The sequence below is a fragment of the Ictalurus furcatus genome, chromosome 11, assembly GCF_023375685.1.
Source record: "Ictalurus furcatus strain D&B chromosome 11, Billie_1.0, whole genome shotgun sequence".
Lineage (NCBI taxonomy): Eukaryota > Metazoa > Chordata > Actinopteri > Siluriformes > Ictaluridae > Ictalurus > Ictalurus furcatus.
Genome location: NC_071265.1, coordinates 3,748,063 through 3,802,262, shown reverse-complemented (window position 1 = coordinate 3,802,262; position 54,200 = coordinate 3,748,063). Strand labels below are relative to the sequence as shown.

General features: G+C 39.0%; 5 protein-coding genes across 5 annotated transcripts; all 5 read left to right on the top strand.

The window, feature by feature from the left end:
• The first annotated feature begins 1,642 nt into the window (after window positions 1-1,642).
• On the top strand, window positions 1,643-4,086 carry LOC128615166 (polymeric immunoglobulin receptor-like). The gene is made up of 3 exons (XM_053637022.1): window positions 1,643-1,767; window positions 1,862-2,182; window positions 3,114-4,086. The coding sequence occupies exons 1-3, from the start codon at window positions 1,728-1,730 to the stop codon at window positions 3,470-3,472; spliced, it is 720 nt and encodes a 239-aa protein (XP_053492997.1). The 5' UTR covers window positions 1,643-1,727; the 3' UTR covers window positions 3,473-4,086.
• Window positions 4,087-5,803: 1,717 nt separating this feature from the next.
• Window positions 5,804-10,035, top strand: LOC128614824 (polymeric immunoglobulin receptor-like). The gene is made up of 5 exons (XM_053636442.1): window positions 5,804-6,239; window positions 6,381-6,725; window positions 7,566-7,679; window positions 7,893-7,924; window positions 8,037-10,035. The coding sequence occupies exons 1-5, from the start codon at window positions 5,825-5,827 to the stop codon at window positions 8,124-8,126; spliced, it is 996 nt and encodes a 331-aa protein (XP_053492417.1). The 5' UTR covers window positions 5,804-5,824; the 3' UTR covers window positions 8,127-10,035.
• Window positions 10,036-15,659: 5,624 nt separating this feature from the next.
• LOC128615052 (adenylate cyclase type 10-like) lies at window positions 15,660-25,902 on the top strand. Its single transcript, XM_053636878.1, has 26 exons — window positions 15,660-15,912; window positions 16,253-16,300; window positions 16,387-16,425; window positions 16,513-16,656; window positions 16,737-16,942; window positions 17,061-17,136; window positions 17,218-17,300; window positions 17,469-17,666; window positions 17,989-18,110; window positions 18,210-18,286; window positions 18,382-18,520; window positions 18,701-18,753; window positions 18,851-19,096; window positions 21,382-21,666; window positions 22,201-22,243; window positions 22,407-22,620; window positions 22,712-22,849; window positions 22,950-23,092; window positions 23,191-23,338; window positions 23,720-23,924; window positions 24,014-24,110; window positions 24,208-24,314; window positions 24,665-24,782; window positions 24,905-25,100; window positions 25,340-25,528; window positions 25,675-25,902. The coding sequence occupies exons 1-26, from the start codon at window positions 15,783-15,785 to the stop codon at window positions 25,837-25,839; spliced, it is 3,609 nt and encodes a 1,202-aa protein (XP_053492853.1). The 5' UTR covers window positions 15,660-15,782; the 3' UTR covers window positions 25,840-25,902.
• A 9,321-nt stretch (window positions 25,903-35,223) lies between these two features.
• On the top strand, window positions 35,224-37,176 carry LOC128615051 (circumsporozoite protein-like). The gene is made up of 2 exons (XM_053636877.1): window positions 35,224-35,249; window positions 35,374-37,176. Exons 1-2 carry the CDS (start codon window positions 35,229-35,231, stop codon window positions 35,719-35,721), a joined length of 369 nt encoding a protein of 122 aa, XP_053492852.1. The 5' UTR covers window positions 35,224-35,228; the 3' UTR covers window positions 35,722-37,176.
• An 8,860-nt stretch (window positions 37,177-46,036) lies between these two features.
• Window positions 46,037-53,830, top strand: LOC128614846 (polymeric immunoglobulin receptor-like). Its single transcript, XM_053636482.1, has 6 exons — window positions 46,037-48,318; window positions 49,800-50,144; window positions 50,751-50,864; window positions 51,001-51,105; window positions 52,815-52,846; window positions 52,959-53,830. The coding sequence occupies exons 1-6, from the start codon at window positions 47,979-47,981 to the stop codon at window positions 53,517-53,519; spliced, it is 1,497 nt and encodes a 498-aa protein (XP_053492457.1). The 5' UTR covers window positions 46,037-47,978; the 3' UTR covers window positions 53,520-53,830.
• Window positions 53,831-54,200: the final 370 nt, after the last annotated feature.

Sequence of the window (54,200 nt, the reverse complement as noted above, 5' to 3'; positions counted from 1 at the left end):
TATGTAAACTAATTTGTTGCAGTCGCAAAAAAAAAAAAAAAAACCCAAAAAAATAGATGAACTAATACGTTTTCCACGTAATGAAGGATGGGACGGATGCAATTCCTGAAAAGAGCTTTTAATAAAGAGAAATGGGCAGACAAATCCAAATCATGAGACAATAGTGAGGTCAAGAAACAATGAGGCAATGAGTCAGGCGATTGTCAAACAGGTATAAACTGGGCAAGGCTAGACTTGAGAACGAGGAACAAGATCAAAGAACATGAAACAAAACGAGGAACAGGGTACAAACGCTTGGTACGGTGATAACACTCAATACGAAGTTCAAAAAGACACGAGGGGTTTAAATGACAAACGTAATCGTAAAGTGTGCAAACGCTAAGAGCTCGCGCATCGAGCTCGCGCTTCGAGCTTGCACAACGAGCTCGCAGTTCAGGTCTCCGTGCACGCTGCACGCTACAGCGCTGGGGGGAGGGGAATCGTGACAGACCCCCTCCCAAGAGCACACTCTTCTCCCCTGCGGGTCCTGGCCCAAAATGTTTTCAGCTGAACTGGGAGACTGAGCGGCGTCCTCAGTTGAGCAGGAAGGCAGAGAGGCGTCCTCAGCAGAGCAGGAAATTGTAGCGTCATGCTCCATTGACTCTGCTGGATGAACTTGCTTTTCCGTGTCAGAAGACTCGGTTGTGAGCAGAACTTGGTTTTCTGTGTCAGAAGACTCGGGTTTGAGCAGAACTTGCTTTTCCGTGTCAGAAGACTTGGGTGTGGGCAGAACTTGGTTTTCTGTGTCAGAAGACTCGGGTGTGAGCAGAACTTGGTTTTCTGTGTCAGAAGACTCGGGTGTGAGCAGAACTTGGTTTTCTGTGTCAGAAGACTTGGGTGTGGGCAGAACTTGGTTTTCTGTGTCAGAAGACTTGGGTGTGGGCAGAACTTGGTTGTCCATATCAGCAACCTCAGACAGGAACTTGACATGGGAGGTCGCCTCGTCGAGCTAAATCTGGAATTGGTGTGGGAGGTCACCTCGTCTACCTCAGACAGGAACTTGGCTTGAGAGGCTGTCTCTTTCACCTCGGACACGAGTCGACACAAATGAACACACACTCACAAATTTACAAGGTCAAGTGTGACAGTTTGAATCCATTTGAAAGTGTCTCTGCTGCATTTTGCTCACACACTTCACACATATGTTTGGTGTGAACAGTTTCCTCACAGAGACACGGCAAGGCAAGTTTATTTATATTGCACAGTTCATACACAATGGTAATTCAAAGTGCTTTACATAAAAATTATGTAGAAAATACAAGGCATTAAAAAATATATAAGAACAAAAAATAAAAGTAAGAAATAAAAATTAGAAAAATGAATTAAAATGAGCAGGAGATAAAAAAAAATTATGGGTAAAGATGGGAAAAACTGAAATGATATAGATCAATCAGTAAAGTGCAGCATAGTGTTCAGTCAGTAAATGCAAGGCTAAATAGATGTGTTTTCAGTCTGGTTTTAAATGTGACCAGCGTTTGTCCACATCTTACTTCTTCTGGAAGCTGGTTCAGAAGGGGCAATGGAAAAAGAGTCAGGGGAAGTGGACGTTGTTTCACTTTCTTTTTAAGGCAAAAATCTGGGTGGGTCAGAGATTGTGACAGACTTTTAAGCGAGCCTTTGAAAGAACAGGAGCTTTAATATCTTTCTGAAGTGGAGTTGGTGTGGAGATCTGGGAGTGTGAACTCAGGATGAAGATCCTCCTCATCTTCACCCTCTGTCTGATCTCAGGTAAAGAAATGCACTTCAGAATAATCCTCACTATCAGCAGCAGTGTTACATGAAGGGAGGTTTTGCTCAGATGGATGTTTTGGTGTTTTGTTAGATGGAGGAGACGCCAAGGAAGTAACAGGATATTCAGGAATAGGAGTCCTTATCAAGTGCAAGTATGATACAGAATACACACAAAACAAAAAATGTTTCTGTAAGGGTCCAATGACATCCTGTTCTAACCAAATAAAGACAGGAGCTAAAAACGAGTGGGAAAATTCAGGAAGATTCTCACTGTTTGATGACACCAAATCAGCAGAGTTCAGTGTGATGATCAGAGAGCTCACTGTAGAGGACGCTGGGACGTATCATTGTGGAGTTTATTTACCCAGGGGAAATAACACTTACAAACCGGTGGAACTGAAGGTAAAGGAAGGTGAGTCTCCCACCACTGCCTTCTGTTTATCTTCCTGAACATTTAGCATCATTAGCATTATCTACACTGAAAGTACAAACAGTAGGATTTTCTATATGCTATATAATGCTTATTTATAATTATATTACAGTGGTGTTGAATGCTCAGTACTGATTGGTGTTGATTCATTTTCTATAACAGCAGCTCTGACATTAGTGCTGACTGAAAATCTCAGGTTTATGCGAATGAGCTCAATCTAATACATTATTGTTTCTATAGTAACAGCTACTTCACAGGGACTTTTACCACATAATGTACCACATTAATAGATGTGAAAACACATTATTTAATAACAAAAATATATTTTCCTTGATATGGTTAGTTTTTTTTTTTTTTAGAAGGCTGAATGTTTAATGAATGTTTATTCAGCAGTTAAACAGAGCAGATTGAACTCTTCACTTTTTCAGTAACATGACGAGCTGCATTATGATGTCAGGTCCACCATGGACAATCTCCCCAGAGGGCACGCGTGTTTTTGAACTTCTTATTTAGTTTTAGTTCCTGTGTTTGTGCTCACCTCAGGTGTATTTCTCCTGATTAGTTTCTCTATTTAAGTTCTGTGTTTTCTCTCCTTAGTTGCTTGGCGTTTATGTTTTCCCCTGTCATAGCCTTGTCTTAATTTTGGTTGGTTTTGCTAGGTCTTGGTTCTTTTTCTGCCTTCTGGTTGTTTATTAGTTGTTTATTTAATAAAGCTCCTCTGCACTCGCATCCACATCCCTGGATTTGGGTGTGTTTTGTTTATGCAGAGAAAATAAGAGTAGATTTAATTGTGTTTTATCAGAAGAAACATCAGATTTATATGTAAATTTACTGTATAACTGTCTAAGTGTTGTTAATCAGAGCTAGGACACATATACACATATAAACTGATCTGATTGGTTGTGATTTGCAGATGTGTCCTATGAGAAGTCCATCAGTAAGACTGTCCATGTAGGAGGAGATCTGAATATCAGCTGTAAATACCCAGAATCCCTCAGGAGTGACCCCAAGTTTCTCTGTAAGACGAGGCTGAAAGATTCTGCTTGTTTTTATAAAGAATCTGTTAATGAAAGTAGAAAATATGTAAATGAGGGGAAATTCTCCTTGTATGATGACGGAGAAACACAAATGTTGACTGTGAGTATTAGAAATGTAACTGAGCAGGACTCTGGTGAATACTGGTGTGGAGCTGAAGCAGCCTGGACATCTGATCATGGATACAAGGTTTATTTCACACAGATCGACCTGACAGTTACTGGTGAGTTTGTATGAGTAAAGCTGCTATTCTATAATTTCAGACCATTCTGACAGCTTGATTTATCTTAGAATGTATTTTATATTCTTGCTCTATTGGAAGAGAGGTTTTGCTTCTTACTGAAATACATTTGCTTACTTCAAGCATTTATTCATCAACAGAAAAAGAAAATGAATTCATTCATCTTCACAGAGTCACATCCTCATTGACACTTAACAGTAATGTAGTGTAGCCATTCCACTTCTCAGCATGTTTGTGGGAGTGGGAGAAAACCAGAGAACCCGGAGGAATCACAGTGTCACAATTGCATGTTTTTGAACTTCTTATTTAGTTTTAGTTCCTGTGTTTGTGCTCACCTCAGGTGTATTTCTCCTGATTAGTTTCTCTGTTTAAGTTCTGTGTTTTCTCCCCTTAGTTGCTTGGCGTTTATGTTTTCCCCTGTCATAGCCTTGTCTTAATTTTGGTTGGTTTTGCTAGGTCTTGGTTCTTTTTCTTTCTTCTGGTTATTTATTAGTTGTTTATTTAATAAAGCTCATCTGCACTCGCATCAGTCTCCCTGGATTTGGTACAAATGTATTTTGAGTTTGTTTTGTTTTGGGGGAGAAAATAAGAGGCTGGTGATGGAACGACTGTTTATCTCATAAATTTAATAATAATAATAATAATAATAATAATCATAATAATAATAATAATAATAGAACACTTAGTGGTGTCGTTGGCAAATACTTAGCTCCAATGGTGATTATTTTCATTAAAAACACACCCCCATGTGTTTTATTTCTTACTTATGGACACTGAAACCATGATATGAACTTGCTTTTAACAGGGGGCTCGGTCTCTAGAGAAGTGAGTGCATATGCAGGGGGAGGAATCAACATCAAGTGCAGATATGAGGATGAATATAAATACAAACCCAAATCTTTCTGTAAGATGAGAACACATCAGTGGTGTTTTAATCAAATAACAACAAAACTAAACAGTGAATGGTCACATGATGGCAGATTCTCAATTCAGGACAGCAGAAGTGCAGGATTCTTCAGTGTGTTTATCAGAGACCTGATTACGGAGGACAATGGAACATACGCGTGTGCTGTTGTTGTGTCTGATGAAATAGAGATCTACACTGTAGTGAAGCTGAAAGTAACAGAAGGTGAGGATCTTTAATTATGTGTTTTATCAGAAGAAACATCAGATTTATTTGTAAATTTACTGTATAACTGTCTAAGTGTTGTTAATCAGAGCTAGGACACATATACACATATAAACTGATCTGATTGGTTGTGATTTGCAGATCTGTCCTATGAGAAGTCCATCAGTAAGACTGTCCATGTAGGAGGAGATTTGAATATCAGCTGTAAATACCCAGAATCCCTCAGGAGTGACCCCAAGTTTCTCTGCAAGATGAGGCTGAAAGATTCTGCTTGTTTTTATAAAGAATCTGTTAATGAAAGTAGAAAATATGTAAATGAGGGGAAATTCTCCTTGTATGATGACGGAGAAACACAAATGTTGACTGTGAGTATTAGAAATGTAACTGAGCAGGACTCTGGTGAATACTGGTGTGGAGCTGAAGCAGACTGGAAATCTGATCATGGATACAAGGTTTATTTCACACAGATCGACCTGACAGTTACTGGTGAGTTTGTATGAGTAAAGCTGCTTTTCTGTAATTTCAGACCATTCTGACAGCTTGATTTATCTTAGAATGTATTTTATATTCTTGCTCTATTGGAAGAGAGGTTTTGCTTCTTACTGAAATACATTTGCTTATTTCAAGCATTTATTCATCAACAGAAAAAGAAAATGAATTCATTCATCTTCACAGAGTCACATCCTCATTTACACTTAACAGTAATGTAGTGTAGCCATTCCACTTCTCAGCATGTTTGTGGGAGTGGGAGAAAACCAGAGAACCCGGAGGAATCACAGTGTCACAATCGCGTGTTTTTGAACTTCTTATTTAGTTTTAGTTCCTGTGTTTGTGCTCACCTCAGGTGTATTTCTCCTGATTAGTTTCTCTATTTAAGTTCTGTGTTTTCTCTCCTTAGTTGCTTGGCGTTTATGTTTTCCCCTGTCATAGCCTTGTCTTAATTTTGGTTGGTTTTGCTAGGTCTTGGTTCTTTTTCTTTCTTCTGGTTGTTTGTTAGTTGTTTATTTAATAACGCTCATCTGCACTCACATCCGTCTCCCTGTTTTTCGTACATATGTATTTCGGGTTTGTTTTGTTTTGGGGGAGAAAATAAGAGGCTGGTGATGGAACGACTGTTTATCTCATAAATTTAATAATAACAATAACAATAATAATAATAATAATAATAATAATAATAATAATAGAACACAGTGTTGTCGTTGGCAAATACTTAGCTCCAATGGTGATTATTTTCATTAAAAACACACTCCCATGTGTTTTATTTCTTACTTATGTACGTTGTAACCATGATCTGAACTTGCTTTTAACAGGGGGCTCGGTCTCTAGAGAAGTGAGTGCTTATGCAGGGGGAGGAATCAACATCAAGTGCAGATATGAGGATGAATATAAAGACAAACCCAAATCTTTCTGTAAGATGGGAACACATCAGTGGTGTTTTAATCGAATATCAACAAAACTAAACAGTGAATGGTCACATGATGGCAGATTCTCAATTCAGGACAGCAGAAGTGCAGGATTCTTCAGTGTGTTTATCAGAGAGCTGATTACGGAAGACACTGGAACATACGCGTGTGCTGTTGTTGTGTCTGATGAAATACAGATCTACACTGTAGTGACGCTGAATGTAACAGAAGGTGAGGAGATTTAATTATGTGTTTTATCAGAAGAAACATCAGATTTATATGTAAATTTACTGTATAACTGTCTAAGTGTTGTTAATCAGAGCTAGGACACATATACACATATAAACTGATCTGATTGGTTGTGATTTGCAGATCTGTCCTATGAGAAGTCCATCAGTAAGACTGTCCATGTAGGAGGAGATTTGATTGTCAGCTGTAAATACCCAGAATCCCTCAGGAGTGACTCCAAGTTTCTCTGCAAGACGAGGCTGCAACGTGCTGCTTGTTCTTATAAAGCATCTGTTAAAGAAAGTAGAAAATATGTCAATGAGGGGAAATTCTCCTTGTATGATGACGGAGAAACACAAATGTTGACTGTGAGTATTAGAAATGTAACTGAGCAGGACTCTGGTGAATACTGGTGTGGAGCTGAAGCAGCCTGGAAATCTGATCATGGATACAAGGTTTATTTCACACAGATCCACCTGACAGTTACTGGTGAGTTTGTATGAGTAAAGCTGCTATTCTGTAATTTCAGACCATTCTGACAGCTTGATTTATCTTAGAATGTATTTTATATTCTTGCTCTATTGGAAGAAAGGTTTTGCTTCTTATTGAAATACATTTGCTTACTTCAAGCATTTATTCATCAACAGAAAAAGAAAATGAATTCATTCATCTTCACAGAGTCACATCCTCATTGACACTTAACAGTAATGTAGTGTAGCCATTCCACTTCTCAGCATTATTTGTGGGAGTGGGAGAAAACCAGAGAACCCGGAGGAATCACAGAACAGAACATGTAAAAACTTCATGTAGACAGTAACCCGAGCTGTAGACTTACTGAAAAACATCTGCTGTACTCACAGAGACCAGGATGCTTATAATGAATCCCACTATCAGGCTACACCCAGAGGTGGATGGGTTCTCTTATGAGTCTGGTTCCTCTCAATGTCCTCATTACTTATAATATTTTGTCATTTAACACCAAATTTTTACTCTCAACACTTTTATACATAAGAGCCCTGTACTGCTTTCAGGCATATGCTGGATCTACATACGACTCATTTATCATCCAAACTAACTATATGTTTCTGTGCTTTAGATCCACGTGTCCCTGTTTCAGCATCAGTGACAACAATATATTCATTACCATATTTACCAACATCATCATCATTATTGTCTATGCCAACTTCTCTTGAAAGAGGTTGCTTTCTTGCACCTCACACCCACAGTCTAACTACATGACTATGATGTGACTATGATGATCAGGTTTTTCTGAATGATCAGTGTGTAGTTTAATGTGATCGTCTGACTGATCTCGTATTTCTCTTCCAGGATTTCCAGCTTTCACTGTCATCACTGTGTCTGTAATTCTGCTTCTGCTTCTAGTGCTTCTGATTGGAGTCATATTCCTCATTGTGATTCTACATAAGAGATGCAGGACGCAAAGTATGCATGCACACACACACACACACACACACACCACCATAGAAAATGATGTTGGACTGCTACATGACTGATTCTCCTCCCAGTTAGTGTTATAGTCATATAATCAATAACACGTCAGACTCACGTCAAAAGGGTTTCAGTCATACATGTGGTGTCTGTACTTATAAAGATTAAAGTAACACTTGTTCTTTTTCTTTCCTCATCTTCCTGCAGGTCCAGGAATAATGACACTCACTTACAGAGAGGTGAGTACAAATTAACAGTAAAACAACTCATTTACTTCATTAAGTAATTTGACAAAACATTTCAAGTTTTTACAACTTCTAAAACTTCTCTTTTTTATTATTATAATTTCAGACAAATGGAGATTATGAAAATGACCCAAACGTGCTTCATTTCCAGTCAAGACAAATGACCAACCAATCAGATTCAGTCTCCCAAGTCTGAACCCAACACCAACCAATCAGATTCAGTCTACCAAAGTCTGAACCCCAACACCAACCAATCAGATTCAGTCTACCAAAGTCTGAACCCCAACACCAACCAATCAGATTCGGTCTACCAAAGTCTGAACCCCAACACCAACCAATCAGATTCAGTCTACCAAAGTCTGAACCCCAACACCAACCAATCAGATTCAGTCTACCAAAGTCTGAACCCCAACACCAACCAATCAGATTCGATCTACCAAAGTCTGAACCCCAACACCAACCAATCAGATTCGGTCTAACAAAGTCTCAAGTGTTAAACCGACCAGTTGGACACAGTTGGAGTCAGAAATTGCCCTCTAACCAATGAGATTGTTGCTGCCAGATTCTCTATTAAACTGGACTGGCCTCTCATTTGAAAATTATTCGAGTTTCAAACTAAACTGTGGAATAACCTGTCAAGATCAGATAATGTAAATGAATAGTTTTTCAAAAAGCCAGTTTATCGCTGTTCAGAAGTTTGCTATATGCTTGGAAACCAGCACATGGAAGTGCTTCATCCTCATCCTGAAATGTGGTCAAATAAAGTGTATAAAAGATGCCATTTCATATGTTAGATATCATGTGTTCTGTGATTACCTGATGCTGAAAGTTTGTGCTTCTGGGTTTGTTTTGAGAGTCAGGATTTGAGTTGTTCACAAAATTACACACACCTCCTTCAAGTTACATTTCTGATGTGTGATGATTTTCATAACCTCCATGACACAGGGTTAGAGGTTAGTTAGAAGTTTCAGCTCAATAGCATCGCTCAACAATCAACAGTGAACATTTATTATTATTTATTGTTATTTTTATCATGAATCATCATTTATCATTCCCGACTTTAATCACTTTTAATCATTTTATATAATCATTTTCCATATTAATGCTGTAATGATGCATTTGCCTCCTAATGTTTTTGGAACTTTGGGAGGAGTAAGCTTAGCCACACACTGATTTTTACTGATTTACTGATTTACTTGTAATTTCATGATTATAATTACTATTCTCTGTCTTTTTTATTTTCACTTTGATTATTAAACATTTAATTAATCATAAAGGGGAGTGTAGAATATTATGTATTTTAAACTCCACTCAATGCTTCCTGTGTGTTGTACGTTTACTCCTTTACATTTTGAGTACTGCATCGATAATGGACTGTGGTTGCTATGCGTTACTTGGTAGGTTCTATTTTCTAGACTTAGGTCACTTTTGAGTTTCCAGCCACAGAGGGTTTGTAAGAAAGAGAGTCAAAGGTTACAGGTGTTTTGGATGATGAGACCATGAAGGGGTCAAATGAATAAATGAATAAATTCTGTCTCCATCCCTCCACTTTTGTGGCTGCCTGCATCTCTTTATGAAGAAAAAACTACACTATGAAATTCTGTGCTTCAGGTCTTTCTCCTGGTCAAAATAACAAACTCCCAAAAACTTGACAAATGAAACAAAAGCAGCAGCAGCTGAAATGGGAAATGTTATGCGATCATGGACTTTGTAATGTTGTAATTCTGTTCTTATTCTCTTCACATTAAGAACAAAAAGCAGTTAGACAGATTCAGGGATATTTCTGGGGGATATAAGAACATATTCTGATACAGTTTCATTGTAATTGTTAGATCCTTGGCTACACACCCTTCCACACTTCAGTACTCACAGACAATGGTCTACTTACCCCTGGCTCCGCCCACTTACAGGCTTCTTAACATGACATGAACCTGGACTATTTCAGTACTGACCTGAACAGTTGCTGCTCCAAAGCACTTATAGTGGTCATGCACGTTACACACGCACAATGCGATTCGAGCTTTCTCTTGAGTTTTGGTCACATTTTTATTCTTACATGGATGTAGTGCTTCCCTCCTGTGTGTCTCACATTATCCTCTAGATGGCAGCAGCAGCATCAGACCAACTCACAATAAACACTTTAACTCTATTGATCACTGCTGTAACTCTCCACCTGTGGACTCAGAGCTGTGTTTTAAATGAAGATAAATCAGATAAGCAGTAAATAAATTTAAAAGATCAATACTGAAAGGGAAAATCAGTGATGGGGAGATGCCATGTGACCCTATGCAATGCAGAGTTACTCTTACCACACCCACATTGATTATTTCTTGTTTAATTGCTCTCATACCACAACAAAAGTACAACCCATTATACTTTTTATAGATGCATTTCATGCTGTAGTTAATATTATCACTTATGATACAGTAGCTACAAACAGTTGCTCCCTCACCAGCCTCTCTTTTTTCTCTCACTTGAAGTTAATAAGACAGAAATACAGGAGAGACTGGAGAGTGCAAGTCCTATTTCCTGAAAACAATCCCGTGGAGGAAAACACATTGACTATTACAAAGTGCTGACACTGAAGACTCTGCCTTTAAATGTTATAAAACATTAATCACCATCTTAATGACCATCTTCTGAATCAAGGATTCAGCAGCGCTTTGATATATTAGTCACTAGTGTATTATTAATTCTTTTAAACAAGCACACTGTGGGCCATCTACAGCACATTATAATCAAGTTTTGTGTTTTTGAGGTTCACTTGTTATATTTTGGACCTAAATTATTCAACCATGTTCTGATAAAAACAAAAGCTTTTTATATATCAGTTTATTTCTTTGATGTGGTGTCCCGACATATAATATATCATTTAAAGTATATTCATTCATTCATCTTCAGTATTCTCTTTATTCTGGTCAGAGTCATCTGGATTCTAACCAGAGAACAGTAGCATTGGATGGATGGATTGGTGGGTGGATGGAAGGACGGGTGGATGATTGGGTGGATGGGTGGATAGACAGTTGGATGGATGGATGTGTGGATGGATGGACGGGTGGATGGACGGGTGGATGGAAGGACGGGTGGATGGATGGATTAAACATGCTGCTTAAACATGGTGCCTGTCACAAATGACTGGTGGAACATATGTAGCATCCTGTTGTATTTGTTTTTTTCTCAATAAGTAGAGTCTGCTCTGTCCCTTCTTGTAAACAGCATCATGCATAGGATTAATATGTTCTGTTTCACCAGTGATTGTATATCATGAATGAAATCTTCTGAGCAAGGAATGAGTAGAACATTGAGTAGAAACCTTTTGAAAGTTCTGATCAGATTCTACTAGGGGTTTAAAAAAAAAAACAATTCAAATCCTAAAATCGTAAAATCGGTCCAACAGTCTATGATATGGCACATATCACACTTTACAACATAAAATGAATAACTGAAACGAATCATATTAGATCAAACCTGAACTGAATTGTGTTGGTGCTGAACCCAGTCATATTGAATCAGATGTGAATTGAAGTATATGCGATCGTTACTGTAATGTTTGGTTATATAGAATAGCATAGAATAGAAACCTTTATTGTCTTTGCATAGAAATACAATGAAATTTCAAAAACTGCTCAGTGGTGCCACAATACATGCTCACATATAAACCACACAATCACATTCCATACATAAACCTAAATGCAGCAGGTAAAAAAGGAACGTGCAAGTTTTAAGGGTTTCAAACAGTTATTGCACAGTCCACAGTAAGTGTTGTGTGTAAATAGTGCAAATAGTCCTTCATTTAGAGACTGGATGGCTGTTGGATAGAAACTATTCAAGAATCTGGTAGTGCGCATTTTAATTGCCCTGTATCACCTTCCCGAGGGCAGGGGGGCAATCAGGTAGTGACCAGGTAGGAGGGCAATCAGGTAGTGACCAGGGTGGGAAGAGTCCTTAACAATGTTTTTTGCTCTGGATAGGTAGCAGGTGTTTGTAATGTCTTGTAGTGAGGGGAGAGGGCAGCCAATGATGTTCTGCACTGTGTTGATGACCCTGTAGAGCTTTTTTGTCAGCTACTGAGCAGCCCCCATACCACACTGTGAGGCAGTATGTTAAAACAGTGGTTTTCAAAGTGGGGGGCCGCCAGGGGGCACCAGGTGGCCTCAACAATTTGGTCAGCGCCACCAAGCCCATCCCTCCCACTAGTGTGTTTTCTCTTTCTCACTCTCAGACAACCACACACACACACACACACAATCAATTCCTAATGTAATGTAATGTAAAGATGTAAGATGTAATTATTAATTTAAAAAAGGGGGGGGGGGGGATATATTCAGAAGTCTGTATTTTTAATGTGTTTTAAAAATATCTCGCAAACGGGGGGCCTTGGTCAAATGTTAATGCCATTTGGGGGGCCTTGCCCTGTAAAAGTTTGGGAACCCCTGTGTTAAAACACTCTCTATAGCAGAATGATAGAAGGCCACTAGTAGCTTTGAACACAGATGGTTTTTCTTTAGGACTCGCAGGAAGTGCAGGCACTGCTGTGCCTTTTTAACAGCAGCTGTCGTGTTAGCAGACCAGGAGAAACTGTCCAATATGTGGATTCCCAGGAATTTAAAACTGTGAACTCTTTCCACACAGTCTCCATTTATAAAGATGGAAGGGGGGGGGGGTCAGCTCTGCACTTCCTGTCCAAAATGAGTTCTTTGGTTTTCTTGGTGTTTAGCGACAGGTTGTTTTCAGGGCACCATGATGTCAGCTTTCAGACCTCTTCATGATAGGCATGTATATAATACAATGTTATAACTGCATCAGAAATATCTACACTGACTTTTCATAGTCTATATTATTATTAGTTTCTTATACATTTTTCAAAAAGACACATTTTGGTGGTTTACTATAATTATGTACTTTAAAAAAAAAAAAGACCAAACATTCTGGTTGTATGTGATCAGGTATGTACAAATATTTTTATTTAATTATATAATTTTATCTGGTAAACCATAAGCTAGCTAGTCCTAGTTTGTTTGTAGCGAACACTGCGTCCACATACTAACGTTAGCCTATGTATTTGTGAAGGTAAAACACAGTCAGAGAATGAATGAGCCCCCGTTATTCATCAGTGGAAATAGGAAGCATGTAAAACGAAATATGCAGCAAATGATTCATCATTGTACAACATGAATACCACGTGCCAAAAGAACTCACACTTACACTGCTCCACTTAGTAAAAATGGACTGAATGGTTTTTTGGCAGTCTGTAAAAAGATAGCTCCGGATTCTTGTTGAATCTGTTAGCACAGTCGATCTCACAACAGCTTTTTCCCATGTTAGATGCGTTTTTTTCTATGTTTTCGCTGAATTCACGCTGTACACTAACGCTGCCTCTCAGTCTTTTTGCCTCTCAGTGGGTGTGATTGCGGCGAGTTCCGGCTACTGTGACGTCACGTGCGTACCCTCTTTATAAGCCGCTAACCGCTGCCTGCACCACGATCCACAGAGACGGAGATATTGAGATGTTAACGTCGTACGTCGTGTGTCAATTGGTCAATGTGGAATAAATTTTAATAAATAAGTAAAAATACATGAATGACTACATACAACAAAATGAGTGCATTTAAATAAATAAATAGATAAAACACTTGCAAACACAACAATAAAGAATACATTGCCAAAGACCATCTGACTTGTAAATGATTGTCACTGAGAAACTCCCTGTTTACACAGAACCATTTCAATTCAGAACCTCAGAGTGTCAGTTACACCATCTCAGGACAGTCTGATGTTCAGTTTCTAAATTACAGCCCTATAAAACATCATTTGCACGCTGTGGATTACTGTTAACCTTGTGGATTATTCTCTTTTGCCCTGTGGATCTCTTTCTGTTTGGAGACTTTTTGCGCTGTGGATTTTCATATTGTTTCCTTTTGGATTTACAGACTGTGAGGTTTGCCTTTTTCTTTGTTGGGTTGTTGGAATGACTTTTGAACTGTTTTTAATAAACTCTTTTGAGATTTCAACACTTCCCAAGTCATTCCCTGCGATGGGGTTTATTTCCTCCTTTGTGACTCACGGGCTGAGTGTCATGCAGTGTCACCCTCACGCAGCTGACCTGAGGTCAAGCCCTGGTCTTGACAATCCCTATACTGAGACCAGGCTGTATCTGTTATAAAAACACAACCAGCACCATTTTTCTAAGTGTAAGCCCGGCACATTCACTGAAAAGTCTACCTGCTGCTACTATAACTAAAATGGATGTAGCATTGTTGTTGTACTTCATTTTTTTTATCACCTACTTCTTATTACTATTTTACTACCATATTGTCATTGATATCTTCATAGGATGATTAGCCTATCCTAGCCTAATCTGTTATCTGATAACACACCCTAAAACTAATTTAGTGAGAAATATGCTTTGATGTACAAGTTTCAGCACTTCAGATGTACTGACAATATGCAATCTTATTCTTTAAACGGCTTACCGCTTTAGAGTGTATCACAAATGGTCTGTTCTGCTGCAACTCTACTGCGCTGCTAGCATTTAGTGCTAATTTCCAGGAAATATTGAGAGGCTCCACGATCCGCCATTGCTGTTAAAAAACTGGTCCGTTGCAGTGAACGGAGTTGACGCAACTCTCTCTCTCAAGGGCTCTGAGTTTTTCTTTAATTTTCTGCCGTCTCTGTCTGTTTGGCATCGTGCCTTTGGAAATTTAACGAACTTGAGTAGCTAGTACTTACCGACACATTCCCTGTCAATCAGTTTGAAAACTACAGGCGATAAGAATATAAAATGCTGAAAGAATATCAACACATGAAAGAAAAATACGACAAAGAAGACCCAGTACTGTTGAGCAGCTAAAATCCTGTATCAAACACAAATGGGACAAGCTTCCTCTCCCAAAACTCCAGCAACTGGTCTCCTCAGTTCCCTGACGTATATGAACTGTTGTTAAAAGAAGAGAGGATGCTACACAGTGGTAAACAGAGCCCTGTCCCAACATTTTTTTCAGACATGTTGCTGCCATCAAATTCAAAATTACCTTAATTTTTTTGTCCCTTAAAATGATACATTTCCTCAGCTGAAACATTTTGTTTTCTATGTTCAATTGTGAATAAAATATGGGTTTATGATCTTTGCAAATCATTGCATTCTGTTTTTATTTACATTTTCCACAACGTCCCAACTTTTTTGGAATTGGGATTGTGTATATGTATTTGACAAGATATTTCAACTGCTCATCTGCAGTTGAAATAGGATGCTTTTCAACATAAATGGACGCTACCCGAAACATCTGTTTTAAAGGAAATAGTTTGAATGAATGTTAACATATAAATCCTGCACACGTACTAATGTGGACATTTTCTGTTAGTAGGCTGTCCCCCCCCCCCCCCCCTTTTTTTTCTTTTCTATCTTTTTTGCTTTTATTTTCTTTGTATGTCTGTTTGTTTAACTATGTTTGTAAAAAAAAAACAAGTTTGAACTTTAAAATTAAAATAACTTCCCTTCTCATTAGTCATCCAATTGTTATTATTAAACAGTGAGTTTGTGTTAACAGTGTATAAGCATTTAATTCGTTCATTAACTTTTACATTCATATCACATTCATTCATTCCTCCAGTAAAATATCAGTGCGCTTCAAGGCGCCATCTAGAGGCGATTGAAGGCAAATACTGGAACTGTTAAGAAAGCCGGACGTGCCTCTGGTCTGTGACGTCACAAAATTGGAATATAGAAGGCAGAAGTGGTATATAGAATGTGTAAGCGTTCAGAAATAACCTGCTTGTTGTCTTGAGAGCAGTTTGTTCTTCTACAGTTACTGGTTTCATCAACCGTGAGTTTGGACGAAACTAAAATTTAGACATGAATCTCGACGTTGATCATATTTTAAATTCAGGAATGAGTCATTCCGAGTTGTACAGGATTTTATCATTAGAGGGAATTCGCACTGCACAAGTCAAGACTGGTGTTTTACTATACTTGTGTACAAAAGGTCAGTGAGCTTGTTCCCAAGAGCAACAATCAGTTTTCATAAACTATTTGTTTGTTTACATTGTCACTACTTACTATAGTACATAACTTGTCTACATGAACAATGGACAATATTACAATTTGAATCTAAATAGCAATTTGATATTTAGCACCTAAAAATGGCCAAGAACAGGTGCTAATTTCAGTAAGAGCAGTGGATGGTAGATTTATCCTATTATTTAGTTGACAGGAAAATACCACCATTTTAGACAAATTAGTTTTAGACTGTGTTTTTTTTTTGTACTAAATGTATTTTGCTGGCGTACTCTTGTTTTCTTATTCTTGTCATTTTTCTTTTACAGAACGCAGGACATGTCTACGCGACCACAGGTCGGCAGAACTAGCTGCATGTAAGTTATGAATTTTTGCCCTGCACTAATGTCTTAGTACATTTTGAACTGAGCAGATTGTAATGTCTGTTTGAACTACACTACAGGTATCCATGCTGCAGGCGGTTGCGTAGTGCATCGCACAGGTATCTTTATTTTATTCTGGAAAGTTATGTTACGAAACATATTTGCGCACATGACAGTACATCAATGTTACATAATCTTGCTTGCAGGCGACGCGATTCTGGCTGAGTGGGTGGAGGAGAACGTGCAGATGAGTGACACCATATCTCATGTTGTCCAATGTGCTTGCACAATTCTGGAGGTGTACAAACTCCGCAGGAGCGAACCTGGCGATGAGCGACCTATCAAAATAGGTGCTTATTTGGTTCTACGTGCATAGTTTAGTGTCTTTATATTTGATAGAATATTTACATGTTGTTCTTGTTTGTGGTAGCATTATCAGCTGGGGGGTTCACCAAGATGAGACTAGGAGATGAAGAGAGACAGGTTTGTGCTGTCATTGGCCCGGCTGTGGAAGAGATACGATCGGTTCAGGCGCTGCTGGAGCATGGCGTCATCATTCTGTGCCCCGAAGCATGGCGGCACTGCGATAGACAAAACCTTACTGTCGAAAATATTGCAAATGAAGACGCTGTCAAGGTTGGTCTTAAACCTCATCTAGCAGGCTTTTCTGAATTCCCTTTCCCTTAAATTCCCGTTCCTTTCAGTTCGAAAAAAGGTTAACTTAATGTTAATGATGTAAATGTTGATACATCAGGTGCGATGCAGCACGGAAGAGCAAAGTATCTCAGTGGATGACCTGCGCCGTTACAACACTCGCATTCATATGACGAGTAAGGCAGTTTTTTCCCACAGATTTTAATATGTAAATGTCTATTGCTACATAAATCAATTTACATGTTTTATTTCTTTAGAAAACCCAATAACATACCTAATAACAAATGAGGAGAGAGAAACCTTCATCCGTGAGTTTATGATTCAAACAGCCCAGGACAGGGTGAGTACTATTTGAAGCAATAATATATCAGAATTAGTATGTTAGATGGTCGTACAGTGCATATTCTTGGTCAGAGTTGGACCTTGGTGTTGCTTCGTGTTCCAACTGCACTATTGCCAGAAGTGTACATGGAGAATGGGACGGAGTTATTTATTTTTCTTCCATTAGATACATGAAAATCAGCAATGGGAAGCCTACAATCCTGGCCTGCCAGAGATGTGGCCTACCACCATCGTGTTTGTGTATCTGCAATTCGTGCTGACTCAGACGGATCTGAGATCCGCTCGTCAAGAAGTCAGCGAAACTATTGCAGAGCAGATGTTCAGGTGCCGTGGGGAAATCTGCGACAGCATCTTTTTTGAAGAGGTACGTTTTCCAGGTCTTGGTTACTATATTATTATTATTATTATTATTATTATTGTTATTATTATTATTAAAACTCGAGTCGGTAACAGACATTTAGCTGGGTAAACAGTTGATAGTGTTATAGAGTTTAAAGTATAAATTAACTTAAAGGCACAACCACAATTACAGTTTTATTTTCATGACAAGATTCTTATGTACTAATAATAAGGTCAAGTTTGATCAGCCTTCAGAGAAAACTCAGACACCTGCCATTTTTACCACTGTAAAGCTGAATGGGAACATCACACGCAATCATTTCTCCGGATCTGTCGTGTGATTTCAGGGCTGTATATTTGTGTGTGCCGTTGGCTTACCTGGGGATAAGAGACAGGATAAGACTGCTCAAGCAGTGCAGGCTGCCTTCCGGATACATGAGACGTGCTGCCAACAAATGGACAGTGTTTCGTAAGTCACAGCATGGAGTGTTCCAAACAAACTCCTCATTATCATTTTACACACTTACACACATGGAGCATTTCGACTAGTCCTGTTTGTGTCCTATAGGAGTATCTCTATAGGCGTAGCTACCGGAAGAGTCAAGTACAAGTTTGAGCAGACCCCTTTGAGAGAAAGTTGCAGAGGTAAGGAGTGTTTTCCTACACAGTGTTACTTCCGTGTTCTCTAAACATTGATATTTTGTTAACGGTTAAAAATGTACCGCTTCTCTCTGTGACAGTGTATGGACAGAAAGTGCGTGAGGCTGCAGAGTTGTCGAGGGAAAACCCAGGGATTGTGTCATGTGATGAGCCGACCAAACACTACTCCTTGCTGCCTCTTTCAACCTTTAAGCCTCAAAAGTCGACCTGTCGGGTTGTGTAAGTGTATTATCGTGGCGATGTCAATCAGATGTAAATGCATTCGGTTCTATTTCTCTGTTTTTTGTTGCAGTATTCTAGGTTTTTATAGTGATTGAAATCATCTGAACACAATGAGTGACGACCGATACAAAAGTGGATTATTTAACAATAATCTGAGGAACTGGAACTGTATTACAGGCTTGTTCTTGAACCTGGATTGTCACCTGGTGAGATGAACAGCAGGCGATTGGGTGAGTGTTTAACGCTCATCAATGAAGCGCATTCCTTTTTTGTAAACAAGTCTTACCTCAGCAATGCACTTATTACTTTTTGTCATATCTTGTCTAGCTTTCGCTAACATGCAGACGATGCTGTACGAAGAGCAGGAGGTGGTGAAATGTGCCTCTGTTATTGGACACTTCAACGATAACAACTTCAACGTTGAGCTGCTGAAGAACACGCTGCCTCGTATGAATGAACAGGAGCTCATAATCCTCCTGAGATCACTGTTTAGAGCGGGCATCTTCAAGTGTGCTTCAGAGCCCAGGGACGTCTCATCAACCAAGACCTGTTACTGCGAGAACAGCTGCGAAGGTAAGAGATTGAGTGGTTTTTAAAAAAATTCCCCCCCCCCAACTTTAATGGCTTGTTATCCTTTTCTGTCTTTTTCTTGTATTTGCCAAAAGTATTGAAGATTTGTCAGGAGGGATATAGCCAAATAGCTTTAGGTTGCAAGTCTCCATTGCTGAAACATGTGGTTTTGTTTAGGAAAGAAATACACGTGATTTTGAAGAATGACGGAGGATTTGAATATCGCTCTCAAGTTTAAGGTTGATCATTTTGATCACGTGTTTTTACTTTAGACTACTGAAAGTAAGAATTGTTTTGGGTGTGGTCAAGAAGGGGATTTGATGCATTCTTGTCCTGATAAAGAAACACAACCTCAAGGTTATAATGCTGACAGAAAGATACAGGAAGTTAAAAGTCGTAAAAATAGTGAAGAAAAAGTTGATGAAGGGGAAACGGTGACTAATCGTGTTGAGGCAAGTGCAGGAAGGAGAAGAAAGGAACCGAGAAGGATGTGTTGAATGAAATGCAAGGAAAAAGATGTGGGGAAAACAGGATAATGTTGGTATAGATGTAGATGATGCAGGCTTGCTCTTTTCCTCTTTTCAGGGAGATTGAGGCAGTTTTTAAAATGCCAGCAACTAAGAGGAAATTTAATAGATGGGAAATGGAAGAAAAATATCAATGTCAATGTTCAGTTCAGAATTTGAGGAGGGAGAACTTGGTGCAGATGAGTTTTCAGGCTCAGAAAGTTAGAGTCCTCTGATTTGTCAGTTCTTGTCACGTAATGGACGTTAGGATGGACGCAAGTGCAGATAAGAGCTTGTATTTGAAGAATGGCAGGCAGACAAATCCAAATCATCAGACAATTGCGTGGTCACAAAACAGGCAATGGGTCAGGTGATTGGCAAACAGGCATAAACGAGGCAAAACCAGAACCGAGAACGAGATCAAAACAATAACACATGAACCGAGAACAAACGCTTGGTATACGGAAAACTCACGCAATACTTCGCAAAGTCATAAATGACAGTCTGCCAGGAGGAAAGCTGCCACTGAATTGTGCCACACAGTCCTAACTTTACTCCCAGAGAAAGGTGATCTGAAAGAGATCAAGAACTGGAGGCCAGAGGCTTTATTGTGTGCTGATTGTAAAATCTTATCAAAGGCTTTGGCCACTAGGTTGAAAGAAGTGATTGGGCGGATCATACATACGGACCAGTCTTACTGTATACCTAACGGATTCGCAAGGATGAATTGGAAAGTGGAAATGGTTTATGCCAAAAGATTTCCTGTAGGGGGAGAATTCTTATCAATAATTTAGTTGCATCTGTCTTGTGGCATTATTTAACAGTTTTAGAGCCTTCTGTGGGTCTTCTTGAAAAAGTTCAAACAATTATTATTGATTTTTTTTTTTTGTGTGGGGAAACTACATTGGATTCCAAACAGTGTGCTGTATTTGCCATTAGATGAAGAGAGTCAAAGGTTAATACATGCACACCTGAAGAGCTGCTTTTAGTTTGCAGTTTAAGAAATTGTATCAGAATTTATCATGGGCACAAATAGCTTGTCTCCTCGTAAGTGTGGTTGGGGGATCAGGTTTTGGGAAGAATTTCTTTTGGACTGACTGTAAAAGGGTAAATATTAAAGTAGTTTCCAATTTTTATGAGCGTTCCAAGAGCCTAGAGTGTGGTTAAAGTCTCAAGGTCTACAAATTGTGTACTGTTTCTTGAAGGAGCCTCTGATCAATGGAGCGTGTTTGGAATTGTCTTGTGAAACATGGATTGGACAGAAATGAATAAATGCGCACGTAATCACAATTCAGGATCTCGTTGACATGGCTGGGTGGACATTGGATAATAGTCTAATAATAACCCAGAGACTTCAGTCTAGAGGGACAGTTGGACACCTATTGGAAAGATGTTGAACTCTTTTAATTGAAGATGAAATGAGTCTTTTACACAACTGCTTAATAGCACACTTCAGCCTAGTGGTTGTGCTATTGAACTGATGTTTTACTGGTAATAATAAAGGTGTTTTACAACTCTAGTTCTCTCAACATACTTCATTGACTCATTGTTATGAAGACATGGGTTATAAAAATGTATGTTTGATCAAAGATCATTTTTGACAGCACTGGATAACATTTACGTTTCCAAAGCATGGCCCAATTTTGAGCAAATAAAGAATTGTCGTTAATCCTGATGAGCAGCACGAAATCCTTGTGATTGTATTGTAATCACTTAATAACCCTAAATGTAACTCTCGTGTAATACTGAACAGTGCTGACACTTAAACTGTTTCTCTCTCAGAGTACATTCGGTTCTCAGTGGATCCTGTGTGGACGTGTCGGCAGATGAGTTTCTGCAGCAAGGATGAAATGGAGACAGTATATATGTATGTAAAAATGAGTGGGGCGAAATTCCGTGAGATCCACAAGGGCTGTGCCCGATTCCTGGAGAAAAAGGCCTACCGCTGCAGCAAGTGTGAAGCCAGGAGTTTCCTGTTCGAAAAGGAAGTATTCCCAGATGACAATCGCGAGCATCTCTTGGAGATCTTAAAGGAAATACAGCATTATGAGATCTTTCCTAGCCAAGGTCAGAGTTTGAAATCTTCCTGACTTCCATTCCAGGGCCTAACCCATACGATCATATATCAAAGGCTTAAACCTTCAGATTGTTTACAGTGTTGGCCAATATCATTTTCTCTGGTCAGAAATGAAACAGACGTCAGTAGTTTAACAAGAAAGATTCTCAGTCAGTTTCTCAAACTCATGTAACTTGCATTATATAAACACAATAATGATTTCGTTATTTCAGAATGAATAAGTGATTTCATGAAGCTGTTAAAAATAGCATCACATTTATTAATGTGGTTTCCTGTAGAATATTTAAAGATTTTCACCAATACTGATCATTTTGTTGAACCGTATCAGCCAATTTTATTAGCAAGCCAATTAGTTGGTCGGGTCCTATTGTGAACAAGTTAATTCTCATTCAGGACCGTTCTAAACATGCAAATATACTGTAGATACACACACTCAAGAACTCTATGGAGGTCTGCTTATGTTTATAAATACTGTGAGAAAAGAGTGTAGAAATTGTAAGATAAGTGTTTTTTTCTGTGTGTAGGCACTCGCTCTCGAAATCAGGCGTACCCAACTGAAGGAAATGGGTGAGGATACAGTGATTGCATTCATATAGACAAAACATTTATTATAGAGATGTGATCATGATTCAGAGCTTATGTACAGATGCTGATAAATCTGATGGACGCATTGCTGTAATGTAACCTCACCATATACAGGGAGTAACACTGCTTGTGCGTATGTATGCAGTAATGATACAGAGAACTTCCTGGCCAAGGTGATGTCAGTACTGACGGAAGGGCGTGATAGGACGACTGCAGGCAGCTGCGGGTGTGCTCAGCTAGTAGCGGCAGTACTCATCCCTAGACTGAGACACTGGAGGCTTGCAGGAGACGTGCCCGCGACATTTTACTACTTGGTGGAGAGTGCAGCTGCCTGTGTATATCTTCAGAATGATGATAGGGTATGTGTGTATTCTAACTGCTTATATACCTGTATAACTGACCCAGTTGTGATCATTACACATGATTGTGAGGAAGTCTGTCTTGTTGCAGGCGTTGGAGTATTTGACTGAAGCCAGGTCCATTATGGAAAATTTAAAAGAAGGGAAGCCTGCATTTCCGTCGGCACTTTCTGAAAACGTGCAAATCGGTGAATTTCAGCAAGTATTTGTGCATCGGTTCACAGGAGAGGTATGTAAAGACTCGGGTATCCAAGACTCATATGCAAATCCAAAGTGCAAATGTAACTTGGCAAAGAAACAGGTCTCCATTATGTCTTAATTTCCCCCAGATTCTGTTTAAAGCAAGGAAAATTCTGGAGGCAGAGGAGAGTTTTAAGAACGCCTTGAAGATCCTGAACTTCAAACTGCCTCGCAGTTCTGTTGCACAATCTTATAAGCGCAATTACCAGTCCAAACCGTTGCACATCCCAGAGTATGAATCTATTCATGTTATCATTGCATAAGAAATGAAGACTGTCAGAATGCAGAAAGTTTTATAAGATGATTGTGTGTGTGTGTGTGTGTGTGTAGGGAAAGAACGCTATACCATCTGCAGGAATGCATCAATTGTCTGTCTTTCCTGTGGAAAATCGATTGCATGCGTGGCCAGCTCGGGAGTGCATCGGTGGCCATCACCATGGAAATCAATCTTGCCATCCAGAGCACCGATCCCTTCAAGGTCAGTGTCAAAGTTCAACAGGATTAAGACATGCAGACATGAGTCTGATTTTAATTATGATTCTACAGATTAATCACAGAAAAGGAGAACAGAGAAAGGTGAATTAGAGTAGAGAAAGAGTCTTATTAAAAGTGTGACTAATCATATTTAATGGAGGACATGTTTTTTTTTTTGTAATATTTGCTTTTAGTTAACTTCAGTCCCTTATTATACCTTTTAATATATGAACCTAGATTGTTAAACACAGATCCCAGACAGCCATGATCTTTTAAAGATTTGTGCTTTCCTTCAGGTTTGTTGAAAAGTCTTGTGGCCATTCATGACTAGACTGTGATGCCCATGACACGGACAAGAGTAACAAGTGTGATTGTGTATCTGCAGATCGTCTACTCTGCCATCGACTATCTCAAGTACAGTCAGTTTACAGGTGAGGAGAGCGTGTGCAAGCGTCTCGAAGCCTTCCTGTGCAGGACTTGTGCCAGCCTGTCAGGCCACCCTGAGGGACGGAGGATGATCAGCCACTTGACTCAAACCCTTGCTATCGTTAAAATGTGCACAGGGGACCTGGAGCAGTCCATCGAGTGCAGTAAGTAGACGTGTCCTTCTTAAAGGCTCAGTTTCCTAATGTGCATATGAGAGAAGATGGCTATGTTTGTGGTGGTATGCGTTCGACAGCAATTCGAGCTCAGCAGCTGGGTGAAGTCCAGAACAGACCCGGTTTGGACGTGAGGACCACAGCTGCATTCCATCTGCCTCTGCTCCTCACTGACAGGTGGGTATGTGTTGGTGTTGCTTCAGTTATTGCTTGAAACAATTATACCTGATGATGCAGAACATGTGACTGTGTGTGTATGTGTCAATGTGTACAGATACAGCGAGAGTGTGCAGCAGATCCAGACTCTGAGCAAAGAAAGGTCAAGCAGTATAGATAAGGGCTGGTTTTATGCTGCCTGCATGAACTTCTTGCTGTATGCTGGTATGTGCTCTGTCAGTCATGGGAAGATCCATGATTATTACTTCTGTTACACGAGAACAGCGATGGGCAAAAATACGTAATGGAGCAAAATAAAATCTATATATTATATTTTGTAATAGAAAAATTAGATCAGTATTTTCCTATTCTACAATCTTCAAGTACGAGTTTTAGAAATATTGTTTTGTAAATTAAATACATATTTCAGACCCATGTATCGTAAGTACAGCCCGTCCCTGTCCATGGTCTACTTTTAGCTGCTAGTTATGTTTATGGATGAACATTAAACCGACCTGGAAATAATTATCTGAAACGTGGTCCGATATGAACAGTTTTGTCCTTGTTTGGTTCAGGATTTGTACTCAGACCATTCGAGGAGTGTTTGTCTTTTGTGGAAGAGTCTCGGTCAGATGCTAACCTAGAAGCTGAGAAGAGTCTGATGCTGCATCTTTACTCTGCAGTGGCTCTGTGGTGAGAAATTTCTCTCAGTCACATAGAGTAACTTTACTATATGTGACTCTCAGTCACATGTAAGATAGCGTTCAGGATTGGCGTAAGACCAAAATACTGACTCTGTAAGTGTGTGTGTTCAGGTATGCACGGCTGGAAAATTGGGAGATGTTTGCAGTCTTCTTTGATAAGGCGTATAAAGTGTACCCTCAGATTCCAACCTCCATTGAGGCCATCAGTGGTGTGGTCATGCTCCTGGAGTGCAGCATCCTACTCTTCAGGAAAGAACTGACTGATTGCAGCCGTCAAAGAAGGATTACCCTTAAAGGAGCACAAAAGGTTTTTTTAAAAAAAGCTTTAATTCAGATTTTTTTAAAAATGAGCAGAACTGAAGCAAAAACAGATAATACACGTTTAATGTGAACCTGTATGGAGAGTTTTTCCAAACATGGTCCATATGTGATAAAGAACTACTGTGCATGTGTAAACTGTTACGTTATTGCTACTACACTACATAAACATAAAAATTTCCCCAACTGCTATATACATGATGTAACATGCTGTATTTTCTCACACAGCTCTTTTCAGACTTCACACAACGTTTTGGAAAAAGTCACATCTTCGCCCCGCGTGTGTTGCACCTGAATGCTTACCTGCACCAGCTGACTGGAAGGGAAACACTAGCGCAGGACCTCTTCAGGGAAGCTCTGGTGCTGTGTGAGAAACAGGGCAACCTTCTAGACCAGAACTGGATCAGGCAGAGCCAGGTACCCAAGCTCAAACATGAATATCCTCACGCTGTCCACCAACTTCCTTTTACCATTACCCAAGAAAAATGCCTGAAAACTAACTGTATGTCATAGAGTCTTAGTGAATTTACATCCTTTAATGAATTTGGTTTCCTCTCTCGTAGGTTGACTGCTCTGGTGCATGCAGCCACACTCCAGCAGAGTGGTCTACAGCTGTTCTGAGCATGCCCAGATGGGACAAAGCAGCAAAACTCCAGCCTGACGAGCTGCTTAACTATCGCTTCTACTTGAAACAAGCAGAGGTTACACGGCGTTCCCATATTTTGTAAGAACTTGCAGGTAGTCAAATGTGGCATGAAAATACAAATTGGAAATTAAACAGTGAAACCGAACCCAAATCTGTGTCTGTCACTATGAAATATATGGCGTGATCTGCAACACGTTTAATCATGAAACGCTAACAGACAACCGGAATAACGTGCAAACAAAAGAGAAGGATGTATGTATGTGTGTTTAGTTACCGTCTTACTGTGTGGCCACATCATCTGCCATCCCCCCAACCATTAGCATTACCTTTCCTTGGAACATACTGCACAATAAATCAAAAGGGTTGCATGGCCAAGTACCATTGGGTAATTTTGCTATTTGTGTCCTTCATCCACTCCAACCACTGCCGAGCCTTATGGTCAGTTTCCACAATAAATTCTCTCCCCAGCAGATAATATTTTAGGGAATCTAGAACCCATTTCACAGCCAAGCACTCCTTTTCGATTGTAGAATATGGGACCTCTCTAGGAAAGAGTTTATGGCTAATACAAACCACAAGTTGTCCAATGGGTGGCCCGTGCAGATGCATGGCTCCAATGCCTCGTTCCGAAGCATCTGTTTGCACAATAAACAGTTGATTAAAGTCAGGCTTATGCAACACAGGATCCTCACCCAGGGCAGTCTGGATGTCTTGAAAAGCCCTTTTTGCTTCCTCAGACCACTGAAACTGGTTGGGGCATCTTGAGCCCACCATATCAGTCAAGGCTGTCCGCTCACAAGCGGACCGATCATACCATGACTTCTGGTAGCTTTGTGCTTCAGCCATGTGAGTTTGAGCCAGTTCTGTCATTGCCTCCAACCGTTCCCTCATCTGCACAACATAAGAGATCACATTTACAGGGCCCCCGCTACCCTAGGTTCCTTCCCACAGTTCTTGAAGCAGGGTCAAAGGGTCTCTCACCTCATGTCCATATATCAGCTCAAAAGGAGAAGATCCAGTCGAGGCCTGGGGAACTTCTCTATATGCAAACAGGAGATAGCACAGCCACTGGTCCCAATCCTTGCCCAACTCACTGATGAATTTGTGAAGCATTTATTTGAAGGTTTGATTGAAACGTTCTGTGAGGCCATATAAGGAGTTGTATGTAAACTTTCGATACCAAGAAGCTTATACACATGCTTTAAGAGAGTGGACATAAAGTTAGTACCTTTATCAGTAAGAGTCTGACAGGGGAACTCCACTCTAGAAAAATGTTGCATCAAGCTTGTTGCTACATACTTGGCCTTAATGGACTTCAACAGGAACACTTTGGGATATCTGGCTGCATAATCAGTTACGACAAGCATGAATCGATTTCCAACTCAACTCCTTTCTACAGGGCCCGCAATATCCATACCCAGTCTCTCAAATGGTGTATCAATGACAGATAGAAGTTGTAGTGGAGCTCTATAAGGGCTTTTCATGGAGACTTTCTGACACTCAGGACAACTCAGTGGACTCAAACTGGCGATAAAGTATTCCTTATTGGAATAAATACTTTTCTGCATTGTCAGTGTCCGCAGCATTGGCCGTACCTTCCTATTGTGCTTTCCTGAGGTATGGTGCAAGGCTGATGTCCTCCTGCTGGAGCTGGATAATGTTAGTGGACACCTGGAAACTTTGAAACAAGTCACATGTGGGCTTAGCAGGTATTCTGGAAACATTATATGCAAGTTTTTCCCACCGTCTTTCACCACATGGCTTTCGAGACATTGAAGTTTCCACTTAAATATCAACATCAAAGAAAAGCAAGATACTGAGTGTCTACATCACCCCCTCTGACTGATTTTTTGCCCTGGTGACTACAACATTGCAAAGCTGTTCAGGCTGCGGTAAATCCAAAAGCACTGGTAAACCTTGTCCCGAATCACAGGATAAGGCAAGCGATCTGCTACCCCGACGTCCAGCAGATAAATCTGTCCCTGTACTTTGATGTAAAGGTCCGCAGTAGGTAACAGTTTCTCATCGCCATGGACACAGCATATCAGTTTCTTATCCGAAGGATTAATCAAGGCTGTGAATACTTATGTACATGTGCTTTTTTTTTGTTTTTTATTTTTAATAAATTTGCAAAGATTTCAAACAAACTTCTTTCATGTTGTCATTATGGGGTATTGTTTGTAGAATTTTGAGGAAAATAATGAATCCATTTTGTAATAAGGCTGTAACATAACAAAATGTGGAAAAAGTGAAGCGCTGTGAAAACTTTCCGGATGCGCTGTAGGTAGCCATCCTTTCTGAGTTTGTTTAAAAGTCGTGATTGCGTGTTTAAATGTTAGCGTGTGTGGTTTGCCTGCACACATCTTAGCTCGCCTCTGCTTGGTGTGGTGTGGTGTGGGGGGGCTAGGACCCCAACAATGTCCATACTATGGTTACGCCCTTGTGTGTGAGTGACACTCTGAGGTGAAATGGTTCTGTGTAAACAGGTAGTTTCTCAGTGACAATCATTTAAGCGCTTAAAAGTCTTTGGAAAAAGGTCTTTGGAAAGTCCTCTCTATCATATACGCATAGCGCTAAACGTGAGGTCTGGCTTGACTGTGTTTTTCTGAGTCGAGGCTGGCTTGACCGCCGTAAGTTCACACAGTTTCCATTAACAAAACTTTAGACTACGAGCTGAGCTGATATCGCTGAGCTGGAGAATTGACCATTATTTTTTCCTTCTCAAAGTTTCACTTTTTTTAAGCAATTAGCCCTCACATGCAAGAAAATAATGCATAAACAATCTATTTAGAAGTACGTATTTAAAAGTTTTTTGATGTAGAAGAATCTGGGCCCAGCCCCAGATGATTAAGAGTAACACCCCTGTTTTAGAATTAGTACTATCTAACTTTGTGTACTAATGTTTTCTTGTTATTAGCTGCGTGAGGAGTAAAATGCTAAATGAAGTGTGTGGGGTCGAAACAAACTACTCTGAAGTTCATTACGAGGTGCGTTGTGCCCTGTTATTGTATTATAATCAGATCCTGGCTCTAAATAGAGCTAAAAACATAATACATAGTTGATCTGTATATTTTTATAGAGAAATGACAGATATACCTCTTCTCTCAGACAAAAATCTTGCCCCAACACTTTTGGAGTAGTAGTGCCACCGTGCCTTTAACACTATTGATCACTGCTGTAACACTCTGCCTGTGAACTGAGAGCTGTGTTTATAATAAACGCAAGTCAGATAAGCAAGAAATAAACCACACCAGGACATGCTGTGAGAGGAAAATCATCAACAATGCAAAGCAGGGTTACTCTTACCACCCTGAAGATGATTATTTTCCTGTGACAGCATTTTTTAAAGTATTTAATTCCTTTTATACCACAACAGTTTTCCAAACATTGACATTTAAATTTTTTTTTTAATGATGATTGTTTAGATTCCTTCATGAACTCCTGTTTTTTGTAACTAGATTATATGTTTGCACGTACAATATTTCCTTATTTTTTAAAAAATGTAAAAATGCATGACGTGTGCTGTGATATGAAGTGGTGAAGCTTATGCAAGTCAACACACACAAATTTACAAAGTCAAGCGTGACAGTTTGAATCCATTTGAAAGTGTCTCTGCTGCATTTTGCTCACACACTTCACACATACGTTTGGTGTGAACAGCTTTCTCACAGAGACACGGCAAGGCAAGTTTATTTATATTGCACAGTTCATACACAATGGTAATTCAAAGTGCTTTACATTAAAATTATGAAGCAAATACCAGGTATGAAAAAAATATATAAGAACAATAAATAAAAGTAAGAAATAAAAATTAGAAAAATTCATTAAAATAAGCAAGTGATAAAAAAGTATTTAAAAAAATGTCATTGGTAAAAAAGGGAAAAGTTACAGAGCTGAAATGATATAGATCAATCAGTAAAGTGCAGCATAGTGTTCAGTCAGTAAATGCAAGGCTAAATAGATGAGTTTTCAAGTTTCAAAGGTGACTAGAGTTCGCATCTTACATTTTCTGGAAGCTGGTTCAGAAGGGGAACTGGGAAATGAGACAGAAGGGAAGTGAACGTTGCTTAAATTTCTGGTTAAGACAGATCTGGGTGTGTCAGAGATTGGGACAGACTTTTAAGCGAGCCTTTGAAAGAACAGGAGCTTTAATATCTTTCTGCAGTGGAATTGGTGTGGAGATCTGGGAGTGTGAACTCAGGATGAAGATCCTCCTCATCTTCACCCTCTGTCTGATCTCAGGTAAAGAAATGCACTTCAGAATAATCCTCACTATCAGCAGCAGTGTTACATGAAGGAAGGTTTTGCTCAGATGGATGTTTGGCGTTTTGTTAGATGGAGGAGCCTCCAAGAACGTAACAGGATATTCAGGAGGAGGAGTCCTTATCAAGTGCAAGTATCATACAGAATACAGAGAAAACCAAAAATATTTCTGTAAGGGTTCAGGGCCATCCTGTTCTAACCAAATAAAGACAGGAGCTAAAAACAAGTGGATAAATTCAGGAAGATTCTCACTGTTTGATGACACCAAATCAGCAGTGTTCAGTGTGATGATCAGAGAGCTCACTGTAGAGGACACTGGGACGTACCAGTGTGGAGTTAATTTACCCTGGGAAAATGACATTTACACACGGGTGGAACTGAAGGTAAAGGAAGGTGAGTCTCCCACCGCTGCCTTCTGTTTATCTTCCTGAACATTTAGCATCATTAGCATTATCTACACTGAAAGTACAAACAGTAGGATTTTCTATATGCTATATAATGCTTATTTATAATTATATTACAGTGGTGTTGAATGCTCAGTACTGATTGCTGTTGATTCATTTTCTATAACAGCAGCTCTGACATTAGTGCTGACTGAAAATCTCAGGTTTATGCGAATGAGCTCAATCTAATACATTATTGTTTCTATAGTAACAGCTACTTCACAGGGACTTTTACCACATAATGTACCACATTAATAGATGTGAAAACATATTATTTAATAACAAAAATATATTTTCCTTGATATGGTAATTTTTTTTTTTAGAAAGACTGAATGTTTAATGAATGTTTATTCAACAGTTAAACAGAGCAGATTGAACTCTTCACTTTTTCAGTAACATGACGAGCTGCATTATGATGTCAGGTCCACCATGGACAATCTCCCCAGAGGGCACGCGTGTTTTTGAACTTCTTATTCAGTTTTAGTTCCTATGTTTGTGCTCACCTCAGGTGTATTTCTCCTGATTAGTTTCTCTATTTAAGTTCTGTGTTTTCTCTCCTTAGTTGCTTGGCGTTTATGTTTTCCCCTGTCATAGCCTTGTCTTAATTTTGGTTGGTTTTGCTAGGTCTTGGTTCTTTTTCTTTCTTCTGGTTATTTATTAGTTGTTTATTTAATAATGCTCATCTGCACTCGCATCCGTCTCCCTGGATTTTGTACATATGTATTTCGGGTTTGTTTTGTTTTGGGGGAGAAAATAAGAGGCTGGTGATGGAACGACTGTTTATCTCATAAATTTAATAATAATAATAATAATAATAATAATAATAATAATAATAATAATAATAATAAAAAACACTTAGTGTTGTCGTTGGCAAATACTTAGCTTCAATGGTTTTTATTTTCATTAACAAACACACCCCCATGTGTGTTTTTTTTACTTATGGACACTGAAACCATGATCTGAACTTGCTTTTAACAGGGGGCTCGGTCTCTAGAGAAGTGAGTGCTTATGCAGGGGGAGGAATCAACATCAAGTGCAGATATGAGGATGAATATAAATACAAACCCAAATCTTTTTGTAAGATGGGATCACATCAGTGGTGTTTTAATCCAATAACAACAAAACTAAACAGTGAATGGTCACATGATGGCAGATTCTCAATTCAGGACAGCAGAAGTGCAGGATTCTTCAGTGTGTTTATCAGAGAGCTGATTACGGAGGACACTGGAACATACGCGTGTGCTGTTGTTGTGTCTGATGAAATACAGATCTACACTGTAGTGAAGCTGAATGTAACAGAAGGTGAGGAGATTTAATGATGTGTTTTATCAAAAGAAACATCAGATTTATATGTAAATTTACTGTATAACTGTCTAAGTGTTGTTAATCAGAGCTAGGACACATATACACATATAAACTGATCTGACTGGTTGTGATTTGCAGATCTGTCCTGTGAGAAGTCCATCAGTAAGACTGTCCATGTAGGAGGAGATTTGACTGTCAGCTGTAAATACCCAGAATCGCTCTGGAGTGACTCCAAGTTTCTTTGCAAGACGAGGCTGCAACGTGCTGCTTGTTCTTATAAAGCATCTGTTAATGAAAGTAGAAAATATGTAAATGAGGGGAAATTCTCCTTGTATGATGACGGAGAAACACAAATGTTGACTGTGAGTATTAGAAATGTAACTGAGCAGGACTCTGGTGAATACTGGTGTGGAGCTGAAGCAGACTGGACATCTGATCATGGATACAAGGTTTATTTCACACAGATCCACCTGACAGTTACTGGTGAGTTTGTATGAGTAAAGCTGCTATTCTGTAATTTCAGACCATTCTGACAGCTTGATTGATCTTAGAATGTATTTTATATTCTTGCTCTATTGGAAGAGAGGTTTTGCTTCTTATTGAAATACATTTGCTTACTTCAAGCATTTATTCATCAACAGAAAAAGAAAATGAATTCATTCATCTTCACAGAGTCACATCCTCATTGACACTTAACAGTAATGTAGTGCAGCCATTCCACTTCTCAGCATGTTTGTGGGAGTGGGAGAAAACCAGAGAACCCGGAGGAATCACAGAACAGAACATGTAAAAACTTCATGTAGACAGTAACCCGAGCTGTAGACTTACTGAAAAACATCTGCTGTACTCACAGAGACCAGGATGCTCATAATGAATCCCACTATCAGGCTACACCCAGAGGTGGATGGGTTCTCTTATGAGTCTGGTTCCTCTCAATGTCCTCACTACTTATAATATTTTGGCATTTAACACCAAATTTTTACTCTCAACACTTTTATACATAAGAGCCCTGTACTGCTTTCAGGCATATGCTGGATCTACATACGACTCCTTTATCATCCAAACTATCTATATGTTTCTGTGCTTTAGATCCACGTGTCCCTGTTTCAGCATCAGTGCCAACAATATATTCATCATCTTTACCAACATCATCATCATCTTCATCATCATCATCAATGTCTACACCAACTTCTCTTGAAGGAGGTGATTATACTTTCATGCACCTCACGCCCACAGTCTAACTACATGACTATGATGTGACTATGATGATCAGGTTTTTCTGAATGATCAGTGTGTAGTTTAATGTGATCGTCTGACTGATCTCGTATTTCTCTTCCAGGATTTCCAGCTTTCACTGTGATCACTGTGTCTGTAATTCTGCTGCTGCTTCTGACTGGAGTCATATTCCTCATTGTGATTCTACATAGGAGACGCAGGACGCAAAGTACACAAACACACACACACACACACCATAGAACAGGGGTGCCCAATATGTCGATCGCAAAGGAAGTGCGGGTAGATCGCTAAATAATAATAATAAAAAAATGATGTTAGTTGATGTACAGGGCAGCCAGTCTGAGATCTCGTCTTTTCTCTCACCACGCGTGTGCGATCAAGCGCGCCAGTGCTAAAGGCTAGCGAGCGAAATCGCGGGGAGAGGACATTTTTCAGTCTTTTAAAGACTTCATTGACAAAACCCAGCTCCCAGTGTGCAAATTGATATCAGTCAATGGTTGGCAGCACAAATGGATTCATTGCCAAGTGCAGGGAAGACGATGCTTTCCCTGACTTCCTTAACTACCACTGCATAATACACCATAAGCCTTATGCGCAAAAATGCTAAACATGAAAGAGATCATGGATGTGGCAACAAAGATCGCCTGTTCTATAAGTGCTAAATCACTTCAAAGACAGCTGTTCCGTGCGCATCTGGAGAAGGCAGACTGCGACCACTCTGAGCTCCTGCTACACACTGATGTGAGATGGCTTAGTAGGGGTAAATTCCTGCAGAGATTTCGAGAGCTCTGTCCGGAGATAAGGGAGTTTCTTTTTGCTGTTAAACATGCAGAATACACCCAGCTCAATGATGATCAGTGGCTGCTGGACGTTTTTTTAACCGAGCATTTTTAACCGATCTGACCAACTTAATTTGGAGCTGCAAGGAAAAGACAAAAATTAAAGGCAGTTAATGCCTTTAAACGGAAAATGCAACTTCTGTCCTCAAAGCTGCAGCGCCATGATTTTGGGAACTTCCAAAACCTTTGACGCAGCGGAAGGATTGTGCGCACTGCACGCTACACGGAGCAGATTGACAGCTGTTGGTCAGAGTTTGACAGACGCTTTCAAGACTTTGCTTTATTGGAGGCATTCGCCACATTCATGTGCTACCCATTCAGGGACAATGACTACGTTTACATGGACAGCAGTAATCTAATTATTGACCTTAATCTGAGTAAGATAATAATGTGATTAAGGTGTTTAAATGTCACTACTACACCTCCATAATGCGACTAAAACAGGAATACTCCACCTGTCTTAATTAGATTATTGCTTACTTCGATTATGACTTTAATTAGATTAAGGTAATTAAAAATTGCTGTTTACATGGTAGTTTCTTAATCAGAGTATGGTCTTAATCGGATTAAGAGTGGATTATTGTTGTCCGGGTAAACGCAGCTAATGTTGAGGTTGATTCACTCGCATCGAAAATTGCAACGCTGTTTCACCTGAACTCGTCTGAAGTGGAGGATGAGATTTTGAAACTACAGACTAACATTCAGCTGAAGTCCAGGGCTCATGGACAGTTTTGGAACTTACTCACAGGGGAAAAGTACCCAAACATGAGGAAATGTGCAACCTCCTTGACTGCATTATTTGGCTCTACTTATTTATGTGAGTCAGCCTTTTCCCTCATGAAGATTATTAAGTCCAAATACCGTTCCACAATGACTGATCATCATTTGGAGTCCTGCTTGAGGCTGGGTACCAGCAGCTACTGTCCGGACTATGCAAACCTGGCTGATTCTATTCAGTGCAAGTCATCAGAGTAAGGTATTGACCAAAAATGTACTGAACTGTAGTGTGCCATAAGGGTTCATGCAGTTATGCAAGGTACATGAACATATATATTGTGTGTGTGTATATATATATTTGAAGTATACACAGTATATATATATAAATAAATATATGTTTCGCATTTTTAGTGTAGGTAGATCTCTTTGACTGCTCATGTTAAAAGTAGCTCGCAAGTCAAAAAAGTGTGGGCACCCCTGCCATAGAAAATGATGTTGGACTGCTACGTGACTGATTCTCCTGCCAGTTAGTGTTATAGTCATATAATCAATAACACGTCAGACTCACGTCAAAAGTGTTTCAGTCATACATGTGGTGTCTGTACTTATAAAGATTAAAGTAACACTTGTTCTTTTTGTTTCCTCATCTTCCTGCAGGCCCAGGAGTAATGACACCAACTTACAGAGAGGTGAGTACAAATTAACAGTAAAACAACTCATTTACTCCAATAATTCTAAAACTTCTCTTTTTTATTATTATAATTTCAGACAAATGGAGATTATGAAAATGACCCAAATGTGCTTCATTTCCAGTCAAGACAAATGACCAACCAATCAGATTCAGTCTACCAAAGCCTGAACCCCAACACCAACCAATCAGATTCGGTCTACAACAGTCTGAACCCCAACACCAACCAATCAGATTCAGTCTACCAAAGTCTGAACCCCAACACCAACCAATCAGATTCAGTCTACCAAAGTCTGAACCCCAACACCAACCAATCAGATTCAGTCTACCAAAGTCTGAACCCCAACACCAACCAATCAGATTCAGTCTACCAAAGTCTGAACCCCAACACCAACCAATCAGATTCAGTCTATCAAAGTCTGAATCCCAACACCAACCAATCAGATTCAGTCTACCAAAGTCTCAAGTATTAAACCGACCAGTTGGACACAGTTGGAGTCAGAAATTGCCCTCTAACCAATGAGATTGATGCTGCCAGATTCTCTATTAAACTGGACTGGCCTCTTACTTGAAAATTATTCTAGTTTCAAACTAAATTATGGAATAACCTCTCAAGATCAGATAATGTAAATGATTAGTTTTTCAAAAAGCCAGTTTATCGCTGTTCAGAAGTTTGCTATATGCTTGGAAACCAGCACATGGAAGTGCTGAGAGCCTTCATCCTCATCCTGAAATGTGGTCAAATAAAGTCTATAAAAGATGCCATTTCATATGTTAGATATCATGTGTTCTGTGATTACCTGATGCTGAAAGTTTGTGCTTCTGGCTTTGTTTTGAGAGTCAGGATTTGAGTTGTTCACAAAATTACACACACCTCCTTCAAGTTACATTTCTGATGTGTAATGATTTTCATAACCTCCATGACACAGGGTTAGAGGTTAGTTAGAAGTTTCAGCTCAATAGCCACGCTCAACAATCAACAGTGAACATTTATTATTATTTATTGTTATTTTTATCATGAATCATCATTTATCATTCCCTACTTTAATCACTTTTAATCATTTTATACAATAATTTTCCATATTAATGCTGTAATGATGCATTTGCCTCCTAATGTTTTTAGAACTTTGGGATGAGTAAGCTTAGCCACACACTGATTTTTACTGATTTACTTATTTACTTATAATTTCATGATTATAATTACTATTCTCTGTCTTTTTTATTTTCACTTTGATTATTAAACATTTAATTAATCATAAAGGGGAGTGTAGAATATTATGTATTTTAAACTCCACTCAATGCTTCCTGTGTGTTGTACGTTTACTCCTTTACATTTTGAGTACTGCATCGATAATGGACTGTGGTTGCTATGCGTTACTTGGTAGGTTCTATTTTCTAGACTTAGGTCACTTTGAGTTTCCAGCCACAGAGGGTTTGTAAGAAAGAGAGTCAAAGGTTACAGGTGTTTTGGATGATGAGACCATGAAGGGGTCAAATGAATAAATGAATAAATTCTGTCTCCAGCCCTCCACTTTTGTGGCTGCCTGCATCTCTTTATGAAGAAAAAACTACACTATGAAATTCTGTGCTTCAGGTCTTTCTCCTGGTCCAAATAACAAACTTCCAAAAACTTGACAAATGAAACAAAAGCAGCAGCAGCTGAAATGGGAAATGTTATGCGATCATGGACTTTGTAAATTTGTAATTCTGTTCTTATTCTCTTCACATTAAGAACAAAAAGCAGTTAGACAGATTCAGGGATATTTCTGGGGGATATAAGAACATATTCTGGTACAGTTTCATTGTAATTGTTAGATCCTTGGCTACACACCCTTCCACACTTCAGTACTCACAGACAATGGTCTACTTACCCCTGGCTCCGCCCACTTACAGGCTTCTTAACATGACATGAACCTGGACTATTTCAGTACTGACCTGAACAATTGCTGCTCCAAAGCACTTATAATGGTCATGCACGTTACACACGCACAATGTGATTCGAGCCTTCTCTTGAGTTTTGGTCACATTTTTATTCTTACATGGATGTAGTGCTTCCCTCTTGTGTGTCTCACATTATCCTCTAGATGGCAGCAGCAGCATCAGACCAACTCACAATAAACACTTTAACTCTATTGATCACTGCTGTAACTCTCCACCTGTGGACTCAGAGCTGTGTTTTAAATGAAGATAAATCAGATAAGCAGTAAATAAATTTAAAAGATCAATAATGAAAAGGAAAATAAATGATGGGGAGATGTCATGTGACCCTATGCAATGCAGAGTTACTCTTACCACACCCACATTGATTATTTCTTGTTTAATTGCTCTCATACCACAACAAAAGTACATTATACAAAACACATGATACTTTTTATCTGTTTATAGGTGCATTTCATGCTGTAGTTAATATTATCACTTATGATACAGTAGCTATAAACAGTCGCTCCCTCACCAGCCTCTCTTTTTTCTCTCACTTGAAGTTAATAAGACAGAAATACAGGAGAGACTGGAGAGCGCAAGTCCTATTTCCTGAAAACAATCCCGTGGAGGAAAACACATTGACTATTACAAAGTGCTGACACTGAAGACTCTGCCTTTAAATGTTATAAAACATTAATCACCATCTTAATGACCATCTTCTGAATCAAGAATTCAGCAGCGCTTTGATATATTAGTCACTAGTGTATTATTAATTCTTTTAAACAAGCACACTGTGGGCCATCTACAGCACATTATAATCAAGTTTTGTGTTTCTGATGTTCACTTGTTATATTTTGGACCTAAATTATTCAACCATGTTCTGAAAAAAAAGCTTTTTATATATCAGTTTATTTCTTTGATGTGGTGTCCCGACATATAATATATCATTTAAAGTATATTCATTCATTCATCTTCAGTATTCTCTTTATTCTGGTCAGAGTCATCTGGATTCTAACCAGAGAACAGTAGCATTGGATGGATGGGTGGGTGGATGTGTGGATAGACAGGTGGGCGGATGGATGTGTGTATGGCTGGAAGGATGGACGGACGGGTGGGTGGACAGAAGGGTGGGTGGATGGACGAGTGGATGGATGGATGGATTAAACATGCTGCTTAAACATGGTGCCTGTCACAAATGACTGGTGGAACATATGTAGCATCCTGTTGTATTTGTTCTTTTCTCAATAAGTAGAGTCTGCTCTGTCCCTTCTTGTAAACAGCATCTTGCATAGTCTTAATGTGTTCTGATTCACCAGTGGTTGTATGTCATGAATGAAATTTTCTGAGCAAGGAATGAGTAGAACATTGAGTAGAAACCTTTTGAAAGTTCTGATCAGATTCTACTAGGGGTTTAAAAAAAAAAAAACAATTCAAATCCTAAAATCATAAAATCGGTCCAACAGTCTATGATATGGCACATATCACACTTTACAACATAAAATGAATAACTGAAACGAATCATATTAGATCAAACCTGAACTGAATTGTTGGTGCTGAACCGAGTCATATTGAATCAGCAGGGAATTGAAGTGTATGCGATCGTTACTGTATTGTTTGGTTATATAGAATAGCATAGAATAGAATAGAAACCTTTATTGTCTTTGCATAGAAATACAATGAAATTGCGCATTTTAATTGCCCTGTATCGCCTTCCCGAGGGCAGGAGGGCAATCAGGTAGTGACCAGGGTGGGAAGAGTCCTTAACAATGTTTTTTGCTCTGGATAGGTAGCAGGTGTTTGTAATGTCTTGTAGTGAGGGGAGAGGGCAGCCAATGATGTTCTGCACTGTGTTGATGACCCTGTAGAGCTTTTTTGTCAGCTACTGAGCAGCCCCCATACCACACTGTGAGGCAGTATGTTAAAACACTCTCTATAACAGAGTGTTGGTGCTGCTGTGCCTTTTTAACACCAGCTGTCATGTTTTCACTCCAGGAGAGACTGTCCCATATGTGGATTCCCAGGAATTTAAAACTGTGAACTGTTTCCACACAGTCTCCATTTATAAATATGAAAGTCTTTGATGTTTTGGTGTTAAGTTGTTTTCAGAGCACCATGATGTCAGCTTTCAGACCTCTTCATAATAGTCAGATTCCTCTCCTCCAGAAATGAGTCAGGCAATGTAAAACACATCAGTTTGTGTATATTCTGCCAAGTCCTTGAACAAATCCCATTCAGTCTTTACAAAGCAGCCTTGTAGTTGGAAAGTTGGAATAGTGCACCCTCAGGCCAAGTTATAATAGTTATACTGTATATATATATATATATATATATATATATATATATATATATATATATATATATATATATATATATATATTTTGTGTGGCCACCATTATTTTCCAGCACTGCCTTAACCCTCTTGGGCATGGAGTTCACCAGAGCTTCACAGGTTGCCACTGGAGTCCTCTTCCACTCCTCCATGACGACATCACGGAGCTGGTGGATGTTAGAGACCTTGTGCTCCTCCACCTTCCGTTTGAGGATGCCCCACAGATGCTCAAGAGGGTTTAGGTCTGGAGACATGCTTGGCCAGTCCATCACCTTCACCCTCAGCTTCTTTAGCAAGGCAGTGGTTGTCTTGGAGGTGTGTCTGGGGTCGTTATCATGCTGGAATACTGCCCTGCGGCCCAGTCTCTGAAGGGAGGGGATCATGCTCTGCATCAGTACGTCACAGTACATGTTGGCATTCATGGTTCCCTCAATGAACTGTAGCTCCCCAGTGCCGGCAGCACTCATGCAGCCCCAGACCATGACACTCCCACCACCATGCTTGACTGTAGACAAGACACACTTTCCACCCCTTCAACCTCTGCAGCAATGCTGGCAGCACTCATACGTCTATTTCCCAAAGACAACCTCTGGATATGACGCTGAGCATGTGCACTCAACTTCTTTGGTCGACCATGGCGAGGCCTGTTCTGAGTGGAACCTGTCCTGTTAAACCGCTGTATGGTCTTGGCCACCGTGCTGCAGCTCAGTGTCAGGGTCTTGGCAATCTACTTACAGCCTAGGCCATCATTATGTAGAGCAACAATTCTTTTTTTCAGATCCTCAGAGAGTTCTTTGCCATGAGGTGCCATGTTGAACTTCCAGTGACCAGTATGAGGGAGTGTGAGAGCGATGACACCAAATTTAACACACCTGCTCCCCATTCACACCTGAGACCTCGTAACACTAACAAGTCACATGACACCGGAGAGGGAAAATTGCTAATTGGGCCCAATTTGGACATTTTCACTTAGGGGTGTACTCACTTTTGTTGCCAGCGGTTTAGACATTAATGGCTGTGTGTTGAGTTATTTTGAGGGGACAGCAAATTTACACTGTTACACAAGCTGTACACTCACTACTTTACACTGTAGCAAAGTGTCATTTCTTCAGTGTTGTCACATGAAAAGATATCATCAAATATTTACAAAAATGTGAGGGGTGTACTCACTTTTGTGAGATACTGTATATATATAAAAGAAGATTCAAATCTGTTAAAGAAAGTAGAAAATATGTAAATGAGGGGAAATTCTTCCTGTATGATGACGGAGAAACACAAATGTTGACTGTGAATATTAGAAATGTAACTGAGCAGGACTCTGGTGAATACTGGTGTGGAGCTGAAGCATCCTGGACATCTGATCATGGATACAAGGTTTATTTCACACAGGTCGACCTGACAGTTACTGGTGAGTTTGTCTGAGTAAAGCTGACATTCTGTAATTTCTTACACACATTACATTAAAGGGACACTCCATCCAAAATGCAAACTTTAACCATCGATACAGCTATTGTAAACATGTCTACTTGAGTCTTACAGTGATGACACAGCGGGCTCTGTAGCAAGATTTGCTTTAAAACGTCCTGATTATATATCTTGGTGATGGACACCAAATTTTAAAGACTGCAATGCTTGTGGTATATATTTGGGTTGGAGTGGAATGGTAGCAATGCTCACTAGATAATAGTATGTTTAGGAAAGCAAGATTGCTAGCTGGCAACTGCTAATAACAACAACTCTGCTTTGTATGTCAATTATTGCAGTTGAGGAGATCACTTACTCAAGCGACATGACTCAGTGGGTGAGGATTTATTTTGCAACACAAGTAGCTACCATAATGTTAGTCAGCCCTGTTACATTATTATTGACCTTTGTGTTAATGACCTTACTATCCATCTTACTAGTAGTTAACATGATTAAGCTGATTAAGCAGGTGGAATCAGGTGTTGGGTTGGAATGAAAACTTGCATCCAAGCACACACACACACACACACACACACACACACACACACACACACACACACACACACGCACGCACACACACACACAGCCCTGATGCTCTTTTGCACTAATTAAAAAAAATAAATAAATCAAATAATGACACGACATTATGAAAGAAAATCTAATTTGTTGATTGTGTAGAAATACATTTTAAGGTGGAAAACTATGAAGAAAACTGTGAAAGGCCTTTCAACACCATTCTGTTGTATTAATTAATTAATTAAATGCAGTATTATGTAACTTACAAATCTGTCTTTTTGGACAAATTATTAATGCTATATGATCAGTGCTGCATTAAGCCTTTGCGGGCCCGGGGATAATGCATTCCTTGGGGCCTCAATTATATGCCAGTTAAATTCCATCAACTGGTAAATCAAATGAGCAATCTTATTATTATTATTATTATTATTATTATTATTATTATTATTTCATTCAGCCTAGCTAAATATATTGTAGTTGATATTGTAGTTGATGTAATAAAATTAGCCTCATTATTGTTTATCAAAGTCTAGGAGTTCTATATATTTTTTAAAAGAAAGTTTTAAGCTTAGGTATTTTGCTTAGAGTTTCTTAATTTCTGTTTCTTCTGTTGCTGCTCTTTTCTCTTTTTAAAGGGAAACTCTCCTTAGTTTAGAAGTCCTGGAAAATTCTACAGCGCCATCACAGTCATCTAACATGAACTCCATGGAAAATCTCCGGTGGGATTTGAAGAAGATGGTTGCAGCATGAAAAACCCAAGAATATTACTGAACTGGAGGCCATTGATTTGAAGTATTTCAACTGCTGTTGTTTCATTTGTTCATCGCAAACAGCTGAAAGTCTGTACATTTCAACAACAAGCCTGATTTGCAGTGGGGTTGAATCATTTTGATTGAAACTGTATGATTGTTTGATTAATGAATGTTTTTTTTGCATTCCAGTTTTTAATGCAGGACTGGACTGAAAAAGGAAAGTTTCCTTAAAGCCTCAATTTGCTGACAGTTAATATAGTGAGTGTAGGATTGTATTAATAATACAATCTAGCAAAATGAGCGTTTTTTTTTTTTTTAGAACTTATCATTTTTTTTTGTATATGTCCGCAGGTTGCTGTTAAATTTATCATCAGAGATGAGTACCATGGAATGATGACCACTGTAAGTATTTTAAGTCTGCGATTCAGAGAATCAGTACAGTGCAAATAACAACCACGTTATAGACCAGATATTAACTACAATTGTGTGTCCATTTGCTCAAACCTGCTCATTTAGACCACAGCAATTCTTCTCCCAATCATTTTCCAAATTCACATTTTATAAGCTATAATTTAGAATATATATATATATATATATATATATATATATATATATATATATATATATATATATATATATATAAATGAAAGATTGCTGAAACCTTTCTATCTCGGCTATTTATAGATTCAGTGTATTTACTCTGACCTCATGCTAACTATGTCTGTTCTAATTTTAGCCCGACAACACATCGCTCCCTACAGAGGTGTTATTGATGCAGATATTGTCCAAGCCGATTCCCAATCCGAATGTGCTGGTGCTGCTGGAATGGTTTGAGATACCCGATTTCTTTGTCTTGATCCTGGAGCGACCCAGTCCCTGCATGGACCTCCAACAATTCTGTGATACTCTTCACAATGGTAAACTGTCTGAACCCCTTGCTCGAGACATCATGCTACAGTTGGTTAAGGCTGCTCTTCACTGCTATGACTGTGGAGTTTATCATACTGACATCAAGACTGCGAATGTCCTCATCAACACAGAGACGCTACAAATTAAGTTGATAGATTTCGGCAGTGGCTTTTTGCTTAAGGACACCCCTTGCAGGGAATGCCCAGGTAAGTCCATAATACTATGGGATAGAACGTAAGAGAATGCAGTGGAGAACCAGGTTTGTGATGGTGCTGATGGTTGTTGCTCGTTCTTGTACACTCAGGCAGTATGTGCTATGTCCCTTGAGCACTTTCCTCAACCTGCTACTGTCTTGACTCTGGGCAAAATCCTTTATGAGCTAATGCATGGAGACCTGCCCTTTCAGTCAACTGAGAGTTTACATGGTTATACTTAAAAAGAAAAAAGTGTACAGCTTTGTAGAGTTCTCGAATCTGATTGGTTAGAAGGTGTTGATTAATTTCTTATAACCAACCAGATTCGAGAATTCACTCTGGAAGCAAGAATTCTATAGAAACAACTTACAAACAAGGAATTTTATACAGAAAGCTTCGCTGTTTGTTTCTACCATTTGTCAGTACTTATTAAATTCAACATTACACCAAAACCACGTCATAAAAGTACGATTCTTCAGCTTCATGTTAATGTGCTCATTCTACTACCGTCTTGTTTCTATAGGAACACCTGACAGAGGGGATTGTATAGAGGACTCGTCACATAAACAGATTAAAAATGTGATTCTCATTGATATGGTGAAATTATGTGTAAGGAGTTGTTTATTTATCATTTATAGAAGGAGTCTCCAGTTTCAGTTTGCAGAAGAGTTTACACTTCATGGTGTCTTGCTTGATTACATGACGAGCCGTTTGTAGGTGTTATAACAGAAGCGATAACAGTAAGTAAATTGTTTTAGTACATTAAATGTAGCTATAAATGGATAAACCGTACGACGTGCTGTTCTTTAATAAATAAATTTGGCCAACTTCTGTGGTACAAGAGGAATAAAACACTTCAGGAAGTGCTGTTATAGCAAAAGAATCAGCTTCAAGGTGGTAAGAGTCACTCCGTTTAATCCTGTTGTTGATTATTTTCCTATCTTAAATTAAGTTTTATTACTTACTTAATGTATACTTACTTGAGATTATTCTCTGTTGTAAATTAATTCAGTTTTACCAAACTGCATGTGACGTAATACTTCATGAGCGGCTGAAATATTAACCAATCACAGAAAGGAGGCGGGAAAATAACTAACCAATCGTAACGCAGGAGGCAGCGTTTGTTGCTTACGGGTGGGATAAAAAGATTTACGCTGGTTGGGAACGAAAGAAAAAATCTCCAAGTAATAAAGAGGTCAATACATTATAATAAATATAATAATACAGAGATTTAAATAGTTTATATGATTAAAAATTCTGTTTTGTATTTGAAATATGATTTCGTTCTCCCATAAAGCGACACAGTGTTTATTTATTTTAAGAGCTGAAGTGCTGCCATCTTGTGGTAGAAGGGAGTTACTACTACTAATACACAAAAAGTAATTAGAAAATAATAATAATAATAATAATAATAATAATAATAATAATAATAATAATAATAATAATGAGTAGGAGGAGAAGAAGAAGAAGAAGAAAAATAAATTTATACACTATACATTTAAATAGTATATTAAATACTATTAAAAAAAATTAAATGGCATGAGTCAAGGTAATAAAATCACAAATAGAAACAGTATAAAATAAGTGATAAAATAACATCCCATAGCACAAAACAAACACTCTTCAACATAAAGAAGAAATATATATTTTTAATATGTGATTTTGTACATTTTTAATAAATAGGCATTGAATTGTTGTTTATTCATCATTAATGCAATAAATCCCCAACAAAAACTCCACAATTATGGCCCTTTAGATGTACACAAACACGAGTCTGGACCCTGTATTATAGCTACTGCCACTAAAACTCTAAGCAAAAATATGTTTAAAAAGAATTAAATCAATTAAAAAAAATAGTCAAATAAATAAATACAAACAAACACATTAATATAACATTAAATAAGACTTAGGAACATAATATACTTTGTAACATAGATAATGCATAAAAATCTCCTAACAATCAGTTACTAAAAATATTGATAAATGAGGCGCATTATGAGCGAGCAAGCCAGTGGAGTGGAAACTTGAGGAAAAAAATGCAAGAAGAAAACTCTGGAGCTGGAGCCAGGACTCAACAGGGGACTTCATCTTCTCATCTTCCTCTGCTCAGTCTCATGGGGAATTCCTCCTTCCACTTGCTCACTGAGGGGTTAAAAGCATCTGCAAATCTGCTCTGAGACAATCTGTGCTGTGGACAGCGACTAAGAATAAGATCTATACGACTTGGATCCGACTACGACTGAGATTTTTCATTTCAACATTGTTTTATTAATTAATTAATGTATTTATTAGTAAAGTATTCTGGACTACACACTGGAACACAGCACATTAAATCTACTCTGTTACACAGTTGAGGTCATGGGTGTACATACGACTTCAATCTAGAAAATGTTAATCATATAAATTAAAAAAATAAGAAAAATAAGAAAAAATGCATACATAAAAAAAAAAACAAAAACAAAAAAAAAAACTTACACCCCCCACCCCCCGGTCTCTTAATGTATCGTGTTGCCTTCTTGAGCATCAGTGAACGTTTGCACCTTTTGTAATAATCGTGTACGAGTCCCTCAGTCCTCCTCAGTGTGAAAAGATGGATCTCGGCATCATATAGCCGCTGTTAGAAAGAGGGTCAAATATGCAGAAGATGCTGGAAAAGTAAAGAATGTGCAGGACCTGGAGGATTTTATCTGAAGAACGGTGGGCGGTTTAACTGCTCAGGACAAACAAGGGACTCGTGAACAACTCTCACAAAACATTATATGGTTCACCATCCAGGTAACGACACGCAGTGTTAATAATCGAGCGTGTGTAAACTTTTGATCTGGTTCATTTATGTAAATTCAGTTATTATTGTGTCTTGTGGACTATAATGTAAACATCTGTTATGTGAAATAGCTTATTCATATAATTTTTATAATCCGTCTTATTAAAAAAAATTACATTTTGCAGATTCTGCAAGGAGTATGTAAACTAATTTGTTGCAGTCGCAAAAAAAAAAACAAAAAAAAAAAAACAAAAAAAAAAAACTAGATGAACAACTAATATGTTTTCCACGTAATGAAGGATGGGACGGATGCAATTCCTGAAAAGAGCTTTTAATAAAGAGAGACAGGCAGACAAATCCAAATCATGAGACAATAGTGAGGTCAAGAAAGAGGCAATGAGTCAGGCGATTGTCAAACAGGTATAAACTGGGCAAGGCTAGACTTGAGAACGAGAAACAAGAACAGGGTACAAACACTTGGTACGGTTATAACACTCAATACGAAGTTCAAAAAGACACGAGGGGTTTAAATGACAAACGTAATCGTAAAGTGTGCAAACGCATCGAGCTCGCGCTTCGAGCTTGCACAACGAGCTTGCAGTTCAGGTCTCCGTGCACGCTGCACGCTACAGCGCTGGGGGGAGGGGAGTCGTGACAGACCCCCTCCCAAGAGCACACTCTTCTCCCCTGCCGGTCCTGGCCCAAAATGTTTTCAGCTGAACTGGGAGACTGAGCGGCGTCCTCAGTTGAGCAGGAAGGCAGAGAGGCGTCCTCAGCAGAGCAGGAAATCGTAGCGTCATGCTCCATTGACTCTGCTGGATGAACTTGCTTTTCCGTGTCAGAAGACTCGGGTTTGAGCAGAACTTGGTTTTCTGTGTCAGAAAACTCGGGTTTGAGCAGAACTTGGTTTTCTGTGTGAGAAAACTCGGGTTTGAGCAGAACTTGGTTTTCTGTGTCAGAAGACTTGGGTGTGGGCAGAACTTGGTTGTCCTTATCAGCAACCTCAGACAGGAACTTGGCATGGAAGGTCGCCTCGTCGAGCTAAATCTGGAATTGTTGAAATTATTGAAATCTGAAACTGTGCTGTCTCTTTCACCTCGGACACGAGTCGACACAAATGAACACACACTCACAAATTTACAAAGTCAAGCGTGACAGTTTGAATCCATTTGAAAGTGTCTCTGCTGCATTTTGCTCACACACTTCACACATATGTTTGGTGTGAACAGTTTCCTCACAGAGACACGGCAAGGCAAGTTTATTTATATTGCACAGTTCATACACAATGGTAATTCAAAGTGCTTTACATAAAAATTATGTAGAAAATACAAGGCATTAAAAAATATATAAGAACAAAAAATAAAAGTAAGAAATAAAAACTTGAAAAATGAATTAAAATGAGCAAGTGATAAAAAAGAATTTTAAAAAATTATGGGTAAAGAGGGGAAAAACTGAAATGATATAGATCAATCAGTAAAGTGCAGCATAGTGTTCAGTCAGTAAATGCAAGGCTAAATAGATGTGTTTTCAGTCTGGTTTTAAATGTGACCAGCGTTTGTCCACATCTTACTTCTTCTGGAAGCTGGTTCAGAAGGGGCAATGGAAAAAGAGTCAGGGGAAGTGGACGTTGTTTCACTTTCTTTTTAAGACAAAAATCTGGGTGGGTCAGAGATTGTGACAGACTTTTAAGCGAGCCTTTGAAAGAACAGGAGCTTTAATATCTTTCTGAAGTGGAGTTGGTGTGGAGATCTGGGAGTGTGAACTCAGGATGAAGATCCTCCTCATCTTCACCCTCTGTCTGATCTCAGGTAAAGAAATGCACTTCAGAATAATCCTCACTATCAGCAGCAGTGTTACATGAAGTAAGGTTTTGCTCAGATGGATGTTTGGTGTTTTGTTAGATGGAGGAGCCTCCAAGGAAGTAACAGGATATTCAGGAGGACGAGTCCTTATCAAGTGCAAGTATCATACAGAATACAGAGAAAACCAAAAATATTTCTGTAAGCGTTCATGGACATACTGTTCTGACCAAATAAAGTCAGGAGCTAAAATCGAGTGGATAAATTCAGGAAGATTCTCACTGTTTGATGACACCAAATCAGCAGTGTTCAGTGTGATGATCAGAGAGCTCACTGTAGAGGACACTGGGACGTACTACTGTAGAGTTGATTTACCCAGGGGAAAAGACATTTACACACCGGTGAAACTGAAGGTAAAGGAAGGTGAGTCTCCCACCGCTGCCTTCTGTTTATCTTCCTGAACATTTAGCATCATTAGCATTATCTACACTGAAAGTACAAACAGTAGGATTTTCTATATGCTATATAATGCTTATTTATAATTATATTACAGTGGTGTTGAATGTTCAGTACTGATTGGTGTTGATTCATTTTCTATAACAGCAGCTCTGACATTAGTGCTGACTGAAAATCTCAGGTTTATGCGAATGTGCTCAATCTAATACATTATTGTTTCTATAGTAACAGCTACTTCACAGGGACTTTTACCACATAATGTACCACATTAATAGATGTGAAAACACATTATTTAATAACAAAAATATATTTTCCTTGATATGGTTAGTTTTTTTTTTTTTTTAGAAAGCCTGAATGTTTAATGAATGTTTATTCAACAGTTAAACAGAGCAGATTGAACTGTTCACTTTTTCAGTAACATGACGAGCTGCATTATGATGTCAGGTCCACCATGGACAATCTCCCCAGAGGGCACGCGTGTTTTTGAACTTCTTATTTAGTTTTAGTTCCTGTGTTTGTGCTCACCTCAGGTGTATTTCTCCTGATTAGTTTCTCTGTTTAAGTTCTGTGTTTTCTCTCCTTAGTTGCTTGGCGTTTATGTTTTCCCCTGTCATAGCCTTGTCTTAATTTTGGTTGGTTTTGCTAGGTCTTGGTTCTTTTTCTTTCTTCTGGTTATTTATTAGTTGTTTATTTAATAACGCTCATCTGCACTCGCATCAGTCTCCCTGGATTTGGTACATATGTATTTTGAGTTTGTTTTGTTTTGGGGGAGAAAATAAGAGGCTGGTGATGGAACGACTGTTTATCTCATAAATTTAATAATAATAATAATAATAATAATAATAATAATAATAGAACACTTAGTGGTGTTGTTGCCAAATACTTAGCTCCAATGGTGATTATTTTCATTAAAAACACACCCCCATGTGTTTTATTTCTTACTTATGTACGTTGTAACCATGATCTGAACTTGCTTTTAACAGGGGGCTCGGTCTCTAGAGAAGTGAGTGCATATGCAGGGGGAGGAATAAACATCAAGTGCAGGTTTCAGGATGAATATAAAGACAAACCCAAATCTTTCTGTAAGATGGGAACACATCGGTGGTGTTTTAATCCAATAACAACAAAACTACACAGTGAATGGTCACATGATGGCAGATTCTCAATTCAGGACAACAGAAGTGCAGGATTCTTCAGTGTGTTTTTCAGAGAGCTGATTACGGAGGACACTGGAACATACGCATGTGCTGTTGTTGTGTCTGATGAAATAGAGATCTACACTGTAGTGAAGCTGAAAGTAACAGAAGATGAGGAGATTTAATGATGTGTTTTATCAGAAGAAACATCAGATTTATATGTAAATTTACTGTATAACTGTCTAAGTGTTGTTAATCAGAGCTAGGACACATATACACATATAAACTGATCTGATTGGTTTTGATTTGCAGATCTGTCCTATGAGAAGTCCATCAGTAAGACTGTCCATGTAGGAGGAGATTTGATTGTCAGCTGTAAATACCCAGAATCCCTCAGGAGTGACTCCAAGTTTCTCTGCAAGACGGGGCTGCAACGTGCTGCTTGTTCTTATAAAGCATCTGTTAAAGAAAGTAGAAAATATGTAAATGAGGGGAAATTCTCCTTGTATGATGACGGAGAAACACAAATGTTGACTGTGAGTATTAGAAGTGTAACTGAGCAGGACTCTGGTGAATACTGGTGTGGAGCTGAAGCAGACTGGAAATCTGATCATGGATACAAGGTTTATTTCACACAGATCGACCTGACAGTTACTGGTGAGTTTGTATGAGTAAAGCTGCTATTCTGTAATTACAGACCATTCTGACAGCTTGATTGATCTTAGAATGTATTTTATATTCTTGCTCTATTGGAAGAGAGGTTTTGCTTCTTATTGAAATACATTTGCTTACTTCAAGCATTTATTCATCAACAGAAAAAGAAAATGAATTCATTCATCTTCACAGAGTCACATCCTCATTGACACTTAACAGTAATGTAGTGCAGCCATTCCACTTCTCAGCATGTTTGTGGAAGTGGGAGAAAACCAGAGAACCCGGAGGAATCACAGAACAGAACATGTAAAAACTTCATGTAGACAGTAACCCGAGCTGTAGACTTACTGAAAAACATCTGCTGTACTCACAGAGACCAGGATGCTCATAATGAATCCCACTATCAGGCTACACCCAGAGGTGGATGGGTTCTCTTATGAGTCTGGTTCCTCTCAATGTCCTCATTACTTATAATATTTTGTCACTTAACACCAAATTTTTACTCTCAACACTTTTATACATAAGAGCCCTGTACTGCTTTCAGGCATATGCTGGATCTACATACGACTCCTTTATCATCCAAACTATCTATATGTTTCTGTGCTTTAGATCCACGTGTCCCTGTTTCAGCATCAGTGCCAACAATATATTCATCATCTTTACCAACATCATCATCTTCATCATCATCATCATCAATGTCTACGCCAACTTCTCTTGAAAGAGGTGATTATACTTTCATGCACCTCACGCCCACAGTCTAACTACATGACTATGATGTGACTATGATGATCAGGTTTTTCTGAATGATCAGTGTGTAGTTTAATGTGATCGTCTGACTGATCTCGTATTTCTCTTCCAGGATTTCCAGCTTTCACTGTGATCACTGTGTCTGTAATTCTGCTGCTGCTTCTGACTGGAGTCATATTCCTCATTGTGATTCTACATAGGAGACGCAGGACGCAAAGTACACAAACACACACACACACACACCATAGAACAGGGGTGCCCAATATGTCGATCGCAAAGGAAGTGCGGGTAGATCGCCAAATAATAATAATAATAAATGATGTTAGTTGATGTACAGGGCAGCCAGTCTGAGATCTCATCTTTTCTCTCACCACGCGTGTGCGATCAAGCGCGCCAGTGCTAAAGGCTAGCGAGCGAAATCGCGGGGAGAGGACATTTTTCAGTCTTTTAAAGACTTCATTGACAAAACCCAGCTCCCAGTGTGCAAATTGATATCAGTCAATGGTTGGCAGCACAAATGGATTCATTGCCAAGTGCAGGGAAGACGATGCTTTCCCTGACTTCCTTAACTACCACTGCATAATACACCAACAAGCCTTATGCGCAAAAATGCTAAACATGAAAGAGATCATGGATGTGGCAACAAAGATCGCCTGTTCTATACGTGCTAGATCACTTCAAAGACAGCTGTTCCGTGCGCATCTGGAGAAGGCAGACTGCGACCACTCTGAGCTCCTGCTACACACTGATGTGAGATGGCTTAGTAGGGGTAAATTCCTGCAGAGATTTCGAGAGCTCTGTCCGGAGATAAGGGAGTTTCTTTTTGCTGTTAAACATGCAGAATACACCCAGCTCAATGATGATCAGTGGCTGCTGGACGTTTTTTTAACCGAGCATTTTTAACCGATCTGACCAACTTAATTTGGAGCTGCAAGGAAAAGACAAAAATTAAAGGCAGTTAATGCCTTTAAACGGAAAATGCAACTTCTGTCCTCAAAGCTGCAGCGCCATGATTTTGGGAACTTCCAAAACCTTTGACGCAGCGGAAGGATTGTGCGCACTGCACGCTACACGGAGCAGATTGACAGCTGTCGGTCAGAGTTTGACAGACGCTTTCAAGACTTTGCTTTATTGGAGGCATTCGCCACATTCATGTGCTACCCATTCAGGGACAACTCGCATCGAAAATTGCAACGCTGTTTCACCTGAACTCGTCTGAAGTGGAGGATGAGATTTTGAAACTACAGACTGACATTCAGCTGAAGTCCAGGGCTCATGGACAGTTTTGGAACTTACTCACAGGGGAAAAGTACCCAAACATGAGGAAATGTGCAACCTCCTTGACTGCATTAGTTGGCTCTACTTATTTATGTGAGTCAGCCTTTTCCCACATGAAGATTATTAAGTACAAATACCGTTCCACAATGACTGATCATCATTTGGAGTCCTGCTTGAGGCTGGGTACCAGCAGCTACTGTCCGGACTATGCAAACCTGGCTGATTCTATTCAGTGCAAGTCATCAGAGTAAGGTATTGACCAAAAATGTACTGAATTGTAGTGTGCCATAAGGGTTCATGCAGTTATGCAAGGTACATGAACATATATTGTGTGTGTGTATATATATATATTTGAAGTATACGCAGTATATATATAAATAAATATATGTTTCGCATTTTTAGTGTAGGTAGATCTCTTTGACTGCTCATGTTAAAAGTAGCTCACAAGTCAAAAAATTGTGGGCACCCCTGCCATAGAAAATGATGTTGGACTGCTACGTGACTGATTCTCCTGCCAGTTAGTGTTATAGTCATATAATCAATAACACGTCAAACTCACGTCAAAAGGGTTTCAGTCATACATGTGGTGTCTGTACTTATAAAGATTAAAGTAACACTTGTTCTTTTTGTTTCCTCATCTTCCTGCAGGCCCAGAAACAATGACACAAACTTACAGAGAGGTGAGTACAAATTAACAGTAAAACAACTCATTTACTCCATTAATTAATTTGACAAAACATTTCAAGTTTTTACAACTTCTAAAACTTCTCTTTTTTATTATTATAATTTCAGACAAATGAAGATTATGAAAATGACCCAAATGTGCTTCATTTGCAGTCAAGACAAATGACCAACCAATCAGATTCGGTCTATAAAAGTCTGAACCCCAACACCAACCAATCAGATTCAGTCTACCAAAATCTGAACCCCAACACCAACCAATCAGATTCGGTCTACCAAAGTCTGAACCCCAACACCAACCAATCAGATTCAGTCTACCAAAGTCTGAAACCCAACACCAGCCAATCAGATTCAGTCTATCAAAGTCTGAACCCCAACACCAACCAATCAGATTCAGTCTACCAAAGTCTGAACCCCAACACCAACCAATCAGATTCAGTCTACCAAAGTCTGAACCCCAACACCAACCAATCAGATTCAGTCTATCAAAGTATGAACCCAAACACCAACCAATCAGATTCGGTCTACCACAGTCTGAACCCCAACACCAACCAATCAGATTCAGTCTACCAAAGTCTGAACCCCAACACCAACCAATCAGATTCAGTCTATCAAAGTCTGAATCCCAACACCAACCAATCAGATTCAGTCTACCAAAGTCTCAAGTATTAAACCGACCAGTTGGACACAGTTGGAGTCAGAAATTGCCCTCTAATCAATGAGATTGTTGCTGCCAGATTCTCTATTAAAGTGGACTGGCCTCTTACTTGAAAATTATTCTAGTTTCAAACTAAATTGTGGAATAACCTCTCAAGATCAGATAATGTAAATGAATAGTTTTTCAAAAAGCCAGTTTATTACTGTTCAGAAGTTTGCTATATGCTTGGAAACCAGCACATGGAAGTGCTGAGAGCCTTCATCCTCATCCTGAAATGTGGTCAAATAAAGTGTATAAAAGATGCCATTTCATATGTTAGATATCATGTGTTCTGTGATTACCTGATGCTGAAAGTTTGTGCTTCTGGCTTTGTTTTGAGAGTCAGGATTTGAGTTGTTCACAAAATTACACACACCTCCTTCAAGTTACATTTCTGATGTGTAATGATTTTCATAACCTCCATGACACAGGGTTAGAGGTTAGTTAGAAGTTTCAGCTCAATAGCCACGCTCAACAATCAACAGTGAACATTTATTATTATTTATTGTTATTTTTATCATGAATCATCATTTATCATTCCCGACTTTAATCACTTTTAATCATTTTATACAATAATTTTCCATATTAATGCTGTAATGATGCATTTGCCTCCTAATATTTTTGGAACTTTGGGATGAGTAAGCTTAGCCACACAC

Excerpts from the sequence above, each read along its gene's own strand:
- LOC128615051 (XM_053636877.1), top strand. The coding sequence starts at position 35,229 with ATGACACCAACTTACAGAGAG. Across the intron at positions 35,250-35,373 it reads TGACACCAACTTACAGAGAG|TCAAGACAAATGACCAACCA; the intron begins GTGAGTACAAAT and ends CTTCATTTCCAG.
- LOC128614846 (XM_053636482.1), top strand. The coding sequence starts at position 47,979 with ATGTTTGGTGTTTTGTTAGATGGAGGAGCCTCCAAGGAAGTAACAGGA. Across the intron at positions 50,865-51,000 it reads GCCAACTTCTCTTGAAAGAG|GATTTCCAGCTTTCACTGTG; the intron begins GTGATTATACTT and ends TTTCTCTTCCAG. Across the intron at positions 51,106-52,814 it reads TAGGAGACGCAGGACGCAAA|GCCCAGAAACAATGACACAA; the intron begins GTACACAAACAC and ends ATCTTCCTGCAG.
- LOC128615166 (XM_053637022.1), top strand. The coding sequence starts at position 1,728 with ATGAAGATCCTCCTCATCTTCACCCTCTGTCTGATCTCAG. Across the intron at positions 1,768-1,861 it reads CACCCTCTGTCTGATCTCAG|ATGGAGGAGACGCCAAGGAA; the intron begins GTAAAGAAATGC and ends GTGTTTTGTTAG. Across the intron at positions 2,183-3,113 it reads GGAACTGAAGGTAAAGGAAG|ATGTGTCCTATGAGAAGTCC; the intron begins GTGAGTCTCCCA and ends TGTGATTTGCAG.
- LOC128615052 (XM_053636878.1), top strand. The coding sequence starts at position 15,783 with ATGAATCTCGACGTTGATCATATTTTAAATTCAGGAATGAGTCATTCC. Across the intron at positions 16,657-16,736 it reads TGAGCGACCTATCAAAATAG|CATTATCAGCTGGGGGGTTC; the intron begins GTGCTTATTTGG and ends TGTTTGTGGTAG. Across the intron at positions 18,287-18,381 it reads TTTGAGAGAAAGTTGCAGAG|TGTATGGACAGAAAGTGCGT; the intron begins GTAAGGAGTGTT and ends TCTCTGTGACAG.
- LOC128614824 (XM_053636442.1), top strand. The coding sequence starts at position 5,825 with ATGGTGATTATTTTCATTAAAAACACACTCCCATGTGTTTTATTTCTT. Across the intron at positions 7,680-7,892 it reads TAAGAGATGCAGGACGCAAA|GTCCAGGAATAATGACACTC; the intron begins GTATGCATGCAC and ends ATCTTCCTGCAG. Across the intron at positions 7,925-8,036 it reads TGACACTCACTTACAGAGAG|ACAAATGGAGATTATGAAAA; the intron begins GTGAGTACAAAT and ends TTATAATTTCAG.